This window comes from Camellia sinensis, chromosome 2, assembly GCF_055761805.1.
Source record: "Camellia sinensis isolate YWXY chromosome 2, ASM5576180v1, whole genome shotgun sequence".
Classification (NCBI taxonomy): Eukaryota; Viridiplantae; Streptophyta; class Magnoliopsida; order Ericales; family Theaceae; genus Camellia; species Camellia sinensis.
Genome location: NC_138962.1, coordinates 80,134,439 through 80,206,527, shown reverse-complemented (window position 1 = coordinate 80,206,527; position 72,089 = coordinate 80,134,439). Strand labels below are relative to the sequence as shown.

Below are 72,089 nucleotides of genomic sequence, written 5' to 3'. Positions count from 1 at the left end.
TCAGGACCTAACAGTGGGCAGATTACATGCATCACGTATAGTTGCTTTGCTATTTCCCTTGTTGGGGCTGATACAAGATCTTTAGTTTGTTTCCATAGATGACACTCATCCATGGTTAGAGCTGAATAAGCATGCTCACTATCAGATAAGTATATAGAAGATCCATTCCTTGAAGCTTTTTGTATGCGTAGTACCTTACCAACCTATACATATTAGAAGAAAGAATCTGTAAGTGACAAATGTATGTTAGTCCACTCCAACATTTTTAAATGAAGCACGGTATGGCCCAACTTCTTTGACTCATTTTCCTCAAGCCCATTTTCTCTGCCTGTTGAGGGATAACTGTAGGAAAATTTATGTTTCTAGAATTTAAGAAAAAAAATTCCTTTCTCAAACCATAGTTTATGCTTTCAAAGGGAAAAGAGTTGGTAGTGGGGAATCACCCAGATTTTAGACAAGAAATTGACATCATGAATCATGAGGAATACATAGTGGGGTAAAGCAACAAGCGTGATCAAGAATGGTAATCCAAAAAGAACCTTTCTCCCTCTAAATATATATCACAAAGTGTATAGTCATTATAAGAATCTCCTTTCTTAGACAAATTGATGGAGTGCAAAGCTAGGATAAGACCACATTTTATGCTTTCAAGGGGAAAAAAGTTGGTAATGGGGAATCACCCAGATGTTAGACAAGAAATTGATGTCCTGACCAAACATAGGGAAGTAAAGCAACAAGCGTGATCAAGAATAGTAAACCGAAAAGAACCTTACACACACACACACACAAAAGTAGATAGTCATTATAAGAATTTCCACCTATTTACCCATTTCAGAGTTCCTCTTTGCATAATCCAATTCAGTGATCAAGGATATTCAAGATAAATTGATATAAATTGATTTGAACAATGCTTTGATAATTATGGAAAAGTGCACTTGACCATAGAAATGAGTGTTTATAGTAAGAAAAAAAAATGATTACTTTAGATGGAAAACATTAATATATGTTAGCATTATGCAAGAATTCAATCTTCTATAACCTCTAATTCTATATTGGGATGTACTGTTGTATTGCATGAACTATGGCAGATGGACCGGATCCGCTTAGATATGCTTTTGGATAGAGAATGATCCTCCTAATAATAAAATTCAACAAAACACCAAAATAAATAAACAATAAGGTTTCTTTAATAGGAATACATACTAATATTTTAAGATTAACAACTATACTAAAACTTGTAATAGATAAAGTTGTTGCAAGGTCAAACAAAGAATAGATAAACACCCCATATGTCCATATAGTCCAAACATTGTCATCTCATTTCAGCAATAAACTCATATACCTAAAATTCAAAGATTTCACATGGTTGTTCAGTCTTAAACAGTGAACTCAATCCACTTCACATAATGAACTGCATTATTACAATCCCCTGTTCCTCCACATCACAAAGAACAAGCATTCCATGTCACACTCAAATTACCATACCAAATCAAAAAAAATAAAAAAATAAAATTGATAATCTATACTATAGTATCTATACTATTAGCTTTTTATTTTTCCAATAATGCCTTTCCTGTATCAGTCAATTTCAATTACTGTTCTGCTAAATGATTTCTTTATTCATCAAATGGCCCCTCCATCATCAAAAATGTAAAATTACAAACAAATCGAGTTTGCACCCACTGATAATAAGTAAAAAAGTAACACAAAAAATAAATAAATAAACAAAAATTACAAGACTTACCTTGCAACCTTCGATCCCGAATTGAAATAATTGAATCCCATTTGACTTGACAAACTCGACATTTGCCTCCGGGTACGGTTCTGGACAAAGGCATCTGCAAAACCAAAGCCCTATAATCATCAAATCTGTATATAATCAGCAAATTCAAATCATTCACTGACACATATTGGACTTGAAAATGCCATTGTCGACCATCGCGAAGTTCAGAGGAGGAATATAAAACCCGTCGTCGTCGGTGGGGTCGAAGTCATCGAGGCTCAGCGGCGAGAGCTTCGTGAGAGGGTTGAGTTGTGGTGGTTCTACGACGGCGACTTCGATGGTTTTGCACATATCGCCACCGCCGCCGCCGCCTTGGAGGAGAGGAAGGCGAAACCCTAGATGGAGAGAGAGAGAGAGAGAGAGAGAGAGAGCGAGCAGGAGGAGAGGGACGGCTCTGTTGTGTTTGGGTTGTGTTTGTGTTTGTGTTGTGTGTGTTCTCAAACAAAACCCTACACACACCCACACAAATGTTATAGTTAATGAATTTTTTTTTCATTTGGTAAAGTTAAAAATTTATTTGTTTTATATTTATTTTATATTTATTTTAATGAATAAAAAATAATTATTATTTTTTTATTTGGTAAAAATAGGAATAATATTTTCCATTAAAATAAAGTTAATTTTTGTGGTCAATGAAAAAGAGAGAAGATAGATGAGAGAAGAGATAAATGAATGAGAGACACAGAGAGAGAGAGAGAGTCAAATAGACAGAGAGAGAGAGAAGAGTGATGAATAAGAGAGAGAAAGAAAAGAGAGAGAAGAAGATGAAAAAATGGGTGAAAAGATATAGACAAAGAGAGAGACAGAGAGAGAGAGAAAAAAAAAGAGCGAAAATAGATAAATAAGAGAGAGAGAGACAGAAAGAGATGAGCGAGAGAGCGAGAGAGAAAAAAATAAGAGAGAGAGAAGAGAGACAGAGAGAGAAGATATATGAAAGAGATAGAGAGAAGAGAGATAGACGAGAGACATAGAGAAAAAGAGAGAGATAGACAGACATATAGAGAAGAGTGATGAGTCAGAGTGAGAAAAAGAAGAGAGACAGAAACAGAGAGAAAGAGAGAGATGGACAGAAAGAGAAGAGTGATGAGAGAGAGAGAGAAAAGAGACAGAGACACATAGAGAAAGGGAGAGAGAGACAAACAGAGAATAGTGATGAATAAGAGAGAGAAAGAGAAGAGAGACAGAGAGATAGGAAGATGAAAAAATGGGTGAAAAGAGAAATGTTCAAAAGAGTAAGACGACATCGTTTGTAGTGGATCGATAAATCAAGAAGGAGCTCGATAAATAGAGAAGATGAGAGTAATAAAGTGAGTAAGGCAAACATAGTGAGGGAGAGATAGACAAATAGACAAGTAGACAGAGAGAGAGAGAAAGAGAAGAGTGATGAGTGAGAGAGAGACAGTGAAAGAGAGAGATAGACAGAAAAAGAGATAGGGAGAGAGATGGAGAGAGGGAGAGATAGAAAAAAAGAGAGAAACAAGAGATGAACGAGAGATAGACAAAAAAAAAGAGAGAAATAGAGCGAAAAGAGATGAACGAGAGAGAGAGACACAGAAAAAGAGAGAGACAGAGAGAGAAGAGAAATGAGCGACAGAGAGAGAAGATTTTTTTTTTTTTTTGCAACGGAAGAATTGTTAAAAAAATTATTTTTTATTAAAATAATTTTTTTTTTATAGTTGATGAATTTTTTTTTTTTTACATTTAGTAAGGTTGAGACGGTAAGAGAAAGAGGAGAGAGAAAGGAAGATGAAAAAATGGATGAAAAGATATAGACAAAGAGAGAAAGAGCAAAAAGAGATAAATGAGAAAGAGACAGAGAGAGATGAGCGAGAGAGATAAAGAGAAGAGAGATGAGTGAGAGAGACAGAGAGAGAAGACAGATGAGAGAGATATGAGCGAGAGACAACGAGAGAAAGAGAGAGACAGAGACAGACAGACAGACAAACAGAGAAGAGTGATGAGTTAGAGAGAGAGAGAGAGACAAAGAGAGAAAAAGATAGAGAGTGAGAGACAAAAAAAGAGACAGAGAGAGAAAAGAGATGAACGAGAGAGATAGAGAGAAGAGAGATGAACGAAAGAGACAGAGAGAGTAAAGAGATGAGAGAAAAGATAGATAAATCGAGGAGAAGCTCGATAAATAGAGAATATGAGATGGGGAGAGTGAGCAAGACGAATATAATGAGGGAGAAATACACAAATAGACAAGCATACAGAGAGAGAGATGAGTGATGAGTGAGAGAGAGTGAGAGTGAGAGAGAGACAGAGAGAGAGAGATAAACAGAAAAAGAGATAGAGAGAGAGAGAGAGAGAATGAGAGATAGAAAAAGAGAGAGAAACAAGAGATGAGCGAAAGATAGACAAAAAGAGAGAAATAGAGCGAAAAGAAATGAGCGAGAGAGAGACACAGAAAAAGAGAGATGGACGAGAGAGATAAGATATAAATAAGAGAGAGAGAAAAAAAAATGAGAGAGATAGAGAGAAGAAAGATAAGCGAGAGAGATAAAGAGAGAAGACATAAGAGATAGAGAGAAGAAAGATATGCGAGAGACACAGAGAGAAAATGAGAGAGATACACAGACAGACAGAGAAAGAAGAGTGATGAGTGAAAGAGATAAAGAGAACAGAGAGAGATAAATACAGAGAGACAAGAAGATGAAAAAATGAATGAAAAGAGATGTTATATTAAAAGAGTAAGACGACATCGTTTTTTTTTATTTTTTTTGTGACAGAAAAATACCATTGAATTTATTCAAACTATTTTGTGACTGTATATATATGAAGCTGTCTCAAAACCACAATCACTATGTTAGGTTAGAGTTTTCCAAAAACTCTTTTGAGAAAATTATACTTTCTTGTTTTCCGTGTTAGATTATTTTTACTGAATTTTTTTAATATTTAATTTTTTTAATTTTTAGACACACCTAACATAAATACACCTAAAAAGTAAAAAAATCTTTTAAAAATTTACTAAATACCAAAAATACAAAAGAAATACAATAATTCAATACATTTTTTTTTTATATTTGTATGTATTTATTAATTTTTAAAAATATTTTTTCATAATATTTTTTTTTTAGATACATTTAAGTAAAGTGCATCTAAAAAAAATATTTAAAAATTTAAAAATATTCACTTAAAAAAAAAAACCACAAAAGTGACTTTTTGCGACGGTAAAAAATACCGTCTCAAAAAATCAGAGTATTTGCGACGGTAAAAAATACCGTCTCAAAAAACAGAGTATTTGCGACGGTAGAAAAATACCGTCGCAAAAAACCACAAAAGTGACTTTTTGCGACTGTCAAAAATACCGTCTCAAAAAACCACAAAAAATACCGTCGCAAATACTCTCCTTTTTTGCGACGGTATTTTTCTACCGTCGCAAATACTCTGTTTTTTGAGACGGTATTTTTCTACCGTCGCAAATACTCTGTTTTTTGAGACGGTATTTTTGCGACGGCAAGTGTACCGTCGCAAATAGTTCCGTCTTTTAAGCCCTATTTTCTTGTAGTGATTTCACATATTCTGTTCACAAAAAATAATCATCTACTAACATTTTCATTTCAACATTAATTTGTCCATGATTTTTCCATAATTAACGTAAACAAACATAATATCTAGTATATAAACATATTGTTCAACATGTAGTAAACATAAAACTTCCATCAAACAAATATTTTGTTTTTTCTTCTCTTGATTCTGAGGAGACTTATGACAGTTTACAATACATTTTGTTAATGTGCTAGTTTCAATTGCACTAACCCAATTATAAGAAACTTTAAATGGTTACATTTAAAGTCTTACTTTCTTTCTTATATGGTTTAAGTTACATATGGTCCAGATAAGTTCTAATCTGAAACTGTGAATTCAAATTCGAAACCGATCTGTGGAGAACAGATTTCTAATTTTTCAATCTAAAACCACCACGGATTCAAAAAATCAGCCAAACGTATCGAATTAGACACGATCGGTTTGGATTACGAATTTTTCAAATTTCTTACTCAGCCTTAGAACATATATATTTTATTTTTCACTGTAATTTTTATCACCATAATTTAAATTTTCTTATTAATTGATATACTGTCGCATATTTTTCTAATTGAATCATTATTCGATCCTCTCAGAGCACTCCGTGCCATTATCTACGTGGTGTTCAACCAATTACTTAGTGGAAAATCTGAAGCGTATGACATATTCACTTAACTTTGTTTGGTAATTAAGAAGTAAAAATAAAGGATGACGTGTGTTGAGTCGGCAAGTGATTTCAGTTGTATTGAACTTGCGTTGTCTAATTTATTTTCTCAATTGAGGTTAAGATACAAATAAAAAAGTATTAAGGTTGATAAAATATTGATAAAATATTCCCCCTTTGCGCACCTAATGCTAGTGGGTTGGTCAGAGTAAATGTTTATGATCGGAGGTTAGACGGTAATGACAGTTTGCAGGCATGGTTTATTTTCCCAGTAGATTGTCAATGCGAGTTAGTCTATTATGGGAATGGTTATTGTTCAATTAATGACAAACAGGTGCCATGGATGGTGAAGTATCGACTTGAAAATTTCAATATTAAAAGGGGGGTTACGTATTGTAAAATGAAGAGGTATCTGAAGTATTCTACGAGTGACATGCCAGAAGATTCGCAAATGAGGGCCCCCTCTATTGTTGTGTTATCTAAAAAATATACTAATGACAATGTTGATGTTTGGCATTGTCCTCCAACGAAGGCCATTCCGATTCTGACACGGACTAAGTCTGTTGGTTTACCGGAGAGGCGAGGGGATTTGTTGTTAGGAGGTTTTGGGGAAAGTGGTTCAGTCATTCATGAACGCAGAGGTCGTCTGAGTTTGTCAGAGATTGATGTACGCAGAGGTGGTGATGAATCTAGTGATGTTGATCCTGGTCCGTCGATTTCAGAGGTTGGTGTTAGCAAAGAGGAAGTTGATCGTAGAGGATCAGTTGTTATGGATGCAGCAGAATTTTCTAATGTTTTACGAAATGTAATCATCAGTGTAAAAAATAGTGATGTGACTCAAGATGTAATAGTGGATGATAAGAGAAATATAGTAAGTAAATAAAACTTTGAGTGGTTTAATAAATAAAATTAATAAAATTTTTCATTAATCATGACAGTGGTTACATTAACATCAAACCATTCTCTCATTTTTGGGGACATTGCATCTAACCAACTACTGTCCTCATTTGTTAATAAAATACAAGGAATTCCCCCTCTAATAGTGAGATCTGGTTGGAACTTAACAAATACATGGAAATCTCTCTGGCATCCTACTAAATTCTTCATTAATTCGGTAGGTACTGTCGAGTATTTGATGTCGTCTATCAGGTTGTAGACGGCGTCTTGGTCGTAGTCCTTGAAGCTTATTCTGCCGGAGAAGTAATTGTGTCGTCCGAGGTTTCTGGCCCAGGCGGAATTTTGACATAACTCGTACTGAACGCAATTTCGACTTACAAACAAAATATTATTTTCTGCCCATTTTTTTACTTTTTCATTTAAGAAAGGAAATGAATTAAAAAGGCTAGTATATGGGGGCCTCTCTCTTTTGTAATGATCTCTGGAAAATGTTTTTAATTGGGGGTATTTTGTGACGTAATCGGTGGGACATTTTTCTTTACAGAGAGCAAAGAATTGTTCCTCCGTTTTTGCTTCGCCAAGTATTCCCTTCCAGAGTTCGTCTCTGTTTTTCGAAGGACTTCTCCCCTTAGATGAAAATTCTCCCCATTCGACGAACTCGCCCCCTTTCTGTATATACTGTCGACTTGCTGTTGGCGAGTGGAGTTTTTCTATATTTGGATGGTAGATCCTCCCATTGGTTCCAGTGAGATCGAAAAATCTCGGTTGGAGGTTTGGATCTTCTTCGTATAGCTGTAATTTCCTTACTCCCCTCTTAGTCTTCTTAATAAATCGGGGAATATTCTGAACGTACCGTCTGCGAACATACTGGGTCTTAAAAGGTGCACGACTACGGTAACTACGCCTATATCCACTGGCTGCCGGTGTCCTTGACCTCTGGTACGCAAGGGGGGTCTGGTAATGGCTGCTTCCTAGTCCTTCCATTTTTTTATAAATAACTCCAAATCTTTTATACGAACACTTCTACAGGATCTATTACCTCTGCTAACCCTTCTGTTCAGACACCTTAGCTTTGATATTTTTGCCCTCTGATCTTCGTACACCGGAACAAACTTCACCGGAGCTCTTCGCCGGCTCTCTTCCCACAGTCCTAGTTGCCACGTCAAAAAGCGATCTACACACATTTGAGTGAACTGCCCGTAATTCTTGGGATACTCTTCTAAGGAGTACAACATTGTATACCAAATAAATCGACAAAAATGGCAGAAAGAAAAGGAGGGGCGAAACAAGGTACCAAAAAATCACCTCAGTGTAATAACTCTCCAACTGCAAAAGCATATCTCTCATATCTCTCTCCACCGACAAATATCTGAGGTTGGACCCAGATATATAGACAGTTGTAAATACGGAGATTCGGAATTTAAAATTTGAATTCCCGCCCATTACTGTTCATTCACGCGGAATTCTGTGCACCTTTGCTTTATCTCCAAGCAAAACCACCACGATCGTGACACGTGGGTGGACAGGATCCGGCCACGTCTACTCACACCACTCACACCAAATAGTGATTACTATTTGGTGTGAGTACGGATTTAATCTCCACCTTACACGTCACCATCCGTACGTCCATCGACGGATGAAATTGCCTATCGGGTACAATTTCAACAGGGGGGCACTAGTAATATTATATATAGCGCCCCCCAGCTGGTGTGACCTCCCCCTATATAAAGCCTCGACAAACAACATTCACACCGGTGTAAGTTAAGTGTTAATCACTAAATAAGCTAAATAATGCATCGCCAAGCCTCTTTCCATTTTTATGCCAAGAATGTTTTCCTCACCTATCCACAATGCCCATGCCCAAAAGAACAACTCTTAGAACTCCTCCAGTCTTTCCTCCAACTAGCCTGTCAGCCATACTACATACTTGTCGCAAGGGAGCTCCATGAAGATGGAAACCCTCACCTTCATGCCATGGTTCAATGCACGAAGAAGATCCAAACCTCCAACCCGAGATTTTTCGATCTCACTGGAACCAATGGGAGGATCTACCATCCAAATATAGAAAAACTCCACTCACCAACAGTAAGTCGACAGTATATACAGAAAAGGGGCGAGTTCGTCGAATGGGGAGAATTTTCATCTAAGGGGAGAAGTCCTTCGAAAAACAGAGACGAACTCTGGAAGGGAATACTTGGCGAAGCAGAAACGGAGGAACAATTCTTTGCTCTCTGTAAAGAAAAATGTCCCACCGATTACGTCACAAAATACCCCCAATTAAAAACATTTTCCAGGGATCATTACAAAAGAGAGAGGCCCCCATATACTAGCCCTTTTAATTCATTTCCTTTCTTAAATGAAAAAGTAAAAAAATGGGCAGAAAATAATATTTTGTTTGTAAGTCGAAATTGCGTTCAGTACGAGTTATGTCAAAATTTCGCCTGGGCCAGAAGCCTCGGACGACACAATTACTTCTCCGGCAGAATAAGCTTCAAGAACTACGACCAAGATGCCATCTACAACGTGATAGACGACATCAAATACTCGACAGTACCTACCGAATTAATGAAGAATTTAGTAAGATGCCAGAGAGATTTCCATGTATTTGTTAAGTTCCAACCAGATCTCACTATTAGAGGGCGAATTCCTTGTATTTTATTAACAAATGAGGACAGTAGTTGGTTAGATGCAATGTTCCCAAAAATGAGAGAATGGTTTGATGTTAATGTAACCACTGTCATGATTAATGAAAAATTTTATTAATTTTATTTATTAAACCACTCAAAGTTTTATTTACTTACTACATTTCTCTTATCATCCACTATTACATCTTGAGTCACATCAGTATTTTTTACACTGATGATTACATTTCGTAAAACATTAGAAAATTCTGCTGTATCCATAACAACTGATCCTCTACGATCAACTTCCTTTTTGCTAACACCAACCTCTGAAATCGACGGACCAAGATCAACATCACTAGATTCATCACCACCTCTGCGTACATCAATCTCTGACAAACTCAGACGACCTCAACGTTCATGAATGACTGAACCACTTTCCCCAAAGCCTCCTAACAACAAATCCCTTCGCCTCTCCGGTAAACCAACAGACTTAGTCCGTGTCAGAATCGGAATGGCCTTCGTTGGAGGACAATGCCAGACATCAACATTGTCATTAGTATATTTTTTAGATAATACAACAATAGAGGGGGCCCTCATTTGCGAATCTTCTGGCATGTCACTCGTAGAATACTTCAGATACCCCTTGTCATTGACTGAAAATATTATATGGACAATATCTTATGATCTTCTAAAAGGATTGAATAGTTTTCTTAATTTTAATATGATCTTTTTATCAATAAGGGGTTTTTTGGGAAGTGGGTTATAATCCACTTTTCAGATTATAACCCACTTCCCTTTCTCACAAAAAGCTGATTACAATAAACTTTTAATCAAAAAGCTGATTATAACCATCTTCTCAAAATAGTCCTAAATTTTGTTAAATTAGATATGATTAAATTAAGAAAATTATTATTAAAAAAATAATTATTGATGGTAGGATCATATTTAACTTAACGAAATGTATTGATAGAATGATCATAATAAAATTAGAAAAATTATTGAATATTTCAAAATATCATGTAGTATTACTTATGTGGAATTACTTGTAAGATAGACTTAACAATGGCAATGGATTAGAGTTCCCATGAGGGTATTTATCATGCAAGAATATATAATCTGGAAAAAAAAAAATAAAGAGAGAATTCAAGTGAAATGAACCCATGTTCTGTTCATATATTTATAGCATATATGGTGGTTTTTGATCAATGGTTACAACCATTGAAATTGAATCATCAAACTCAATGGTCACCATGTTTTCAATCATTGTGACTCTTCATTCGACATTCAAACTTCCAGCTGCTTCTTGCGGAAAGGTATGCATCACCATATAAAACTTTGATTCGGTGTGAGAGGATCCACCATATTATGGTGTGATCACCTCTCATACTTTCATCTCTCACTTGATCACATCATAATATTGGTGATAAAATCCGAGTTAGGCATGTTTCCTTTGGCACCAAAATTTTGCTTGATGCCAACTTTCATCTATGAATTTACCTTATAGATCGACGTTTGGCTGTGACTTGGCCATACGTGCGCACGTTTTGGCTATCAATCTGACCGTATTTGTGCAAATGTGTTCTCCCACTGTTAACACATTCCAAATGTCTTCAATTCACTATATTTCAAGTGAACGACATCAATTTTCAGTGTTGGGTTCATGGTCCATACCCAATCACCATTGACGACTTCAACTGCATATATTTTTCATGTGTCGACCTGCGCCGAAATTATTGTTAAGTACTTCCTTTAAGGTCCATTCCCGAAGGTTTTCCTTAACACACCTTATCAGTGACTTTTTACTGATCAAGCAGACAACATCATCCAGTCGGCATGTTGCATATTATGGGCTTTATATCTCATGCTAACTATGATGTGCGTACCTTGTCAGTTCCTTTACCTTATTACCTAACCAAACACATGTTTCCATGCAAGATAGAATCGCATAACATCGGTTATCTAAGCGTTCCCAGAGTCATCCGACGATGCTCTTATAAATAGGTAAACCACCTTGCTAGACATTTTTCAATCCTATATTAGCTACATGTTCTCTGAATTTTTCCAGAGACAACCCTTTGGTCGTAGGGTCGGCCACCATCGCTTTTGAGGGTATATAGTGGACTATAATTTCTCCCCTCTCCACTATATCTTGAATATAGTGATAATTTACATTAATATGTTTTCCCTTAGAGCTATTCACTCCACTTTTTTTTAATGAAATGGTAGACTGATTGTCACAAAACATATTGACCGGTCTGGCAGGTATATTTAATTGTAAACTGTCAAACAATCGTTTTATCCAGACCGCATTACTCATGGCTATGCTGCGAGCTATGTATTCAGCTTCCATAGTGTCCTTTGCAACACAACTCTATTTTTTACTTAACTAAGAAACTACTGTTCTACCAAATAAAAACACATGACCACTAGTAGATTTTCAATCATCTATATCTCTTGCAAAATCCGCATCAGTGTATCCTTTTATGTCTAGATCACACAAACCAAAATATAATTTCAAATTCTTAGTGCCTTTTAAATATCTGAATATTCTTTTGATTGCTTGCCAATGTTCCTTACTTGGATTAGATTGAAACCTACTTACCAATCCGACTGCATGACAGATGTCAGGTCTTGTGCTTGTCATAACATACATTAGGCTGCCTACTACCTGAGCATATGGGGCATCTCTCATTTCCTCAATGTTAGACTTGGTTTGAGGACTCATACGTTTATTAAGACTTTGTCACTTGCAAACAGGTGTGCTTAAAGAATTACAATTATCTATATTAAATCTTTTGAGCACCTTGTCTCGATATTTCTCTTGATCTAGATATAATAATTTTGAATTTCTATCTCTTGAAATTCTAATTCCTAGAACATAGGTTGCAAGACTCATGTCTTTCATTTCAAATCTAGATTCCAAGAAAGTTTTGGTTTTTATAATCATATCTGGACAATTTCCTGCTAACAATATATCATTCACATATAAAGACAATATTGTTAACTTATCATTGTTTTTCCAGATATAAACACAGTGATCTACTGGACTCACAACATAGCCCATTTCTAAAATGGCTTGGTGGAATTTCAAGTACCATTGTCTTGAAGATTGTTTGAGTCCATACAGGGATTTCTTTAACTTGTAGACTTTATCCTCGTTGCCTTGGATATGGAAATAATCAAGTTGCATCATATAAATTTCCTCTTTTAATTCTCCATTGAGAAAAATTGTTTTAACATCTAATTGATGCAATTCCAAATCCATCCTGTCTACTACCACCATGAGAATCCTTATTGAGGAAAATTTTGCAACAAGAGAATATGTATCTACGAAGTCTATTCCAGGTTGTTGAGTGAATCCCTTGGCTACTAACCTGGCCTTGTATTTCTCCAAACTTCTATCTACTTTGAATTCTTTCTAAGAACACATTTGCAACCAATGGCTTTTCTTGCATTCGGGAGATCAATTAATTCCTAAACATCATTTTTCTTGATCGAGTTCAGTTCTTCATTTATTGCCTCAAGCCATTGTGTAGCATCACTGCTACTCATTACTTCATTATAACTAGTAGGATCATCTACTAAGTTATTAAGTTCTTTAATTTGAAAAACATAATGATCTTTCTAAAACGTAGATAGATGTCTTGCTCTTTACTCCCACTTATCTAAGGATTCGAAGCAAGTAAAACAACATCATGTAGTTTTCATTTCCTCATACTATTAGGTGCTTCTGGGAGAATTTGTGGGTCGTGTGACAAAGGAGGAAGAGAAGAATCCGGAGATACTTCGGAAAGCAATTCAATTTGTTCAATACGAGTAACAAGATCAGTGGATTCAAGAAAACTAGCATCTCTACTTTCTATTAATCCATGTTCGGGATGGTAAAAATGATAACCACTCCTATTTTCAACATAGCCAATAAACTTGTATTCCCAAGTTTTACTTCCCAATTTATCCCTTAAAGGTTTGGGAATAAGTACATGTGCTTTACATCTCTAAGCTTTGAGATGTTGAACATTAGGTTTAGTACCATTCCAGTATTCAAAAGGAGTTAGAGGTTTGGCTTTTTTTTCGACTCTATTTAATATGTACGCAACGATGGACAAGGCTTCCTCCTAAAAATGAATAGGGAGATCGGCATGAACCATCATAGACCTTGTCATTTCCATTAGAGTACAATTTTGTCTTTCTGCAATCCCATTTTGTTGTGGTGTGTATGGCATTGAAAACAAATGTTTGATGCCATTATCCTTGCAGAAAGAATCCATAGCGTCATATTCGCCACCTCTATCATAATTCAAGTTTTTAATGGACCGACCAAGTTGCTTTTCTACCTCTAATTTATATTCTTTAAATTTTTCAATTGCCTCTGATTTGTGTTTAAGAAGGTAGATATCTCCATATCTTGAATAATCATCAGTGAAAGTAATAAAGTATTCCATACCTCGATGAGTTTTAGTTCTTAAAGGGTCACAAATGTCCGAATGAATTACTTCAAGTAATTCTGATGATTTCCATGTTTAGAAAATGGTTTGCTAGTCATTTTTCCTTTGATACATGGTTCACATATATCTAAATCATCAGAACATACTTTAGGCAATAGGTCACTTTTAAACATTCGAGACATTTTATTTTTATTAATGTGACCTAATCTTAGATGCCATAAATAAGAACTATTACTGGTAGAAAAATACAAGTAATCAGAATAACATACTTTATTATTATCAATAGGAAGAGAGTATATGTCATTCACTCTTACACCTTTCACTAACACACTTCCTTTCTTAATCAACACCGTGTTAAACCTAAAATTAATCTCAAAACCCTTTTAGGTTGACACTGGAACTGAAATTAAATTTCGGCGAATGCTAGGTACATAAAGCACATCATAAAGCACAATAGAAGTTCCATTGATAGAAAATTAACAATTACCGATGCCCAAAACATCACTATAAGAGTTATTACCCATATAGATTCTGTGTTCACCAATCCTCTTTTCAGTAACTCTACGAACATGTCTTTGTTTTGCACGATATGCCTACTTGCAGTGGAATCAATCCACCATGAATTTGATGAACGTTCAAGTACCATTGCTTCAGAAACTGTTATGGCAACGAGATTTTGATCCTTTTTCTGCTTCTTCTGAGGACAAATGGCTTTGATATGACCTGTTTGACTGCAATTGTAACATGGGCTAATCTGATTCTTATGATGTTATTATTTTTGCAATCCTTACTGCTTTTTCCATCCTTTCTGGAACCCCTTCTTTCATTTTTTCTTGAAAGAAGTCGTATTTTTTTTGGTTGAATGGTGTGTGGAAATTATTCTGTGGTTGTGGCAAAGATTGTGCCATCAACAAGTTAGAAGACAAACCTTCTTTGCACATTCGCTTTATTCTTCTTTCTTCCAAAACTTAGAGTACAGGCAATGTTACCATTGAAATCTCTCGTCCGCTATGAGTTAAAGATGTGACAACATGATCCCAAGACAATGAAAGACTATTAAGTATGGTAGTTACTTGCATCTTGTCTGACAAAGGATAATCAGCGCTAGATAATTCTTTAGCAATTAGTTTCATTTGATTAACATGATCACCAACACTATCATTAGCATTCATACAAGTGTTGTTATATTTGTCCAAGAGAAATTGAATTTGAGTGTCCGATCGAACTCCTTACTTACTTTCTAGTGCTGTTGTCTTTCATATTACGTAACATAGTTGCCTTTGCCATTGCATCATCCTTTATCCATTTTTTTTGAAACCAATTATAATCTTCATCTAGTTTGTAAGTGGATAAAGTGTGCTACGTTTTTTCATGTGTAAGAAGATAAGAAATATGGCGTTTTCATGCTCGGAAATTATTTCCATTAAGCATCTCAATTCTCGAAAAATCAATAGCATTTTTAATAGCCATACTAAAAAAAAATGTGTTATAATAAAAATACAAATGTGGATATTACTAACAAAATAAACAAATAAGCAAATTAAGTATAACAACAAGGCTTGTAGTTGTTGAATCGTCCCCTATGGTAAGCAAAATATCGATGTGAAGGAGTATAACGGTCTTCTTGCCTTGGGTAAGAAGAATGATGAAAACCCAATGGCCAATTAAACCCAATACTCTGCTTATGAGTCTTGTGAAAATTGTTACGAGCCCAAGGAACACAACGGTGCTTATTAGAAAATTTTTCTTTGGATGTTTTTTTGGGAATACAACATGTTGGTGATGATTAAATAAGCAAAAATAATTAACCAATGTCGAAGATTGACGGTCAATAACTCTTTGAATTTTTGGTAGAATTCTTTCGGAAAATTTTTGTTCTTCCGGGCTTTAATTCGTCATCTGCATTTATGTGTAAACTTGCTCTAATATCACTATAAGATAGACTTAACAATGGCAATGGATTGGAGTTCCACGTGAGAGTGTTTATCACGCAAGAATATACAATTTGGAAGAGAAAAATAAAGAGAGAATTCAAGTGAAATGAACCCATGTTCTGTCCATATATTTATAGCATATATGGTGGCTTTTGATCAATGGTTACAACCATTGAAATTGAATCATCAAACTCAATGGTTACCATGTTTCCAATCATTGTAACTCTTCATCTGAAATTCAAACTTCCAATTGCTTCTTGCAAGAAGGTATGCATCACCATATGAAACGTTGATTTGGTGTGAGAGGGTCCACCATATTATGGTGTGATCACCTGTCATACCTTCACTGCTGACTAATGAGAGACAACAATACATACTAAGTGGGTTATCTATTTTTTGTTACCTACTTAACAAAATTAAGTCATCATGTTTTACCTGTAAAGTTTTCTACTTAATGAATGATTTGGAACACTACGGAGACAGTGGTGCTTAGTGCTCCAAGAGTACTGGATAATTATCCAATTACTAAAATTATATGACGGTATTATTAATTAACAAGAAATTTTAAATTATGGTGATAAAAGTTATAGTGAAAAGTAAAATATACATGTATTTACTGAATTAAAAAGAAAAAAAGAAAGAAATGAAAACAGAGTAAAGACTTTGGTCTTACAAAAACGACTAGATCTCACTTAAAGGAGTAACTTTTATATGTAGATAGAGTATATGTTATGTGGTACCTTCTACTATTGTGATTGAATTTGACAGTAAGATCCATTATATTTATGTTTGGTGTTTGGGAAATGATTGGGATATATACATTTGTGATTTGTGGAAGGTAGTGTCACGTAATACCCTATTGACACAAATTTTTCTCCACTTAAAGGTTCCCAAACTAGGGGTGTTCGAAAATATCGGTGGAACTAGTAAATCAATCCAATTCGGTTTGGTCTGATTTTTTTAGTTACGGTTCTAGTTTTGATTTCGAAAATGATGGAACCGTTCAAATCAGTTCGGTTTCCAGTGCTAAGGTTTTGGTTACCATTCTGATCCGAACCGAACCGCGACATATTTATTTGTTATTTTTTAAAAAATATTTTTATATAAAAAAAATAAAAATAGAAAAATGTTTCTTATGTGATTCAAACTCTAACCAATATTATAAAATTGATAAACTCTAACCAACTTAACCAAACTAATTATTATTAATTTATTTACTAACATAAAATATATATTATATTTATTGTTGTATAAACTTTCTAGAATCATAAACCGAACTAAACCGAACCAAACTGGTTTCTTTGATTTGTTTATGGTCCGATTCTACAGGTTAACGGTTCGGTTAAAGTTTCAATTTTTTTTGGAACCGTAAAAAATAGTTCAATTCTTGGTTTAATTTAAAAGCAGACCAATTCAATCAGTGTACAACCCTATCCCAAACAATATTAAGTGAAAATTAAACTTGGATTTCAAAACTCTATATATCCTTCATTTTTCTATTTAATTTTTTTTTAAAGATAAATGGAAGGAGTGACACACAAACATTGGATCTTAAGTTTATTGAAGAAGACTCTTTCTACTTGAGTGACACATAAAATATAATAAATATATTTTTTAAAAATTACATACGCATCACGCGTTTCAATTGCTAATTTTTCATAATGGGGTCATTTTTTTTTTTTGTTCGAAACTCCATATCATCTGGACACCTTAAACTTGAACATAGGACCTATGTAACAACCCTGACCTATGATTAGCTAATAAACCATGATTAATTATGCCTAATGAATAATTAAGAGGGAATTCTGAATTAATTGCATGTGTGTTGCATTATTTGTGTTTCTATCTGTCTATCGTAGAAAGATCTGTTTGTGTTTCTTTTTAATTCTGTGAATTGAAGGCCTTATCAGCATCCGATCATGAAATTGACTTGATATATGTGTTATTTGAAATTTTTAGGAATTTATGGTAGGTTCAGTTGAAATTCGAGTCAGAACGAATTAATTAGAATAAATTAATGGTCATTACTTAGACTAATTAAAGTTTAATTAGCCATCTCTTAATCAGGCCTATATAAGACATATTTGACTCAAGACACTCAAATTGCACTCTCATTCCCTCATCATTGAGCTCCTTAACATGTGTGTGTGAGAGAGATAGGAGAGAATTGAATTTAAACAAAGGAATTGCTAGAGAATTCAAGGAAATTGGCTTGGAACTTTAGTGAATTCACCATCTAGAGCTTAATTAAGGAGTTGAGGTAAGGATTCAACCCTTATATTGGATCTTATTATGTCTAGACCATGGATTCAAGAGAATTTAGTTGAATAATGCAAGAATTGAGCTAGTGAGGTAGGAAGTAAGAACATATCATGCATGCATGCATATTTTCTTCCATTTTGAGCCTAATTGTTAAGAATTCTTACATGTATGCACCAAGTCTACTATAATTTTGAAAAGTCATCATGTATTTCATCAATTTGCCATCTTTGATCATGATTTGGAAGCTTTGAACTCACTCCATTGCATATATGATATGTCTTCAAAGTTTTGAGTTTGAATTGGGACAATTGACATGCTTTTGGACTTCGATTTTGCAAAATGATTTTAGATTCTTAATGTTTTACAAGTTTGAGCTTGTTTTCTCAAGTTTTGGGGCCCAAAAGTTGCATTTTGAGATTTTGGATTTGAGTTTTGAGCTTGAGAGCAAATCTAAAAATTCCAAAAATTCTGCTCCTCTGCTCGAGCGATAGAACTTGCGCTCGAGCTACCACATTTATTTTTGTACTTCCACTCGAGCAACAAATAGTTAGCTTGAGCGTGAAATGCATGCTCTCAGAAGTTTACCATTTTTGCAGACCACTCGAGTGACAAGAGTTGCGCTCGAGTGAAGTCCTCAGTCTCACGTTTGAGCAACCGTCGAGCGAAGAAATCAAGCAATCAGTACTTTTGCAGAGTTCACAGACAGCTCGAGCGAAGAAAGTTGCGCTCGAGCGACCACTCATATGTTTGGACGTCTACTCAAGCGAAGGAAGTTGCGCTCGAGCGTGACCTCTGTTTTCAGCATGGTTGACTAAGTGTTTTCAAGAGCATTTCGGCATCCTCATCGTATCCTAGGCATTCTTAGACCATAATTCAGACATAATAATCAGGATAGACTTAGAAACACATTAAGAACAAATAAAGTAATCTTAGTACAATCCAATCGTGTGTTTCAATCTGTATATCTGTTATGGTTGTGTAGGTCATGCACCGTGAGCTGTTGATCCATTGGTTGCTAGCCAAGTTATCTGTGCAATTATCAGTGAGTAATAACTCTGTCAAGTTATGTTTGACTTTAATTATTTTCTGATGATATGGAATGATCAGTTTTCTGAAATGCTATGTTTTGTATGAATGAATGATTGTCCAATTTTCTTTGAAATGTAATTGTGGTATCCTTAGTAGAGGCCCTCGTCTAGGGGACATAATATTGTGGTTTATGGTCATGAGGCCCTCGTCCGGGAGAAATAATACTGTGGCCTACGTATGTGATAAAACACCCGGTACCGGAGGTTTCATTGTGGAACTTGATATGCTTGACCAAAAATACATGTTAATGTTAATGGATATCCCACGCATGATTTGAATATGAATATGACTATGACTCCGTTTCTGATACGAATATGCCTATGTTTCTGTTTTGATAAGAGAATGGAAATCTAAATCTGTTACGGACATCATCCATTCATAATCTTTACTTTGTTATTGTCCATTGGGCTCCACATCACTCAATTATTTATGTATGTTGGTGACCAAGCACATGACCAGGCTCAAAGTTGATGACCTGGAGTTTTGGGTTTTGTCAACCAACCATTGTGCCTCCTGAGGAGGTTCCGAATGTTATGTAGTCATCTTTTGTGAACGTCTAAGACTTGTTTTCTTTTGGAAGATGAACAACTTTCTGTTTATATATATATATATATATATATTGGGCTAAGTTCCCTTTTTGGTTACATCTATATTAAATATAACATAGGACTACTGTATTTATGACGTCACGTATATGTATATAAATTTTTGAAATTTCTGTTCCATATATGTGTACACAGCTCAATGAACTATGTATATTTTATATTTGCTTCCGCAGCCCTTTATCATGTGATAATCTATTCATAGGCTTTGGTAATCCTAGGATTATTGGCCGGTTACGACGCTAAACCTATAGGGGCGTGTTTGGGTCGTGACAAAGTGGTATCATAGTATGTGTTATACCGTACACACAGTCCATATGAGCTATAGGATATTCTAAAAAAGAACTAGGGACATTTTATTTGCATGTGCGAGTGTGTGTGTTAATTTTTGTAAATGTGGAAATTGAATTTGAACATGAACACAAGAAATTGAAACAAATGAACTGGGATTAAATGTGCTGAGTATTGTGAAAAAGAATTATTTGCCTATGTTTATTAATGTTCTGTTTACCTATAGCAATGGAAAATACAAAAAGTGATGATGCAGCGAGATCTTTTGAGGCTCGAATGAGCTGAATGGAATAAATACGCGCAGCCCTAACTGAAACAATGGTACAACAGCAAATACAACCACTTCTGCCTTCTCCGCCTCTTTCGGTCCAAGTTGAACTGGATAACAATGATATCATAAATCTAACTCAGAAGTTCATGAAGATGAAATCGTCGACTTTCTTGGGTGGTGTAGACGTCCCCGAACGCCCCCGAGGAGGAACGAGTCCCCCGTTCCGTTCGATATTGGGCTCACTACAGCTCAGGACTCTCAAATCGTCACGGTTCTAAATCTAAACCAAAGAGTCCAAATCTGTCAAATCGTTTTGAGAAAACAGATTTTGAAAGAAGTGCCAAACATGGACTGCTTTGCCAGATACAGAGTCGCCACCTAAATATTTTATTTTGGAGGAAATTTAGGAAACCCTGACTCGTTGCCTAAGGCCACGTGTCCGTCATCACCAAAGTTGCCTCGGCTCGGGAACTTGGGTACGATTGGGAAAGGTCACTTCGTGAGCACCCCCGCTCGCCCGATCAAAGATCGGCCTCTACTAACCATGATATCTATTTTTGAAAACATTATGTGTTCTTATTCCGGTTATTAGCCTAGATTACTATGTGATGCGCACAGCATACAAGTATAGACTGGATTGCCTGAATTGGAACAAAACATTTTATGTTTGTTTATTTGAAAATGGTTTGATGGTGCTACTCACAAGTAGGCTAAGACGTGGATTTGCTACCCTCAGGTGGGCTTAGAAAACATGATTTTGCCACTATCTAGTGAGCTTAAAACTCACAATTAATGAATTGTTCCAATTCAGATAACCCAACCTTCACCCACAGGCATTCAGGCAGTTTATATCACATAAGCACATAGCCTCATGGTAAGCATGCTATCATGGCATTCACTCACACGCATGCAAGGATGCTAAAGCGTAAAACTTACCGAGTACTCCAAGCCAAAACAGAAGCTTATTAGAAATCCATGCATGATCCTAACTATACAAAAATGCCTAATGCAACACATGCAAAATGCAACTATAGCAGGCTCGACTATTCTAAACATGGCATATGAAATGCTACAGCTAACATGTATTCAATTTGGAATTGAAAATACGATGCAGTTAGTATGATGCGCCGAGCCCGGTGCATGCAAAACAGATGAATGAATGCAAACATGCTATCATACTATATGCTAATTGAAACATGCCCTAATCTAACCATTATAAGCTGGTAAATAAAAAGGAGAAAGACGTGGGGTTGGAAGACATACATCACACACACGCACACTTATAACAATTATGCCCTCGCGCAGAGGGTCCGAATAAATATACAGTCCCAAATAAATAATTACAGTCCCGAATAAATACAAAAATCCTAATTAATTTACAAATTAATTTAGGAAAGCTATAAACTGGCCTGCAAGCCAGGGACTGCCTTGACTCTGATGAATGATGTATGTTTGGGCTGCCGTGCGCGGAATCCACTGGGATGCCCCAATTAGCCTCTGTTTTGCAATTATTCTTGGAAAGCGCGCCAAGCTCCGGAAGACTGCTGATTCTTGATTTGCTGTAACAGAGAGCAAGAGAGGGGCATAGCAATGTATTTTTACAGATGTATGCATACCTCGATCCTCGTGCCACCAATCACGCATCTCGATGCATGATGGCCGAGGAGTCAAATTGTGCAACTCAATATAGAATGAATGCACATGAAAACAAAACAAAACCTAGACTCCATCATGGATAATCCGGAGTGTCGGCGACTGGGAATTAAGACACGTTCCGTCACTCAGAGTACGAAATGTCCCTCGTTTCCCGTGCTCAGGCTAACTCCTATCCCAAGCACGATGCAATATGCATGATATGCATGAAATGCGACTAAGATACAACCTAACATATACAATGCTATGAAATGGCATACACGATGCACGAGATAACATGACATACACAATGCGCTAACATACAACTTAGCATACGCAATGCTATGAAATGAAATGGCATACACAATGCATAATGGACTTACACCAACACAAGTGGACCTCAGCCACACTCACATAGGAGGCCGTAAGATGAAAATGAGACTCTCAAAGTACGTGCATGCATGCATGCGAACCGAGGACCGACCCTAGGGCACCGAATGCCACTCTAACAAGGCATGGCAAGGCATGAAATATGATATGCAAACATGAAAATTTCAGAAGTGAAAATTGATGCAAAACAGCCCCGAATCATGACAATATAGCACCTGATGCATGAAATGGTCCCGAAATGCAAGATTAAGCACATGAAATGACTTGTAGCTACATCAAGCATGCATTATTTTTACATGAGGTATGAATAAATATTCAAGGAAGCCCCCAAAAAAACATGTTTACAGTTTTAGGTGAGGCCAAACAATGAACAAAAATGGGGCTAAGCTAGCATGCAAAAATGGCCCCGAAAGAGAGGTAATGAAGAAAGTCACAGCTTCTGGCCCCAAACAGCTGAGGGCCCTTCAACAATGTTGAAGAGGAGCCCAAAATATGACCTTTTACAGTTTATGGAGGAGCCAAAAACAGTACACAAGCATGCTCAAAATACTATGCAAAACAAGGCCCAAAAGAGAGCTATAACACAAAGTACAAAAAGGATGCCTCAAAAAATAAAAGATCCTTAATGAAACATGAAGAGGGGGTCAAAATAAGGCTTTTTTAAGTTTGGACCTGAGTCCAAAAATAGAAGCACAAGAGGCTAATAAATCATGCAAAAATGGAGCCAAAAAAGGGATATGAAGGCAAGTAGAATATAGAAGCCTCAAACAGTGATGAGCCCTTCAACAACATTGAATAAGGGATCAAAATAAGCCACTTTACAGTTTATGACATGCCTCAAAACAAATTATACATAGGAAAAAAATACTACACAAGAAATAGGCATACAAAAGAGATAATGAAGCAAGTGCAACAAGGAGGCCTCAAACAGTGAGAGGCCCTTAAACAAAAGTGAAAAGGAGCTCAAAAAAATTCCACTTTCAGTTAGGGTCGGAGCCCAAAACAGTAAGAAAGTATGGCCTAGAAAGCATGCAAAATATGGACCAAAATGAGGGAAATAGAGCTTACCCTTGAAGACCAATCTTTTGGCAACTCTTCGCTTGAGTTTGGTGGCTCCTTAGCTCTGAAAATGGCCCTGAAGCTGCTGGAATGGATGATGGTGGTGTGGTGCTTGGTGGTGGTGTGGAAAGGGGTGTAGGACTTGAAAGGTTTTGAGCTTGGAATAGAGAGGGAGAGAGATATAATGCAAGAGGCTTGAGGCAAATTTTTGTAACCCTAAGAGCAGAGCTGGAGCTGCTGTTATATAGACAAAAGAGGGGGGAAAAAGGGGGGAAAAAATGGAGGGAAGTGAATCAAGTTTCCCTAAAAAAATGCACCCCCCCGGATACAGAATCTAGGGGGAAAAGAGATGCATATTTGGAATGTGCCTGCAGCAAGGAGCATGGCCGGCCGGTTATTGAGACTGCAGGTGGCCGGACGGCTTTCCCCATGGCCGGCCGGCCAAGGGTCAAAAGGGTCAGTGAGAATTAATGGCCGGCCACCACAGAAAGAGGGCCTCCCATGTGTGCACAACACAACCCTGTGGTCAAAAACTAGAGAAAGTGAGCCAGGAGAGAGAACAACCCACTTTTAAGAGGGGTTCAAAAGGGGCAGAAAGGATTACTGGCCAGCCACCAAATATTGGTGGCCTCCCAGATGTGTACATCTCAAATATGGGGTTTAGGGTGCAAGAAAATGGCCCAATGGTGGTTAATATTGGCTTTGAAGTGGGAGAAATCGGGCGACGGAGGGCGATGAAGGGATAAAGTTGGCTGACAGAACAATTACTGGCCTCCCATCCTTCTATGACCTTCCTAGCAATGAAACAGAGGTCCCTGCCAAAAATGAACCAAAACCGATGCAAAATGAAGGTTCGGGGGCCGAAACGCGCAGCCCGGGGCCCCGAAAACTGACTGTTAGGCACCGAGAGTGGTGTTCGACCACGAAGTCGGTTTCTCGGATCACAGTGTCCCTCAAAAGGGAGAAAATAATATGTATGCCAAAAACCGGGGCAAACGGAGGTGGTTAAGCGGTCCCGAACTGAGTCATACGGCCAACGGCTTCGAAAAAACCAGAAACCGGGCTCCAAACGGGCAAAATGGCCTACGACCACGAAACGTAGCCTACGGCCACTGAGAGATGATCTACGAGACCTTTCCCTCCCATCGGGAAGAGAAAACAAAGAAAGCGGAGCCTGGTTCGCAAACCGAGGCAAAGCACAAAAGAGTTCGGAAGTTCGGAGGCAGGGCTCGCAGCCGAGACTTTGAAACTTCTGACTAAGCACAATATGTAATATCACCGAGTGCTCAACTGGTGACGTCTGAGTCTCAAGATCGGTCAAAAATGGGGTGTCTACAGGTGGTATTGAACCCTTAAAGGCAGAAACATGGTTGCTCGAAATGAAGAAATTGTTTGAAGTATTTTCTTGCTCCGGGACACAAAAAGTTCTTTTGGCCACCTATAAAAAATGAAGCTTGAATATGGTGGTTATTAATCTGAACTAATAATGGGAACATGACATGGACTCAATTCAACGAGATCTTCTATAACAAGTACTTTCCTTAGTACTTCTAAGACCGGAAGGTTTCTGAATTCCAAGAACTCAAGCAAGGCAACATGTTTGTAGTTGAATATGAGGCTAAATTCACAGAATTAGCTCGATTTGCTCCTCATATGGTGGATATGGACTATAAGAAGGCTCAGAAGTTTGAGTGGGGATTAGATTTAGATGTGTTTGATCGAGTAGGCGTCCTGAAGTTGCCTACATATGTAGAAGTACTTGATAGAGCATTGATGGCAGAAGCCACTCTAGTAGCAAAGAAACAAGTCAAAGCTCCAACAACTGAATGGAGGGGTAAAAGATCTGGATTCAATTTCAAGAAGGGTCAGTCATTTTCAAAGAAACAAAACACAAGAACTTTCAGTAGCTCTAGTTAGAGTGGTTGATTTATTCCAAACTGTCCTGATTGTGGAAGAAAGCATAGAGGAATGTGTTATCGTGCATCTGGTGCCTTTTATCAATGTGGCAAACTTGGCAATGTAATGAAGGATTGTCCACTTGGGTTCGAAAATGCCAATCGGCCCCCGGCAAGTTCAGCCGATTCAGCCTCTGTAACAAGGTCAAATACAAGAACTAATGCTAGAAGTAATACTGGAAATGAAACATTGAGGCAAGAGAGAGTATTCACACTGGTGCCAAGGGATGTACAGAACACTGAGGCTGTGGTGTCAAGTATAATTTCCTTCTGTGCCCAAAATGCATGTCTTGATAGATTCTGGTTCTACACACTCATTTGTGTCACATGCCTTTTCTTGGAAATTAACTAGACCCTTAGAATCCTTGAATTATTTATTGTCTGTATCTACGCCATCTGGGGGTTCTATGGTATGTGCATATGTTTATCTAGCATGTGATGTTGTGATTGGTGATGTGACATTGTATGTTGATTTATTGCCTTTGGGAATTGATCATTTTGACTGTATATTGGGTATGGACTAGTTAATGAAGTACTGTGCAACTATTGATTGTGTGAATAAGCTTGTTGTATTTTGTCCACCTAGATTTCTTGAGTTTGTATTTACTGGGAATGGGGTAGTTCCTCCCCCATACTTGATTTTTTCCATGAAAGCTGTCAAACTACTTAGGAAGGGATGTAGAGGATATATGTGTTGTGTTTTGATTGAGACTTCTGATAGTCCTACTATAGAGAACATCTCTGTAGTAAATGAATTTCCGGATGTATTTCTAAATAAATTGCCCTAGAGATTTAATTGATAGGGATATTGAGTTTACTATTGATGTTGTACCCGGAACACAACTGATTTCTAAAACCCCTTATCGAATATCAACTTCTAAATTGAAAGAATTGAAAACTCAACTTCAAGAATTGTTACACAAGAAGTTTATTCGCCCGAGCACGTCACCTTGGGGTGCTCCAGTTTTGTTTGTTAAGAAGAAAGACGGATCTTTAAGGCTGTGTATAGATTATCGGGAATTAAACAAAGTGACGATCAAGAATAAATACCCACTACCTCAAATAGAAGACCTATTTGACCAACTACAGGGAGCACAAGTGTTCTCCAAGATAGACCTTAGATTCGGGTGTCACCAATTAAAAGTTAAGGCAAAAACATAGAGTAAACTGCATTCAGAACTAGATATGGGCATTACGAGTTTTTGGTAATGCCATTTGGGGTAACAAATGCACCTGCAACGTTTATGGACCTAATGAATATGGTTTTCAAACAATGTCTTGATGAATTTATCGTTGTATTTATTAATGATAAATTGATTTACTATAAAAGCAATGAAGAACATTAAAGTCATTTGAGAACTACCTTACAGATTCTGAGAGAGAAGAAGTTGTATGCAAAGCTTTCCAAATGTGAGTTTTGGCTTGACAGTGTAGCATTTCTAGGACATGTAATAAACAAAGACAACATCTCAGTGGATCCACAGAAAATTGAGGCCATTGTAGGCTGGCTAAGACCAACCAATGTGACAGAAATCAGAAGCTTTCTGGGGCTTGCGGGCTACCACTGCAGATTTGTGAGAGATTTCTCTAAGCTTGCTAAGCCATTGGCACAGTTGACTCAGAAAAATGTATCATTTGATTAGAATGATCAAAGAGAGTCTGCCTTCTAAGAGCTGAAGACTAGGTTAGTAACAACACTAATTTTGACTTTGCCTAATGATATTGATGGATTTCAAATTTACAGTGACGCTTCGTACAAAGGTTTGGGGTGTGTTAATGCAAAATGGGAAGGTGATCGCTTTTGTTTCTCAGCAACTTCGTCCTCATGAAAAGAATTATCCAACTTATGACCTCGAACTTGTAGCTGTGGTTTTTACACTAGAAATCTAGCGCCATTATCTATGTGGAGTGGCTTATGAAGTATATATGGATCATAAAAGCTTGAAATATTTCTTCACCCAAAAAGAACTGAACATGAGACAATAGAGATGGTTAGAGTTGATTAAAGGTTACAACTTACAGGTTTTGTACCATCCAGGGAAAGTAAACACAGCTATAGATGCTTTGAGCCGTAAATCCCTGGGCAATTTGTCATGTTTACTCATTGATCAGAAAGACTTGATATGTGACCTCGAAAGAAATGAATTTGAACTTGCGTTGCGTGAATAGAGTGAGATCTTAGCCGCTATTTCCGTTCAACTTGCAATCATTGAAGAAAATAAAGAGAAACAACTTGACAATGAGTTTTTGAAGAAAATTGTTGATGTCCTTGACTCAAAATTGAGGCCGAGATTTGTGTATGATGATAATGTATTGAAATTTCAGAATAGACTTTGTGTGTCAGATTGTTCTGACTTGAGAAAACGTGTTATGACTGAAGATCACAGTTCGAAATTTGCTATGTATCCGGGTAATATAAAAGTGTATAAGGATCTAAAACAGAACTTTTGGTGGCCTGGCATGAAGAAAAGCATTGCTGATTTTGTAGCCAGATGTTTGCATTGCCAACAAGTTAAAGCTGAACATCAACGACCTGCTGGACTACTTCAGCCACTCCCAATACCAGAATGGAAATGAGAGCATGTTACTATGGACTTAATTGTGGGATTGCCTGGCTCTTCTCGAGATATGGATTCTATTTGGGTCATTGTTGATCGTTTAACTAAATCTGCCCACTTTTTGACTATTAAATCTTTGTATAATGTGGATAAGTTGGCTAACTTGTATGTTAATGAGATTATGAGATTACATGGTGTGTCAGTATCTATTGTATCTAACAAAGATCCCAAGTTTACTTAGAGATTTTGACAGAGTTTACAACAAGCTTTAGGGACTGAACTGAGACTAAGTAGTTCTTATCACCCACAGATAGACGACTAATCAGAGAGAACAATACAGACTTTGGAAGATATGCTCAGAATGTGTGCCTTAGAATTCCAAGGCAGTTGGGAGACCTATTTACCATTGGCTGAGTTTATGTATAACAATAGCTATCATTCGAGTGTCGGTATGGCTCCGTATGAAGCTTTGTATGGTAGAAAACGCCGTTCTCTAATCTGTTGGGCCAAGGTAGGTGACAGGCCTTTGTTGGGACCAGAACTTATGCAAGAAATGACTGAAAATGTGAAATTGATTCAACAAAGATTGAAAACTGCACAAAGCCGCAAAAAGGGTTATGCGAATGTTCCGAAAAGAGATCGAGAATATGAAGTTGGGGACCATGTGTTCATCAAAGTGACTCCTATGAAAGGGCAAGTGCGGTTTGGAGTGAAAGGCAAATTAGCACCGAGATATGTTGGGCTATACGAAATCCTTAAGAAGATTAATCCGATGACGTATCGGGTAGCCTTACCGCCGGTCATGGAACATATGCATAATGTTTTTCATGTCTCAATGCTGCGGGAATATTTGAGAGATCCGTTCCACGTGATTGAACCAACTCGTGTGCTCTTGAAAGACGACTATACGTACAAAGAGTGGCCAATTCTGATTGTAAACCGCTGAACCAAAAGATTAACGAACAAAGAAATACCGTTAGTAAAAGTTGATTAGCAAAACCACGGAGGGACCTATGCAACTTGGGAGACGGAGGAAGATATGATGAGAAGATACACTGATTTGTTTCCTTTGGACCCTATGTTCTTCCAAAATGAAGGTATTTCAAGTTTGGAGGACCAAATTCTTTAAAGGGGAAGACTGTAATAACCCCGACCTATGATTAGCCGATAAACCATGATTAATTATGCCTAATGAATAATTAAGAGGGAATTCTGAATTAATTGCATGTGTGTTACATTATTTGTGTTTTTATCTGTCTATCGTAGAAAGATTTGTTTGTGTTTCTGTTTTTATTCTGCGAATTGAAGGCCTTATCGACATTCGATCACAAAATTGACTTGATATATGTGTTATTTCAAACTTTTAGGAATTTATGGTAGGTTCAATTAAAATTCGATTCGGAACAAATTAACTAGAATAAATTAATGGTCATTGCTTAGACTAATTAAAGTATAATTAACCAACTCTTAATCAAGCCTATATAAGGCATATTTGACTCAAGACACTCAAAGTACACGCTCATTCCCTCATTCTTGAGCTCCTAAACATGTGTGTGAGAGAAAGAGAGTAGAGAATTGAATTCAAACAAAGGAATTGCTAGAGAATTCAAGGGAATTGGCTTGGAACTTTAGTGAATTCACCATCTAGAGCTTAATTGAGAAGTTGAGGTAAGGATTCAACCTTTAGATTGGATACTTATGATGTCTAGACCATAAATTCAAGATAATTTAGTTGAATAATGCAAGAATTGAGCTAGTGAGGTAGGAAGGAAGAACATATCATGCATACATGCCCATTTTCTTCCATTTTGAGCCTAATTGTTAAGAATTCTCACATGCATGGACCAAGTCTATCATAGTTTTGAGAATTCATCATGTTTTTCATCAATTTTCCTTCTTTGATAATGATTTGGAAACTTTGAACTCACTCCATTGCATATATGATATGATTTCAATGTTTTGAGTTTGAATTGGCATAATTGACATGCTTTTGAACTTCGATTTTGAGAAATGATTTTAGATTCTCAATTTTTGACAAGTTTGAGCTTGTTTTCTAAAGTTTTGGGGCCCAAAAATTGCATTTTGAGACTTTGGATTTCAATTTTGAGCTTGAGAGAAGATCTAGAAATTCCAGAATTCTATTCCTTCGCTTGAGTGACAAAACCTGCGCTCGAGCGACCACCTTTATTTTTGTACTTCCACTCGAGGGACAACTAGTTGGCTTGAACGTAAAATGCATGCTTCTAGAAGTTTACCATTTTTGTAGACTGCTCGAGCGAAGACACTAGTATCACGCTCGAGCGGCCGTCGAGCGACCGTCGAGTGGAGAAATCAAGCAACCAGTACTTTTACAGAGTTTACAGACCGCTCGAGTGAAGGAAGTTGCGCTCGAGCGAGACCCCTGTTTTCAGCATAGTTGACTAAGTGTTTTCAAGAACATTTCGGCATCCTCATCGCATCCTAGACATTCCTAGACCATAATTCAAACATAATAATGAGGACAGACTTAGAAACACACTAAGAACAAATAAAGTAAGCTTAGTACAATCCAGGCATGTGTTTCAATCTGTATATCTGTTATGGTTGTGTAGGTCACGCGCTGTGAGCCGTTGATCCATTGGTTGCTAGCCAAGTTATCTGTGCAATTATCAGTGAGTAATAACTCTGTAAAGTTATGTTTGTCTTTAATTATTTTTTGATGATATGGAATGATCAGTTTTTCTTAAATGCAATGTTTTGTATGAATGCATGATTGTCCAATTTTCTTTGAAATGTAATTGTGGTATCCTTAGCAGAGGCCCTCACCCAGGGGACATAATATTGTGGCTTATGGTCATGAGGCCCTCGCCCAGGGGAATAATACCGTGGCATAGACTCTCACTCTGGGGAATAATATCGTGGCATAGGCCCTCGCCCGGGGAAAACAATACTGTGGCCTACGTATATGATAAGACACCCGGTACCGGAGGTTTCATTATGGAACTTGATATGCTTGACCAAAGAGATATGTTAATGCTAATGGATATCCAACGCATGATTTGAATATTAATATGACTATGACTCCATTTTTTATACGAATATGCCTATGTTTTTATTTTGATAAGAGAATGGAAATCTAAATCTGTTACGGACATCATTCATGCAAAATCTTTACTTTGTTATTATTCACTGGGCTCCACCTCACTCTATTATTTATGTATGTAGGTGACCAAGTGTGTAACCAAGCTCAGAGTTGATGACTTGGAGTTTTGGGTTTTGTCAGCCAGCTTTTGTGCTTCCCGAGGAGGTTCCGAATGTTATGTAGTCATGTTTTGTGAACGTCTAAGACTTGTTTTCTTTTGGAAGTTGAACAACTTTCTGTTTATATGTATATTGGGCTGAGTTCCCTTTTTGGTTACATCTGTATTAAATGTGACATAGGACTACTATATTTATGACGTCACGTATATGTATATAAAGTTTAGAAATTTCTATTCCATATATGTCTACACAGCTCAATGGATTATTTATATTTTATATTTGCTTCCGCAGTCCCTTATCATGTGGTAATCTATTCAGAGGCCTTTGGTGATCCTAGGGTTATTGGCCTTGGACCCTCTTAACATTTTGGTAAATCCCACCTAAATATGTATTTAATTTTATAAATGTTTTGTATATCATATAATGGCCTCCCAAACTTAATTCAACATCTTCAAATTTTTTAAAAATCTCACTTTATTAACATTTGTTCTTCAAAAAGTTTCATAGAGTGACCCTTTAAAAAATTTCATATATATATATATATATAATGTTTTTTTTAAATTTTGCTAGATAAAAGAAATCGATTTCTTAAGTGGATTCCTATAACTTTTTTGATTCACTTATGAAGTTTTATGGACATAAGCACATTATATATATAATGTTTTTCTTATGTGGATTTCTTATGGACGTATTGGCTACACATTTTGTGTAAGCCAATTACAGTTCGACACGTGGCCGGATGAGGGCAATACATGAAGACAATTCAAATCTTCAATCGTAATCACACACGTGGCAGTTAGTATTGGTTATTGTAGATTTGTATGGCACCAGATTAGCAAATAGATGCAAAATGACGTGGCTTCAATAGTAACTCATATTGAAATTCAAAAATCAGGAGGGAAACCTAACTGCAGATATGACATAGTGGAGCTAGCTGTAAGGCAACATGATCAGCTATCATGGAGGGACGATTCGATGGTTAGAAATGCATTTCGACGGTTATCACTGAGAAGTATAAATAGTAGAAAGGCTCCAGAAAGAGGCCCTAGACTCAGATCCAAAAAACTAGTTTTATCTACTTTATTTTCCTTCTAGTTTTTACATTTCTTGTTCTTTACATTCCTGTACTTCAAATTTCTGCACTGCACTTCATTCATAGGAGTAGTTTCAAGTAGTTTGTTGCTGTAAACTTCTACGAGCCTGATTTGGATCTTTCTAAGTCTTCCATTTTACTTAATGAAATATTACAATTGTTTTTCATATTAATTGTTGTTTGCTTACTTCTCCTAAACAAAGCCACCAGTAAAAGTCTTCTTTATTGAGGTTGAAAGAACTAAAACACAATCGTCTGATAATTGGTTGGTAATTAATATTTTGTAAGGACTGATTGATCCTTACTGGCACGCTCAAAATTACAATAATAACCTTCGAAAACCAAAAAGCCAACATATATTTTTGGCACGCCTAGTGGGACTCATTAAAATGGCTAGACGTAGGAGACAATGAGAAAATGAATGCTTGGAAGAAGGTGTGGAATGAGAGGTAGAAATGCCTAATCCAGAGGAGAATGTGATAATACATCTTGTGGTACCTGTTTTATCAGAACCTATGGTCGAACAGACCAACACTTCAGAACAAGTACCACACATTCAAAATATTGGACGGGGCCAAGGAATTGGACTATTTACTGTTCCATCTACTCAGCCAACGAATCCATGGGGTGGCCTAGTAGATGCTATGGGACAACAGTTAATGAACACAATGGAAAGGTGGGCAACATCCTTCATGGATCGAATGAATACCCATCAACCAACAAACACAAGACATATGGAGGAAATTTCAAATGTCCCCCTAGCAAAGATTGGCTAGAGATAAACAGCCTATACAAAATAATGGACATTCTAATGGTCAAACTAGTAATCACAACTATGAAAGACCATCACCTCAGTCTTGGTATGAACCTCTTTCAACACCTATGACACATCAAAACGCCTCATTACTTAACGGTGAAGCCATGCAAATTGGTGGATCTGGCCCAACACAAGAAAATGGCATAAGGATGTTTCCAAATCCCATGTTCGAAGCCATACTTGGCACAAGGGGGTTCACTAATCCTTTGTTCGAATTCATACCCGGGGGGTTGGAAGGGTTCCCTACAATTGGAAGAGACACAACACCTGTTCCAGCACCTTTTGCAGGACAGGCTCAGAGAGGTTACCCATACCCTTAACAGCAGCCAGCACCACAGGGACAACCAGTCCCAAATGTGCCACTCTATGGACCAAGAGGACCTCAGGCACAAGGTTGTCCTCCAAATCCTGTGTTTGTTCCTCCAGTAATTGTTCAACAAGCACAAAATATGGTTCCTAGGGACCAAATTGCTGATTTTGTTAGAGAGATGTGTGGACTGATAGCTTGGGGGGTTCAAACTCCTGTGTACAGGAAACCATATCCAGAATGGGTAGACAGGGTACATGAATACCCAAGAGGATTTAGGATACCAGACTTTGCTCTTTTTTATGGGAATGGAAACCAGTCAACGGTGGAGCATATTACTAGGTTCACTGCTCAACGTGGTGAATTTACCAATAATGATTACATGAAGTTGAGACTGTTCTCAAATTCTCTAACTGGGGCTGCCTTTGTATGGTACATTAATCTTGCACCTGGCTCTATCCGAACTTGGTAACAGATGGAGGAGGCATTTCATGCCCAATTCTTCCAAATGGAGCCAGAAGTTTCTATGGCAGACTTGGTAATGTTGAGTCAAAGGCCTGATGAGAAAGTTGCTCAATTTATTGCCAGATTCAAAAGAGCACAAAACAAATGTAGGATTATCCTACCAGAGCCTGAGTTCGTGAGATTGGCTCAAAATGGTCTAGAGTTTAGGCTTCGAAAGAAGTTTGACTCAGCTGAGTTTAGAGACTTAGTGGAACTGACCTATAAGGTGTCTAGGTATGAAACATTACTAGAAGAAGAACAAGATCAAAGTAATGCATCATACAAGACGTACTATAGAGATCCTAATTATGAGATTGATGCAGCAGAGATTGAAGGGAAAGAACCTGTGATCTGTGAAGCATTAATTCATAAAGACACAACAATAGGCCAGCAGTTTAAAAAGAAAGACCTTAATAGGAAATACTCTTTCAATTTAACAAAGGTAGATGACATTTTTGATCATTTGCTTGCGGCAAACTTTCTGAAGTTACCAAAAAGAGTTAAAATTCTGTCTCCAGAGGAACTTAAAGGAAAAATGTATTGTAAATGGCATAATTCTTGGTCTCATCCACTAAAAACTGTATTGTTTTTCGGGACAAGATCTAAGAGCAGATTCGAAAGGGGAGTTTAAAATTCCCAGCTAAAGCAAAAAAGGCCATGGGGATTGACACTAATCCATTCCCAGAAATTGGAGAAGTGGCAGCCAATGTTATTGTGCCAGACTTCCAGAACTTGTCCTTGAAACAATTGGAAGAGGTCAATGTGCAAATGCATGTTGCCAGCCAGACTACTGTTAAGAAAGTTCTTAGAAGTTTACCAACTGTTGGACAAGGTTTTGCAGACTAGAGGGAAGACTCTGATGAAGATGCACTGGATGATAATTCTTTAGAGGCAGCTGTCATGCAAAGAATGTGTCCCAAATGTAGGTTGAGCTACAAGTGGTTGAAAGGGCTTCCGATTGATGGCAAGCAATATTACAAGGATGTGCAGAGGTGTCCTAAACCAACCAGTGCTTATAACAAAAGGCCATATCTAACTGGTATTAGGCAGCATATTTTAATGGCTGAGCCAATAGACACTAGAATGCACTCCAAGGGCAAGAGACCTCTACATGAATCCAGACCACCTAACTATTATAGAATGGAGGGCAATCATCTTGAAAGGAGACCCGAAAGGGGTTCAAGTTATGGGATCAAAACCAGAGATTGGTCCCCTAGACTAGCCTCACACAAAAGGAAAAGTGGCCACTTTCATGAAAGGATGGAATTAGGCCCAAAACAGGTAGTCAGGGCCAGGCAGTGGCCTTCACAGCCAGTCTCGAAGCTGGCTTCGAAGGAATAAGAGACAGTTCAACAACTGGCCTAGTGGGTTCATGGGTACCTGGAGTTCCAGATTGGTTTGTCATGCAGAACAAACCTAGAGAAATGTCTACCCAAAGAAATGTTGTTGGAGACCAAGGTAGGATGGTTAAGCCTCCTTTGGTGGCTCTAAATAATTAGGGCTTACTTAAGCATCCAAAAACAAAGGAACCAAATATGGTCCCAGTGATTTCTAGGTCCCAAAGGAGGAAGATCTGGCGAAGGTACACTCAGTACCAGAAGGATCTGAAAGAAAGTGGAGAAAGCTCTTTATTGGTCCAGCCAAAGGGCCAGGCAGAAGGAGAAAAAAGTTCAAAGTTAGATCGTAATCCAAAATCGACTCCTCAAGACAAAAGGAGTTGCAGCAGAGAGCAATTGGCCAAAGTTCATTTCGAATTGAAGGCCAAAGAAAGATCCAATTTGGCAGGATTGAAAAAAGCTTTGATGGAAAGTGATAGTGAGATAGATGGAGAAGTTGGCATAGACCAAAGGAAGGAGATGGTTGAGGAAGAAATATTTGAAGCCTTCGTGGCTGAACAGACATTTTTGGTTGAAAAACCAGCAGAAATAGACCATTCGAAGAAAGTTGTTAGTACTGAAGTGCCAAAATGCAGCATGGAAGATGTTTCTGATGTAATTGAGCAAGTTGGTCAGGAAGAGAAGGAGGTACAACCAGTCGTCCAATTTGGCTTGTTTCCTCCAGTATCAGTGAATATGGTACACATACTACCACAGGAATTCCAAGCTAAAGATGAAAACTAAGAAGGTCAGGAGATTGTCCCAATCCCAGTTTCTAGTGAAGACTCACAAGTGAGTATGGTGCAAGATGAATCCGAAGTGGCCATACCAATGGAAACTGGAGATGAGAGTGAGGAAGAGGTGAGTATTAACCTCTCATACCTTTTTGAGTATCCCACGACATCCATGACACAACATGTCAAACCCTTGTATATCAAGGCCTTCTTCGGTGGGATACAGATGAACCGGGTATTGGTGGATAATGGGGCAACAGTAAACCTGTTTCCGAAATCTTCTTTGAAGAAACTAGGAAAGAGGAACCCCAAACTAATCCCAACCAGCACAACTATTGCTGGTTTTGCTGGAGACAAACAGATGGCTCAAGGCATTTTGCCCATCAACCTGAGTGTGGGAACCAGGGACTGCATGACGGCATTCTTCGTTATCGACAGCAATGCTAAGTATAATGCTCTACTTGGTAGGGATTGGATTCACACCAACAAATGTGTGCCTTCCTCTCTACATCAGAAGATCATTATGGCCTTGTGCAATAGAGAGACAGAGGAGATTAACACAGACCCTCAACCCTTCGTAGCTTGTGCAGATTTTGCAGATGCCAAATTGTATACTGAATGAGTGGTACCACTCAGTGTACTAAGAAAACCTAATGGATCAGCCAAAGTGACGACTGATGAGGAATTAGCACAGCGGAAGCACTTAGTCTAAGAAAGTGCTAATGAAGAGTTTGTCGCCGAAGATGACAATGATGCCTGGTTGTAGGCAAAAAGATGAAACCCAGGAGGCCAGATCTTTGGCTTTAGTTAAGTTCTCAGTATTGGACATAAAATTAATAGTCTAGAAGGTGCAAGAGCAAGAGAAAGAGGCCATGGTAATTACGCAGGAGTAGCAACAGGTCAGGGTTTTGGCCTTAGATAAATACTGTGCGTTGGACATTGAAACAAAAGTCCAGGAGATATAGGAAAAAGAAGCCTTATGGACAGACTTTGTCAATAAAGAGGAGGGCAAAGAGATTGAATCAAAGAAACTGGGAGCAGGACAAAGCAAGGAGATTGCTTTGAAGATAGAACAAATAAAAAAAAAAACATCAATGAGTCCTCAGATGTAAGACCCTTTGAAAGAAGTGAACTCAGGAGAAGGTTTTATACAACAACCCACTTGTATAAGTGTCTGGTTAAATGCTTTTGACAGGGACCAGTTGTTAATGGTCTTGAAGAAATATAAAAATTGTTTTGCATGGTCCTATAATGAACTACCAGGATTGGATAGGTCATTAGTAGAACATAGGCTCCCTATGAGGCCTAATTTTAGGCTATACAAGCAAAAACCAAGAAGGATGAGCCCTGAAGTGATTCAGAAGGTCAAGGAAGAAATCCTTAGGCTCCTCAAGGTAGGCTTTATTAGGACAGCGAGGTATGTTGAATGGCTATCCAATATTGTGCCTGTAGTTAAGAAGAGTGTTAAAATGAGGGTATGTATCGATTTCAGAAATCTGAATTTAGCAACTCTAAAAGATGAGTATCCTATGCCCATAGTAGATTTATTGGTAGACAGTTCAGCAGGGCATCAAATTTTATCAATGATGGATGGGCACTCTGGTTATAACTAAATCTACATTGCAGAAGAGGATATTCACAAGACAGCATTCAGATGCCCTAGGAACATTGGCACATTTGAATGGGTTAAAATGCCATTTGGCTTGAAGAATGCTGGGGCTACATATCAAAGGGCTATGAACACTATCTTTCATGATCTCACTGGAGGATATTTAGAGTGTTACATCGATGATATTGTAGTAAAGTCTTAATCCATGGAGGAACATTTGTTTTACTTGGAAACAACTTTTGAAAGAATGAGAAAGTTCAAGTTGAAACTTAATCCTCTCAAATGTGCTTTTGGCGTATCAGCTGGAAACTTCTTGGGCTATGTAGTACACAAGAAGGGAATACAGATTGATCAGAACAAAGCCAAAGCTATCATTGAAGCCAGATCTCCATCAGGTAAGAAAGAACTACAAAAATTCCTTGGACAGGTTAATTTTCTTCGAAGATTTATTTCTAACACTACAGGGAAAACTAAAGTATTTTCTTCTTTATTAAGGTTGAAAGATGAAGAGGAGTTTGTGTGGACAGCAGAGCATCAAACTACTTTCGAAGGAATCAAAGCCTACTTGGCCAAACCTCCAGTGCTGATGCCACAAACGGGTGATTAGCCCTTGAAGTTGTATATTGCTGCAGCAGAAGATTCACTAGGAGTTTTCCTAGCCCAAGACAATGAAGAAGACAAAGAGCAAGTAGTTTATTACCTTAGTAAGTTTCTAAATTCTTGTGAATGTAAATATTCTGTTGTAGAAAAGCTGTGCCTTGCGTTGTATTTTGCTGCAATGAAATTAAGATACTGTCTTTTGCCTACAACTGTCTTGGTAATTGCAACCATAGATTTGGTTAAATATATGTTATCTAGACCTATGTTGAGAGAAAGAATTGGCAAATGAATACTAGCTTTATCAGAATTTCATCAAGAATATGTTGCCTAAAAGGCAGTAAAAGGACAAGTTTTAGCTAACTTCTTGGCAGACCATCCATGTCAAATAGAAAGCCAAGAGTTAATAGAACTTGGTATGGTTAGTGTTGAACCATGGCAAATATGGTTCGATGGATCAAAAGCCAATGGTCTAACTGGAATTGGTATGGTGATTAAGTCACCACTAGGGGTAGAAACCACACATGGTTTCAGAGTGGATGAAATTACTTGTTCCAATAATCAAGCTGAATATGAAGCTTTAATAATGGGACTCGAAATACTTATTGGATTACTAGCTCATGCAGTTGATATATTTAGAGATTTCCAATTGGTGGTTAACCAGGTGAAAGGGATTTTCAAATGTCAAAGTGTAAGTATGTTGCCATACTATGTTGTTGCATTACATTTGCTTTCTCAGTTTCAGATAGCAAATGTAACTTATGTCCCAAGATTCTTGAATAATAAAGCTAATGATGTGGCTCAAGAAGCTTCGAATTTCAAGAGAAGGGATAACACTCAAAGGAACATAAGCTAAACAACATTTTAAAAAGCAATACCACCTTTAAATAAAAGGAATATGGTCTCAGAGGTCAATCATAATGACTTACAAGAACAAGATTGGAGGCATCCAATAATGCAGCATTTGACTGGCCCATCTTCGAAAGCCAGCAGAAAAGTCAAATTGCAATCCATGCAATACATAATGTAAGGTAATGCTCTCTACAAAAGAGGGACAAATGGGTTGTTATTGGAATGTTTAAGTCCAAAGAAAGCATTGACAGCTATGGCTGAGGTTCATGAAGACATTTGTGGTGCTCATCAGTCTGGTGTAAAGATGAGGTGGCTGCTTCGAAGATATTCCTATTATTGGCCAACTATCCTTAAGGACTGCATAGAATATGCTAGAGGTTGCCAGGCATGCCAGAAGCATGGCGCAATAAGGCATGTACCCATAACTAATCTGCATGCGGTTGTGAAGCCTTGGCCATTTAGAGGATGGACTATGGATATGATAGGGAAAATACACTCACCCTCTTCGAAGCATCATTGTTTCATCTTAGTGGCCACAGATTACTTCACTAAGTGGGTCAAAGCTAAGCTATATAAGGCTGTAGACTAGATCGAAGTTATTGGATTCATTAAAGATCTGATCCATAGGTTGGCATCCCACAGACTATAATTGTTGATAATGGAATTGTATTTGATGGGAAAATGGTAAAGTCTTCTGTGGCAGAGTTTGGAATTAGCCTTGTTAATTCTACTCCCTATTATGCACAAGCCAAAGGTCAGGCAGAGTCATCCAATAAATCCTTGAAGAAAGGAATACAGAAAGTTGTGGAATACAATCCCAAGGATTGGCATAATTTACTGTTGGATGTATTATGGACTTATAAGACCTCTCCAAGATCAAGTACAGGGATCACTCCTTATGCTTTAGTATATGGGCATGATGCAGTGCTACTTGTGGAAATCAATGTTAACTTCTTGAGGGTGAGGTGCCAAGATCAGTTAAATCTTGAGCAGTACCATCAGAGTATGTGCTTAGAATTAGAAAGTATAAATAAAGCTAGAATTCTGGCATTAAATAGCATTCTTTTCCAAAAGAAGAAAGCAGCCAAGAACTATAATAAGAAGGTCAAGTACATTAGCTTTGATGAAGGTGATTTGGTATGGAAGACAATACTCCCAAGTAGAATTAAAAGTCACAAGTTTGGCAAATGGTCACCTAACTGGGAAGGACCATATCAAGTTCATAGAGTCTTGCCTTTGGGAGCATATCATTTGAAAAATTTGAATGGATATGTACATCCCAAGAAGATTAATGGCAGATATTTGAAACCTTATTATCTAACTATATGGGAAACACAAGGAATAGAATAAGTGCTAAATAAAAGGAGCATGAAAACACTCAAAGAATATAAATAAGGATTTTATTTCATAATGAGTTGAATACATGTAGTCATAGATTGGCCCAAAAGTCAGTACAATGTTTCAATTGTTTCTTTACAATTGACTCTCTACTCTTAAGAGATGGGAACAGCTGAATGGCCGTAGCCATCTCCTGCTTTCGATCAGCCAGTCCTTGATTAATGATCTGTAACTTGGTGGCAGTTCAATCTAAAGTTTGGTTGACTGCTGATAACTCCTCTTCAAGTTGAGCTTTCTTCTCCAATAGTTGAGCTTGAAATTGGGAGACAGAGGAATGTTGTTTCTTCAGTTCTGACACTTCAGCATGTATTTTAGAAAAAAAACTCTGGTCTTTCAGCAATTTCTCCTCTGCAGCCTTGGCAACATGGCAGATGTTGATGTAAAAATCAATGGTAGCTTCTGCCTGAGATAAATGACTTGAAACAACCATGTTGGATTGCTCCAAAATCTTGCAGCACTGGAGGAAGCCATTCTTGATTATAGGCCTTTGTAAGGCTTCGAAAGGAATCCTTGAGAAGGATGTTAGCAACTCCAAACAGCTGTCCAAGTCTATTGAAGGCAAGGAAGTCCTACCACTGGAGGAAGAGCTCTCAAAAATTTATAGTAGAGAGTTAACTAGAACTAACGACTCAGTTTTATTGCTAGCTGTTAGACTGGTGGAAGGTATGTCAAAGATACTAGCTAGCCTAGCTTCGAAGATGTCCACTTCATCTGTTGACATGGAGGGTACAGAAAGAACTCTGGTAGAAGGAAGAAGTGGTTGCATATGAATAGGAGAAGAAAGTGAAGTATCCCTAGCAGTCTCCATGGTTTTGGTTACTAGTAGGTCAAGAGAAGAGGGACTTGAGCTAGGTAGAGATAATGAACAAAGAAGTGGTGAGCCACTAGTGTTTTCTCTACGGGAATCAGTTATCACTGGAGATGAAGTAATAGGTGAAGTAATAGCTGGAATTTCCTTAGAAGGGGAAGGAGCAGCAAGGCTTGAAGGACGAATAAATTTTGTAGAGTTGACGGATAAAAAAGGAAAATATGAAGTTAAGCCAAAAGATAAGGATGCAGGAATGCTTGGCTTCAAGAAAGGTATGGAAAATGTAGGACTAGGAAGTGGGAGTATTATTTTAATTGGCTCTACATTTTAAGGTTGTTCAACTTTAGATGAAACCGAAGGAGTCCTTATTGAAGGAGAGGGCAGAATAATTATTGCTGCAAAAGAAGAAATACAAGGTGATGTTAAGTCTCAGTATCAAAATTTGAGAAATAAGAATAGAGGCATGAAGAGAATTACTGCTGTCAGAAGTAGTGGCTATGGTCGGAGAGCTGAGGAGAGTATAATGTCCAGTAGTTTGTTATTTTCTTGCAACTTCTCTTTGGAGTGCATTAGCAGCTGCAGCTTCATCTCCATCTCTAAGCATTTGCTGTTGCCTCCTCTTCTCAGCCCTTTGAAACACAATAAGCTCTTTGGAATACTCTGCTTCCACTGCTTTAGCAGATGCTTCATGAATGGGATCTCCGGTGAAATCAGACAGAGAGACAGTCATTTTCTTCATTCTCTTCAAGGGTATCTCTTGCTCTTTTTCTGTCTCTTCTTGTTCTACTTCTGATTCTCCTATACGAATCTCAGGTACTTCTTCTTCAAAGTCAAGTAAGAGCTTTCTTTTCTTCTGTTGCTATTTTCTCTTCAGAAGGTTTAAAGCTTGGACTTTTTGGGGAGAATCTCCCTGTGAGGCACCTGCACCACCTATACCAAAGGAAGAGCTATTAGTAAGGACAAGAGCATTATAAAGGAGGAGAAAAGAAAAGAAACAGGGGTACATACTTTTCTTCGAAGCAACTCAGGTAACTCTAGAAGGAGTTGAGACTGTAGGAACAGACTTTGTGGTGACAGGCGCAGGAATTGAAGTGGCAAGAGCAGTGGAAGAGGTAATAACTCCAACCCCTTTGGACTTGGCTTGAGGTACATCCAGTACCTTTAACAGATCTTGAGGAGGAATGTGATGACCCTCATTCTTGTCTTGATCATATTCATGTGCATCTGCATGATTTTGTTTTGTTATGCTTGCATTTGTAGATTTTGACTTGTTTTGCCTAAAGTAAAGGTCCCTGTCTTGATTTGTGCTTATGTGATTTGCTTGAGTATTGCTTGTATGCTTTGTTCCTTGTTTGGTGTGTGTAGCCTAGGTCACACTCTTGAACCTCTTGCACCTAGGACTATCTTGGAACCACTTTGGTTGACCACCACCTTCACCTTGACATATTGGCTGAGATGTCATCATCTAGGCCGAGTTGTGCATCACCTAGGCCAAGATGTGTATCATCTAGGCTGAGATGTTATCATCTAGGCATTCCTTGCACCTAGTGATCTTGTTCTTGGACTGGTATGACCTAGACCAAGGTGTGGCACAGCTAGGCCAAGTGTTATCCTAGCCGAGATCATTGAGACCTTACTTGTCGAAGCCTATGTCTTGATCTGAGGTCATTGCCTTATCAGAGTGCCCTTGTCACCTTGCTTGTTATACACACTTTGTCATACTCTTGTCTTGTCATTCTGTCACCTTTTCGAGGAGATCCAATTCGGCGTTGCCACGTGTCCCAGCAGAGGGTTAAGTCAAGTATTACCTGAGGACCCATATCATTTTGTGTCATACTTTTTGCATTGTAGAGTGAGAAGCTCTAGGAAGAAGAAGAGAAGTTTAAAAGTGAGAGAGCTAGATCCCAAGCTTGATCTTTAGAGTTTGAATCGTTAGATCCGTGTTTTGAGGTTAGATTCTTGATCTACTCTTGTCGTTCTTTATGTTTATTTGATCACATTGCATGATCCAGCATGATTCATGAGCCATGCATTGATTTAAAGTTTGGTTTTAGAAAGAGAAAATGATGTTCATGTGTTCTTGAAGAAAAGCCTTGTTTTGATCCGAAAGTTTATACCAAGATCCATATTTTTGTGTTTGTTTTCATGGAATCTTCAAGTATGGGTACCCAGGTCCATGTTTTTGAACTCATGCCATGAAATCTCAGATTTTGTAATAACAAGTTATGATTTTAGCATTCATGTTCTTCGTGTTCTTCATGTTCTTCAAAGGAAACCCAGATTTTCTAGACTTCATTTCCCTAAATGTGGTCACCGGGACCACACCTCGATCAAGAGGTGTGGGACCTCGGCTAAGACCTGGTTGGTACCCAGCATGTTTTCCCGAGATAAGAATCAGTGTTTTAACTCCCCAGCACATGTTTTGCTTTATCTTGACTTAGTTTTGAAAGAAATGCTGAGATCATCTACACTCATGTAAAGCTTGTTTTGAAAGTGCATTTCATAACCATCTTTGAGCATTCCTTATTTTCTTCTTGAAATGCATTCAGTGGACCTTGCCATGTATTTGTAGGTCTTGGATTCTTGCCTTAAGCCCTACACCCGAAGAGCTATGTGAGTGGTATTTTTAATAAAGCTATGTTCAAATGTTTTGATAAAAGCTTTGCTTGTTTCGTTTTGGAAAAATGTTTATTCAAGTATGAATGATTATTCCTAGTTTTGTATCAAGTACTATCTTGTTTTGATGACGTTCTTGGAAAATCCTTAGTGCTAGGGGACTATAATGCAACTAGTGCCCTTGTTTGAGATATCTCCCTTGTCACCGACGGTCTTGTACGGGTGGGTTTGTCTAATCGATTCCGGGTCGATTATTCCCTTGTTTTGTCAGGAATGTCATCCCTTGTATTATATTGATGCTAGTAAGCATCCCTTGAAGTTTTGAAAGACTTGATAGATGAACTTGGTTCATTCCTTGATTTTGTAGAAGATATGCTATGTATTGTTTTGATAAAGATCTCGAATATCATTCATTTAAACCTTTATTATTAATATCATTCATTGAGTATACAAGCTCACTCTTTCCTTATATATATGTAGGTGACGAGCAAGAAGGCGGTGACGCCTAGATGTTATTTGTGAGTTGTTTTAGATTCATGTTTTGCTAGCATCTTGACGATTATGCTTCTTAGCTTTGTAACTCATTTCTTTTGTATATGTCGGCTTGAGAAGCCTTTTGATCAAGATGTAACATGTACTTATTTTATCAAAGTTGTAAACCATGTCATGATGTATGTCATTTCATTTGATTTATGCACAGCTCTTATGGACTATTTAGATTTAAATTTATTGCTTCCGCACATGTAAGCCCCATATGTATACTCTGATTGTGTGTGACTTTGCAAGTTGGCCTTTGGTAATCTCGGATTACTGGCCATCATGGCACCATTCTACTAGGGACGGAATGGGGTCGTGACAAGGAATGGCCAAATGTACCTTCATATTGGTCATCCACCAGTTCTGGCATCTTTTCAATATGTTGCCTTGAGGTATGAAGGGTAAGTACTCAAAGCCAACGAAATCCTGGATGAATTTGGAAGTTGCTTCTTCTAATCTAGATCTTCGAACCTTCAGATCCCTGCTAGTAAGGCTTAAATTGGTCTGGCTGCAGAGAGGTATAGGGACCCCTTGTGAGAAGCCAAATTGCCTAGCGAATTGGGCAGGACAATAGGGCTCAGCAATGCATTTGTAAGCTCTGGGGTTCATAGTCCCAATGAATAATTCTCTGAGAATCAGAATAGAGGCCCACATGTTTTTGTGTTCGGGTGTAGAGCAAGAACTATCACTCAAAAAGGTCCTCAACCGGGATGGGCCAATGTTAGCAGGTTCGAAGGGACGAAAGCTGTGAGAAGAGGGGGAAACTAGGAGTTGGTGGAAGAAAGAAAAATAAAAAGCAAAGTTGGAAGGATAGAGTGAAACATTGGCTAACTTCATGCCATGGGTAGTAGGGTTTGGCTCCAAAAACTTTAGGCATTTAGATTGTAACTCGGTAAAATATGCAAAATGCCAAAGTTGAAGTATCCAAAATGGACCCCCCTGATTGGCATCCAAGGTTTTTCACAAAAAAGGGGAACAAGCTCTATAGACATGACCTAGAACGTATGGAGCTAAGGCTACCTTTCTCTGTAAGACAAGGGCTTTGGCAAGAGAAGCAAATTCAGGCATGATTCTCTGAGAAGAGGTACAGAAGAGGAACTTGCAAAACCAATATAGTATAAAAGAAAAGAATTCCCTATCAGTCATAGGGCCCTGTCTTTTATTCTCAGCCTTGACAAAGTCACTATAGGATGAGTTAAAAGAGGGGAGGGAAAAAGGAGTTTTGAGGTTAGGATAATCTGGACCAATGGGGGTACCAGTAGGGGATAATCCTAATAGATGACAGATGTCAAGAACAGTAGGAGCCATCATCCCACATCTAAATTAAAAGAAATTAAAAGTAGAATTCCAAAAGCAAAGGCAGCAGGTATTAAAAAAGGGTTTTCCAAAATGGTGAAATTGGATAATTAGAGGGCGTCAAAGAGGCAGAGCTCCGGAAGATCCAGAGTCTTATTAGGAACGACCCGATCATACCATTCCTCCCACTCTCGTCTCACCGTGGATCAGCAGCGATGGGGGCGGTTCATCCTCTAGTTTCCCCAGTCAAGACCACCTTCGTAAAGGAGACAATGATCTTCTAGACGTGGATACAGAGCTGGAAGCTCAGTAGGAATCTCCTTGAAGATGGGCCCAAGCACATATTCTTACTGCTCAAGACGACGAGGGATAAGGATGCGTCCGTCAATGGCATTTTTCCCACCAGCCTTGTACTTCAAACACTCTTCATCAATGATCCTTTTCAAGGCTACAGATGGACTCGCACGCTCCACAACTGGTGCTTTCAAGGAATAAGAAGCCATTGATAGAGAGTTTGTTCAGAAGACAAAGTTGGGAAAGAGAGTAAAAGGAAAAAGAAAGCCAACAGAAGATGAAAGGTTTGTGTTAGGCAAACGAGTGAATTCAAAGCACGAAATAAAAAGGGTTTTAAACCTTTGTGTCTGAAAATATACCCAATCGTGGGATTCATAAAAAAGTACTAAAGGTACGGATGCGAAAGTTTCCTTCAATATTGATAGTTATAGAGGGAAACATATCTCAAATACTGATGTCAGCTGCGAAATAAAATATTTGGCTTCGAAGCCAAGTTTGGTGCCAAAATCAAATGACAAATGGCTTCGAAAGCGGAAAGTCGACTTCGAAGCACATTCCACGCTTAAAGGTGCAAGAATGCTCAGGTATTTGTTTACTTCAAAAGGATTAAAGACCTGTTTTTAGGTTTCTAAATAAGAGTAAAATCATTCGAAACAAAACTTGAAATACCTTACGGTTAGAAATTGTTTGTTCTAAGTTTCAAAGCAATAGTTGGTTTGATAGTATACAAAAGAAATCACTTTTTTCGAATGAAACAATGCAGTCCTTAAAGAGGTTTCTATATTTTGAAAAATATAGATTGTTTGTTCGAAACAAAATTAATTGATTTGAAAATCCTTGTTTGTATTAACCATATTTTGGGGAATTGGATATGATCAAATCAAGTTTCGAAGGGCAAAATTGTTGAGTACGAAGCTCTAATTCTGAAAGGAAACCAGCAAAAGTTGTCAATTACACTCTATAAGTTGGAAAAGTTCAAATTGGGTTTTCAGTATTTCATTGGGTATGATCAAATCGAGATTTGAATGATGAAATCGTTGAATTAGAAGCCCTAAGTTTGTTTGTTTTTAACAAATGGGGTAAAATCAGACCATGCCAAATAAATGGAAAACATCTTAGCTTTATTAAGACAAAAGCAATTACATCAGAAGCCTTCTTTGGCTACATATCCAAGTTCATAAAAATAAGGAATAGAATAAATGTCAATGAACTTCTATTCTTTCTTTATTCTATCTTCTATTTTCTCTAGGCTAGGTTGTTGAAGTTGATATGCTCTTACTTGATAAAAAGTTTTTCGGCCTTTATTTCAAACTTTGTTTATTTCAACCCTTGTTTTATCTCATCCATGTCCAAGCCATCCAAGTATGCAGAGTCTTTATTCTTGAAGTCATTATATTCATCGATGAGGTTCCCTACTTCATACCGGGTATGAACTCGACGGGCTGAGATTTGATCTAAAGATCGAGTGGTGGCCATAGAAATGTGATGCCAATGAAGAAGCAGTGGGCGTTGGTCTAAAAACATCTGGAGCTCTGCTTGGGCGATAGGGTTGAGGACATGACCCCGGGTCATAACATCACAAGCCCATCGAAAGTTCTTGAGAGGAACATCGTCCTCGAGAACATTGAACGACAAATGAGAAAAGGCCGCAAGCAGAAGTTGGGCTTGCTATCGTTGATATTTAGTAGGAGGAGATGGAGGGTGATAGGAAGGGAGCAACTGGTCCTCAAAGAGAGTAAGTCTCAGTTCCTCCATCCAGTAAGGGTTTTGCAGAAGAGGAGGTGCAGGAGTTTCCATCTCGAAAGAATGAGGAAATTGGGGGTTGTTGATGATATCAAGCCAATCAGAAGAGTAAAGTTTTTCCTTTTGGGCTAAGAAGGACGGGCTATACCCTTGAGCTTCTTCTGGATGACGAGTGGCTTGTACTATCTTCGTAGGCATAGAAGACGTGTACCATGCTACGAGTAAGTTGTCTTCCAAACGGCGTCGATAGTCGATGGGTACGTATGGATAAACCATCGAACTTCGAGCAAAGGGAGGGAAAGTTAGAGGATCAACAAATTCGACAAAATAATGATTGATTCACTCTCTTAACTTGGACTCCTCAGGTTCTGGCCAGCTTCTCAAACCAGAAGCCCCAGAAAAAGAAGAGGCTGGAGCCTCATCCCACGTAAAAGGTTTTGGGTTAGAGGAAGAGCTTCCAATATCCATGTTTGCAAAATTTCGGGTTAAAGAATCATGGACAATAGGTTCGTAATCCAAAGGTTGATAGTTTGCAAAAGCTTCTATGACTTGAATATAGGAAGGTGGGTAAGGGTGGCTAATCAATGCATGAAGATTCTTTCGAGGACGAACAACATTATCAAACAACTTTTCATATGCTTGGTCGAGGTAAGAAAAGGTCTGCTTGGCCATGAAAGCTGAACTTGTCTTTTTGAATACTAAGATAGTGGGAATGTTCAAGGGTTAGAAGAGAATTTAATGCAAATCATTCATTGATGAATGATGGTTGCATTTCTAAAAAATGCAAAGCCCATGCACGTTCTAAGACATGGGTAAAACACCTTGATCCACTAATATCACCAAGTATTGGGTATATTAGTGCGGGGGGTACTGTTGGCTACATATTTTGTGTAAGCCAATTACAATTTGACACGTGGCCGGATGAGGGCAATACAAGAAGACAATTCAAATCTTCAATTGTAATCACACGTGGCAGTTAGTATTGGTTATTGTAGATCTGTATGGCACCGGATCAACAAATAGATGCAAAATGACGTAACTTCAACAGTTACTCATATTTAAATTCAAAAATTAGGAGAGAAGCCTAACTGCAGATATGGCATAGTGGAGCTAACTGTAAAGCAACATGATCAGCGATCATGGAAGGACGATTCGACGGTTAGAAATGCATTTCTACGGTTATCACTGAGAAGTATAAATAGCAGAAAAGGCTCCAGAAAGAGGCCCCAGACTCAGATCCAAAAAATCAATTTTATCTATTTTATTTTCCTTCTAGTTTTTACATTTCTTGTTCTTTACATTTCTGTACTTCAAATTTCTGCACTGCACTTCGTTCATAAGAGTAGTTTCAAGTAGTTTGTTACTGTAAACCTCTACGAGGCTGATTTGGATCTTTGTAAGTCTCCCATTTTACGTAATGAAATGTTACAGTTGTTCTTCATATTAATTGTTGTTTGTTTACTTCTCCTAAACAAAGTCACAAGTAAAAGTCCTCTTCATTGAGACTGAAAGAATTAAAACACAATCGTCTAATAATTGGTTGGCAATTAATATTTTGTAAGGACTGATTGATCCTTACTGGGACGCTCAAAATTACAATAATAACCTTCGAAGGCCAAAAAGCCAACAGGACCTAAATTTACATAGAGCCTATTTGATTCAATTTTTTTAAAGTTGAAAGTCAATAATAAAAATATTGAAACTGTTTAAAACATTCTACAAAACATTTCAATAGATTTTTTTAAAAACATTATTTAAACTATTTTATCTCATAAACTGAAAGCAAGTGTTGCACCAAACACTCTAGTTAATATTCTCAAGATAAAAAACAAAATATAAACAATCTCAATATATTGCATTAAACAGGTCCATAGTCTTATATAAAATGGATACCATGTGCAGATTTAGATAAGTCTTCTATAATTTTTTATTAGACTAATTATCATATATTGATTTATTTCTTAATAATGATTTATTTATTTTTTAAACTTGGGCCTTAACATACCCAAAGTCTACATATACCTTACTAAGGAAGGGGTTGGTGGTGGTAACAGAGAGGGAGTAGAGATTTAGATGGTTCTGGTGGCCAGGTATTTGAATTGACTAGGGTGTTGGGTTGGGTGAGGATGGTTTGGGGTGATGAAACTAGGTGGAGTAGTGGCAGGGTTCACGTGAATAGGTGGAAGAGTGGTGGAGGTAGGTAGAGAAGAGACGGGCGTGTTTGAACTAGAAGGGTCGCAGTGAGTGGGGAAATGATAGAGATGGTGAGGGAGAGAGAAGTGGGACATAGGAAATGGCTAGCGAAGCTATCAACCCAATCCCACTAGCATAATATTGTGTGTTTTGGCTGGAGTTTCACAGTTTTGTTCTTCTTTAGAAAATACCTCATGCTAGTTAAGAGGAGTTAGTCAACTTATAAAGTGGTTTGTGGATGCCTCTCAAACCGATGTGAGACAAACCCATTCGGGCTTCCACATAAGTCTCCAATTGATTGGCTCCGAACGTCAAGGGACTCACATCGGAGGAAGTTCCCATAGACGGCGCCAAATGAAATTGCTAACCCAACCTTACTAACACAATATTGGTTGCTTTAGCCGGAACCTCACGGTTTTGTTCTTCTTTAGAAAAGGTCTCATGCTAATTAGAAGGAGTTAATCAACTTATTAAGTGGGTTGTGGATGTCTCTTAGACTAATGTGGGACACACCCATTTCGGGCTTCTACATAAGTCCACGGTTGACTAGCTCCGAACACTAAGGAACTCACTGTTGGACAATCTTCACTGTATTTAAATTAATTAATTCTGTTTGGGTACTAAATGACAAACATAATATAAAAGAAAAATAGGAAAGGAGAATGAATGTTTGATTACAAAAATCAAACTAGAAATAATTTTGTTGCAAAAAACAAAATTAAAATCTGATTTAAATAAATAATAATAAAACAAAAAATAAATAAATAACTTACTTAATTAATATCTTGAATATTATTCTGATCAAGTCCAGTGTTTGCCACTGTGTCCTTAAGACAGATTCGTCCTCTCTCCACGGTGCTTTCAGAATATGGACGTCTATCTCCCAAGATGAAATGATCAACAGCAAACAATAGCAGCACTACAAATTGTTTGCCCAACGAACACATTAAGTGTTTACACTTTTTCTCATAGAAATTATATGCAGCAAAATACAGAGAATTTTAGTAGAGGAGAAAATACAAAAATTGTTGTAAAAAACTAAATGAGGGACTGCCTATTTATATAGGTGAAGTGGTGGCTTGGTGGCTGTTAGTTTTGAACTAAATAGGTACAATACCTGTTCAATTTAAATTAAACAGATACAAAATCTGTTGGCACTGTTTGGACAGATTACCGAATCTGTTTGAATTTGAAAATTAAACAGATCTGAAATTTGTTCGGGTGGATTTGAATTTGAACAGAATAGATTCGGTTTTGGACAGATCCGAAAAATGTACAAAATTTCTGAAGAGGTGCAAATAAAATTTTGAATTCAAAAATTTGAAATTAATCTGGACAGAAATTCGGAATGAATTTTTGGACAAATTATTTCAAAAAATAAAATCTAAATTAAAATGTTTTTGGCCCAAAAAGATTAGTATTGGGCTGGACAAGCCCAACCCAACCTCACACTATGCACCCGCGCCCAAGCCCAGGCCTAGGCCCAGTCCAGCCCGCTCGATCGGCCGGACGGCGGCGGCGGCGACGTGTGCATGTGGTGATTTTTGGGTCCAATGGGTCTAGCCCATTTTGCCCATAACCTCCCTTTCTACAAAACTTGAGTACCCCTTGGGGCACACCCCAAGTTCCAATCCCATGCCTTATAAACCCACTCAAAACTTCCCACCAAATCAATGTGGGACAAACCATTTTTCCACCCTTAAGGAATTTCTACCAAAATTCCATTTCCATACCAAAATTCCATTTCCATGAAGCTCACTTTAGCTTCAATTTCTCATTCACCTGATAATAGTTTTGAGCAACCAAATATACCACGTGAATCACAACGCGGCATAGAACGCGTTACCACTTAGACCCGCCAACTTTGGCATTCGGGTCCCACCTAAATAATTGACCAAAGTTAGGAAAAAAATTCTATTTTTACCTAGAATTTCCAAACCATTTCTAACAATCCCCCACATGAATGGAATTTGATGACAACGAAAATGCAATAATATGCAGACTTTGTTGAAAGAGTATAAATCGAAAATATCTTGCATCAGGATAGGTAGCTTTCGGTCGGTTATCCACCCAAAAAAAAAGGTAGCTTTCGGTCTTGAACCTTCCCTAGTGTTAACCTATCGAACTTACTACCTAACCAATGGACGCGATGCCTTGAATTGTTCAGCCGTTTGTGTAAGTCAAGACAATAGATTTCACACAAAATATCTTCTAACACATCGTGGTTCTCACTGTTGTGTTCATTTTGGCCTTGAACGCTCCTGGTTTTTATGAGTGCTTCTAGAGAATTTAGCCTCTTCATTCTCATAGAACCAGCCCCAGTTCGACACTCATATAGGTGATTCTTATTGTGAGTATCTCCTTATACTTGTCTTGATTTTATGCCTAAATCAAGATATAAGTAATCATTAAAAGCAAAGCTTATCCTTATACCCCTCATACAACATATGTTGCAGATATCACTCTCACCATAGGAATGGGTAGGGAATTTTAATCCCTTGGTGATTTCTGGCGAGTCACACATAACTTAGTTGTCCTTTTGAACTTAGCTCTTGGGATCTCCAGTCATATAAGTAGGGTTACCTTTATGATGACTCTTATGTAATAGGCTTTAATCTCATCCCCTTCGATAAACTATACACTTGCTCTTTTGTCAAACCTTTTGTTAACGGATCCACAATATTCTCTTTAGATTTTATATAATCTATTGAGATTATTCCATTTGAGAGCAATTGCCTTACAGTATTATGTCAATGACGAATATGTCGTGACTTACCGTTATACATATGATTATGTGCCCTGCCTATTGTAGATTGACTATCACAATGAATGTAAATAGCTGGCACAAGTTTAGGCCACACTGGAATATCTTCTAAGAAGTGACGAAGTCATTCTGCTTCTTTTCCTGCTTTGTCTAAAGCAATGAACTCAGATTCCATTGTGGATCGTGCGATGCATGTTTGTTTCGTGGACTTCCAAGAAACAACAGCGCCTCATAGAATAAAGACATATCCACTGGTGGATTTTGAATCTTTAGTATCCTATATCCAATTGGCATCACAATAACCTTTAGGTACCGCTGGATATTGAGTAAAGTTCAAACCATGATCATGAGTAAATCTTAGATATCTAAGAACCCGAATGATCGCTTTCCAATGGTCTTCTCCGGGGTTACTAGTGTACCTACTCAATTTACTAACTGCATAAGCTATGTTAGGACGAGTACAATTCATTAGGTACATTACGCTTCCAATGATTTGGGAGTATTTTAACTGAGACACCGCGTCACCTTTATTTTTCGATAAATAAAGACTAACGTCTACAGGTGTTTTTGCTACATTCATATCATCCTTGATAAATTTATTAAGAATTTTCTCAATATAATGTGATTGAGATAATGCATAACCGTCAGATGTTTTAGTAATTTTCATTCCTAATATAACATCTGTGACCCCCATATCTTTTATATCAAATCTTTTGTTAAGCATTTGCTTAGTTGATTTGATCATATTTTGACTGCTTCCAATGATAAGCATGTCATCCACATAAAGACAAACTATGACATATCCTTGGTCAGTGTTTTTAACATAGACGCACTTGTCACATTCGTTTATCTTAAACCTATTAGTAAGCATTGCATGATCAATTTTTTCATGCCATTGCTTAGGTGCTTATTTTAATCCATAAAGCGAATTTACAAGCCGACAAACTTTCTTTTCTTACCCCGGCATTACAAACCCTTCGGGTTGCTCCATATAGATCTCTTCATTTAGATCACCGTTTAAGAAAGCTGTCTTAATATCCATTTGATGTATTTCTAAATTAAACAACGCTGCTATGGCAATAAGCATGCGAATGAATGTTATTCTTGTCACACGGGAATATGTGTCAAAATAGTCTAGACCTTCCTTTTGTCTGTAACATTTTACTACAAGTCTTGCTTTATACTTGTCTATTGAACCATCTACTTTCATTTTTCTCTTGAATATCTATTTATATCCAAGAGGTTTAGAACTTGGTGGAAGATCCACCAATTCCCATGTATGATTTTGCATAATGGATTCAATTTTATTATTAACAGCCTATTTCCACAAAGGTGCTTCAGGACCTGTCATTGCTTCCTTAAAGCTTTGAGGTTCATTTTGTAATAGGTATGTCAGAAAATTTGGACCAAAGGATTTTGATGTTCTCGCTCTCTTACTTCGTCTTGGTTCATCATTAGTTAAATCCTGTTGGTCAAGACCATTACTAGTCTCTTGTGTTTGATTGTCATTAGTCTCTTGACTTTGTGTACAATCATAAGTTATTTTCTGTGAACTTAATTCCTATCCTTTCTTGTAAGGAAAGACATGTTCAAAAAACACAGCATTCCTTGACTCTATAATAGTGTTCACATTTATATCAAGTACTTCTGATTTATAAGTCAGAAACAGATATGCACTACTATTCTGAGCATAATCAATAAACACACAATATACTGTTTTTGGTCCAATCTTTGTTTTTTTAGGAACATGAACTTCAACTTTTGCCAAACACCCCTACACTTTTAAGTATTTGTCGGAAGGTGGTTGACCTTTCCACAATTCATAAGGAGTACTGTTGGTTTTCTTGTAAGATATTTTGTTAAGAACATAATTAGCAGACAATATTGCTTCCCCCCCCCCCCCCCAAGTTCTGTGGTAAGCCTGAACTTAGTAACATGGCATTCATCATTTCTTTAAGGGTTCTATTCTTTCTTTCAGCAATTCCATTTTGCTGAGGAGAATAAGGTACTGTAGTTTGGTGAATAATGCCATGTTGTGCAAAAAATTCATTTAATGGTGCATCATATTCACCACCCCTATCACTTCTAACCATTTTAATGGTTTTACCAAGTTGATTTTCAACTTCTGTTTTGTAGAGTTTAAACATTTGTAAGGCTTCATCTTTACTTCTAAGTAAATAAACACAACAATATCTTGTGCAATCATCGATAAATGTTATGAAATACTTTTTGCCTCCTCTAGTTTGAACAAATTTAAGATCACATATATCTGTATGAATTAATTCTAGAGGTTCAGTTTTTCTTTCAACCGATTTAAATGGAGTCTTAGTTAGTTTTGCTTCTACACAAATTTCACATTTATGATTAGGATCAATTTCAAGCTTTGGTATATAATCCAAACCAATTAATCTATGCAAAACATCAAAATTTACATGTCCTAATCTACCATGCCATAAATTCAACTCAAGAATATAAGCAAAAGATTTGTTATTCTTATTAATAGCAACTTTTGGTACAATTGTCATTACATTCAATTTAAAGTGACTATCACTCATGTATCCCTTACCAACATACATACCACTCTTTGTTAATACAAATTTATCAGACTCAAAGACAAGCCTAAAGCCATTTTTACTTAATAAAGAACCTGTAACAAAATTCTTCCGGATGTCTGGTACATATAGTACGTTGTTGAGGGTCAGTTTTTTCCCTGATGTTATCTTCAAGATCACATTTCCTTGTCCAGCCACAGTAGAAGTAGAAGAATTTTCCATGAAAAGTTGTTCACCATTTGCAACCTCATTGTAGATAGTGAACATCTTCTTGTCCACACAAATATGACGAGTTGCCCCAGTGTCAACCCACCATTCCTTGGGATTTCCAACCAAATTAGCTTCAGACACCACAGTAGAGAGGTGGATGTCATTCACTCTGTCAGAGATGTAATCTAATTCTGTCACATTAGCTTGATTGGTAGTCTTCTTGCTTGTACTTCTGCAATCCTTCTTAGGGTGGCGACAGTCAGAAGCTCGATGTCCAATCTTGCCACAATTATAACATTTTCCTTTGAACTTCTTGTTGCCATTGTTGTCGCCTTGTTTAAGACCATCTCTAATAAACTTCCTCTTCTTGTTATGTGGTTTGTGAACTTGTTCAACCACATTAGCCTTGGACTCAATGAGATTTTTCTCATTCCTTTTTTCAGCCTTACGGTTATCTTCTTCAATTTTCAGTCTTACAATAAGTTCATCCATGGTCATCTCTTTGCGTTTATGTTTTAAATAATTTTTAAAATCTTTTCAAGCCGGCGGTAACTTTTCCACTAAAGTAGCGACTTGGAAAGACTCGCTCAGAGACATACCGTCAGAATGAATATCATGTAAAATTAATTGAAAACTTTGAACTTGAAAAATTACCGTTTGGGAGTCTACCATAACGAAGTCTAGAAATTTATCGACAACAAATTTCTTCGTGCAGGCATCCTCTGTCTTGTATTTCTTCCCCAAAGAATCCCATAATTCTTTTGCTGACTTCAGAGGGCTATAAACATTATACAGCATGTTGTCAAAGCCATTGAGGATGTAGTTTCTGCATAGGAAATCTGAATGTTTCCAAGCATCTACAGCAACAACAACTTGCCGATCACTTTCACCTTCTTTAAGTGCTGGAGCCTCTTCACGGAGAAATCAGGCCAAATTTAGAGTTGTAAGATAGAACAACATCTTCTGCTGCCATCTTTTAAACTCAGTACCGTTAAATTTTTTCGATTTTTCTCCATGATTGATTGGTACTTGAACATGGTTCTTGATAGGGACAGGAGTTGGTGTAACAATTGAAGTACCACTTCCAGTTGTAGTTTCAGTTGCAGTAGCCGTAATATCTGATAACAAAAATCAGAAAAATAAACCACAATTTAATTTTCTAGTTACTAAAACCAAAAACTAAATTATAACACAAAATAATTTTATTTTCCTTGTTACTAAAATCAGAAAATAAAATACCACAATAATTTTATGTAACACCGAATAATATTCTGCAATTGTTAATGACACCAGTATATTATTACTAATTTTCAAAGAAAATAGACGGTATATTACTACTATCTGTCAAATAGTTTATGAATACTATTTGTATTTTCCAACCAGAATATCACTTCGTGAAAACATAGAAAATTAAATACAATAAAGATATTTCAAAATATCTGTCTTAAGATTGTTGGACAATCTTCACTGTATTTAAATTAATTAATTCTGTTTGGGTACTAAACGACAAACAGAATATAAAAGAAAAATAGGAAAGGAGAATGAATGTTTGATTACAAAAATCAAACTAGAAATAGAATTAAATAAATAAAACCAGATTTTATTTTGTTACAAAAAATAAAATTAAATATGATTTAAATAAATAATAATAAAACAAAAAATAAATAAATAACTTACTTGATTAATATGTTGAATATTATTCTGATCAAGTCTAGTGTTCGATAGTGTCCTTAAGACAGATTCGTCATCTCTACGGTACTTTCAGAATATGGACGTCTATCTCCCAAGATGAAATGATCAACAGCAAACAATAGCAGCACTGCAAATTGTTTGCCTAACAAACACACTAAGTGTTACACTATTTCTCATAGAAATTATATGTAGCAAAATGCAGAGAATTTTAGTAGAGGAGAAAATACGAAAATTGTTGTAAAAAAATTAAGGGTTGGTTTGGCAAGTTTCAAAAAAGTCAAAAAGTCACTATCCTATTTAAATCATATCATCTTATTTAAGTCACATCACCTCTCTAACACATCACTTCAAACCCAATCCAAATCCAACCCATATTTCATAAAAAGTCAAAAAGTGCACTTATTTAGATCATCCCAAACAACCCCTAAATGAGGGACTGCCTATTTATATAGGTGAAGTGGTGGCTTGGTGGCTGCTAGTTTTGAATTAAACATGTACAATACATGTTCAATTTAAATTAAACAGATACAAAATCTGTTGGCACTGTTTGGACAGATAATCGAATCTGTATGAATTTGAAAATTAAACAGATCTGAAATCTATTTGGGTGGATTTGAATTTGAACAAAACAGCTTCAGTTTTGGACAGATCTGAAAACTGTATAAAATTTCTGAAGAGGTGCAAATAAAATTTTGAATTCAAAAATTTGAAATTAATCTGTACAGAAATTCAGAATGAATTTTTGGACAAATTATTTCAAAAAATAAAATCTAAATTCAAATGTTTTTTGTCCAAAACGATTAGTATTGGGCTAGACAAGCCCAACCCAACCTCACACTACGCACCCAAGCCCAGTCCGTCCGGATAGACGGTGGCCGCGTGGGCGTGGTGATTTTTGGGTCCAATGGGTCTAGCCCATTTTGCCCATAACCTCACTCTCTACAAAACTTGGGTACCCCTTGGGGCATACCCCAAGTTCCAATCCCATACATTATAAACCCACTCAAAACTTCCCACCAAATTAACGTGGGACAAGCCATTTTTCCTACCTTAAGGAATTTCTACCAAAACTCCATTTCTATGGAGCTCACTTTGGTTTCAATTTCCCATTCACCCGACAATGATTTTGAGCAACGAAAAATATCACGTGAATCACAACGCGACATAGAACGCGTTACCACTTAGACCCGCCAACTTTGGCGTTCGGGTCCCACCCAAATAATTGACCAAAGTTAGAAAAAAATTATGTTTTTTCCAGAATTTCCAAACCATTTCTAACACTCACATCGAAGGGAGTTCCCACAGACGACGCCAAATGAAGCTGTCAACACAACCCCACTAGCACAATATTGTCCGCTTTGGCCGGAGTCTCACGATTTTGTTCTTCTTTAGAAAATGCTTCATGTTAGTTAGAAGGAGTTAATCAATTTATTAAGTGGGTTGTGGATGCCTCTCAGACCAATGTAGGACAAATCCATTTCGGACTCCCACAGTTAGGTTATTTTCAAAATACATTAAAAGAGACAAATAATTTCATAACTTTACCTAAAAATTTCATAATTTTGTAATTATTTGTTTGATTCTTACACTACAATAATTTTCTAAAACTCTTTAGTGACCGGTAATAAATTATCTCATTTATACTAAGATGTAGTTTGTTTATCAAAACAGCTTGGTTTGAGATTTGTTTATTTAGGCTTTGTTTGGTTGGAGTTTTAGTAACGTTGTATTTGATTGAAGGATTTGAGAAGGAATTTGAAAAGTTAAAGAGAAAATATAGGTAAAATGTGAATAAAATATACCTACATTTCACCTACTTTTACACATATTTTTCCTTTCCCTTTCCAAATCTCTTTCCAAATCCCCCAACCAAACATAGCGTTAGTGACTTTTTAACTTTTAAAAAAAAGATGTGTAAAAAAAGATAAATAATATAACAACTTGCATCAAATAAATAAATAAACTGCTTATTTAATTTGTCTCCAAACCAACCTTGAGTATAACAATAACATCCTACACTGTGCCTGTTTGGTGCAGCTTAAAAGCTGCTTATTTCAGTTTTCAGCTTAATTTAAGCTATTTTGATGTGTTTGGTTTAGCTTAACAATGCAGCTTATAGCTTTTTGTAAGTTAGAAATCAGCTTATTCTTTGAGTGGGGCAGGAGATGCTTAATTTATAAGTCAGAAATCAGCTTATGTTCATAGTTATAAGCTATAAGCTGTTAAGGCATAAGCTGTAAGCACTTTCCCACAACTCTACCAAACAGGACCACTATATTATCAGTAAATAAAATATTATAAGTAAAATTAGTTAGACATTTTGTTTTTTGCCATGCTGATTTAATTACATAATCTTCACAATCGTATTAAAAAATTTGAACCTCAAGGGATGAGCCCTGAGACCAGGGCCGACTTTAAGACAAGCCGGGTAACGCCACCGCTTAGGACTCTTAAATTCTCTCTAAAATGTAGGTCTTGAAATAATTTCGAGTTTAAATTATGTTTAGTTAATTATTTCAATATTAAATTATGTTTGATTTATTAAAATAACTATTTTATCATAATATTTATTTTTACATTTGATTTACTAAAATAATATTACAAACGAAATTACTAATCATTTACCATTGTGAGTGAATAGTAATTTTATAAAGAGATTAAGGAATGACCACTCTATTCAATTCAATTTTATTTCAGTGAATCAAATACTACATTATAGTATTAATAGTTTAAAAACGAAAGTTTAAACAAACAATTGAATTGTAAAATTATTTAAAAATAATTGATGGTTACTTGCCAAATCGATGAATTATTCATAGACTATTGTTTGACTATACGAGTTACAATTGCTTTTGAAGAAATAATTTTTTTTTTAAATTGAAATTAATCAAATTTTATAATTTAATTTATTACGTGAGGAAAAAATGTAAATAAATTAATAATGTTAACAATTGAAACTATTCAAAATTTATCTTAATAATTATGATTTAGGGCAATATCAATGACTATGATTTATGTCAACTATAAAAATCATTTGAAATTGTTCAAGAAAGATTATGTTATAATTGTTGTGAAAAGAAAATTATTATTGATTTAATTACTAATACAATAATTTAAAATTAGATTTCTCTCTTAATATTATAAGTGATTTTCATGTGTTAAAAATAGTAATTTTGGTGTTTATATACAACAAATTTTGTGTAGGTACAAGCAAAAAATAAAAATAAATTGAAGATTATTACTATTTTACAAACATATATATTTTAAAATAGAGAATTTATTAGGAAATCAATTTTCAAGTATTTGCATTCCAATCGGTCTATAACATATTCTTATATTATAATAGAAAAATGTTTCGTTCACACAATTTTCTTCTCCAAAATCCCCACAAATGACGTGGCAAGCAAAATTTCAAAAGTTGACCCACATTCCAATTGGTATAGAACTTCCATTATGTCTTACCACCCTCATTTGTGGGGTGGTGAGGTAGAAAATTGTGTTGATGTAGCATTGTTGATTCTAATAAATTCAATTATTTGGACATTTGATCTATTAAATCTTAATTCTCATATTTAAGGTATTTTATGAACAATTTTATTCTTACAATTTTTTTAAATGCTTAGCAATTTGGTGATGTGAATATTCATATTTTATAATTTACACTGTTAATGTGAATATTATTATTAATGATATTTTGATAATTATGCCACTCATAGAACTTATTGGAATATAAAAAAATAATTTAGATTAAGTAAAATATAAGTAGGTAAAGAGAGATTTATAATAAATACCCCTTTAAAATATGTATGAGAGTCAAGCCCATCATCATTTGAGTTTGCCTTAGGCTCTCAAAAAGTTGGGGTCGGCCCTGCTTGAGACTTAAGGGTTTGCTTTTTCCAAAGTCTCCGGTTCGACTCCCCACTCTGGTAAAACTCTTGGGACCAAGGACTGTACGAAATAAACTTGTTCCGAAAGGCTAACTTACGCTCCGTTTGTTTGGACAAAAAACATTTTCCATGAAAAACTTTTTCAAAAAATGTTTTCTGGTGTTGAATTTCAATTTTTGCCTCCACATATATTTTTATCAGGAAGGGTGTTGCATTTTCTTTATATTACAGAACATTGGCTGGTGTGCTTAATTTGTTATTTGACATTTTTTTTGTATTGCAGGGCACTGACTGGTGTGCTTAATTTGTTATTTGACATTTTTTTTGTATTGTAGAGAATTGACTGGTATGCTTAATTTGTTGTTTATTTTTTTCTGTTGTAGAGCATTGGCTGGCGTATTTCATCTGATTTTTATTATATGTTTCTGTGTTGTGGGACTTACATTTTGTTGTTTGTTTAAAATCTTTATACTTTTGTTGTGCTTGAATTTTACGTAGCATTTATGTGTTTACTTTTCACTATTTCGTTTACCTATAAATTTGAAAAATTTATGTTTAAATTGATTTACTCACCAAGTAGCATACAATTTATTTATTTTTCATTTATTTAATTTTATGCACAATAAACTGACCACCAAATCATAAAAATTGGTAGATTTTAACCATTAGATTAAAATTGATACAAAACTATAGTCATGAGATCTCTCTTCTTAATTTCAACCAAAACTCACTATCTAAAAAAAGTGGATATAAAAATTTATTTGGGTACTGTTATTGGCCAGCATATTCAATTTATATTCAATTACATTTTCATTCCAACAATATTTTCACTGTGCCTTCAGGCACGGGTATACCCTGTTTTTCTATGCTTGATGGTGGTGGTGGCTGTAGAGATGAAGGTAGAGGTAGTGGGGTGGCGGCGGTAGCAATGGAGGTGGAGATAACGATGGTAAGGGTGATAGTTGCCGTAGTGATGATGATGTAATAGTGAAGGTGAGAGTGGTGTTGATAGTATGGTGATATTGATAAAATTTTAATTCAAAAAATATTTTTAAAAATATTTTTCATCCAAACAAATGGAACATTAGTCTGATACACACAAATTGAGATGAAAAATGGAGAACGTTTGCGTTGCGTGACATCTGATGGATATGAGAGATTCATATTGGCAATTTGTTTCTCGATCAACCTCAAGAGTTGACCTGCAATTTGAGGATGTGCTTCTTGTAAGATCTAAGACTTCAAAATTTTTTAAGTATAATAACTTCTTAAGACCAACTTTATATAGAGTCAAATTCTGATTTTATTGAGAGCATTTCTAACGTTTAATTTTTTATTCATTTATTAAATTTGAATAAAGATTTGAATTAAAACTTTCATGTGATACCAAATGTTTCAATATTAAATTTTTAATTTTTATCAAATAATCAATCGATCGAAAAGACGATCAGGAAAATGTCCATGACAGTCGTCCAGCTTAATGTAAATTTTCTTCAAATTTTTCTTAACCTAATCGTCCACCTAATTATCCAACCGATGATCCATCCGCTTAACCAGCCAATCATTAATCTAATCATCCACCAATAATCACCTGCAAAATTTAATCCTTAACTAATGGACGGTGGAATATCAATACAATGAAGTGAATAGCAAGTTATAAAAAAATTTGTTTGTCAGTCAATCCTTTCGATGTTTGTGCATTTGCATTTGCGTGTCCGCCCAAAGAGAGATTATCAGAACTTTATTCCTTTCAACTCCTTGTCTTTTTCTCTCTCTCTGCTTACTGTCATTGTGTCTATCAACTTTAACTCACTCCCAATTGCTTGCAATTTAAGGTTTCCTCTGGCATCCTCTCTCTCTCTCTGTCTCTCTCTCCCTCTCTGTCTCTCTCTCTCTACATATCATATATAGATATAGACAGACACATACCTATCGTTTTCAATTTCCAACAACCAAAAAACACAAAACAGGCACTACTGCAAAATCCCCCACTTTATAAGGAAAACCAACAAGTACCGTTTACTTACTTGCCAAGCTTTCTTTTCTTTTGACTGCCAAATCAACTTCCAATCCATCCTATGCTTACGCCATCTTCTCTCTCTCTCTCTCTCTCTCTCCAAACGGGACAGCATCAAAGGTGCTTGTATCATCCATCACTGTATAATTTGCGGGATCAGTCGAGTAATTGGGGTCGACTTTATCTGTCGTTGGTCCATTTAGAGGTGATGAACGAGTTGAAATATTAATTGTTTAAATTTAGGTCGTAAATGTTAACAAGTTTTAAAATTTATTTAAGTTTAATTTGTTAAATTTTTAAGTTGATGTCAAATGAGTTCTTGTTGAATTGAGTTAGAGTATTTTTGGTATTTTTTTTAAAAAAATAAGTCTTAAATTTTTTACTAAATAAATGATGAAATTTCTTACTTGGAATTCACAAAATTACGGACCTCATATCCATATGAGATATTTGGTCATTTATTTGGTAGAAAATTTGGTATCCATAGCATTATTCTTTTTTTAATATAATTTTAGATTTATTGAATCGAGTCAAATGAACTATTGACTATTTAACTTTGATTTAAAAAATTTAAAGAATTTTAAAATATGTTTAAATTTGACTTATTTGATTAACAAATTAAGTTCATTTTTAATGCTAGACAAAAAAATGTCATATTAATTATCACATGACATAAAAATATATTATTATATTAGAGTTTGAGTTTATGTAAGAAGGGTGAGTTATATATAATAAAATATTTTTATGTTACGTGATTATCATTTTTTTTTGTATAATATTGGATAGAAGTGAACTTTTAGAGTAAATTAAAAAAAACTTGAAACATGACGGGTCAAAATGAAAATAAAAATAAAAATTAAGGGTTAAAGTTAAAAAAATAACCAAATATAAAAGGGGCAAAGTATAATTTACCTAATAAATTGATGCAAAAAGTTATATTGTTCTGGTATCAATATCCATATAATTAGATTACATTTATTTTTAAAATAAATAGACACTATATATGATTTTAAGAATAGAACTTCTGTTTTTTTAAAATAAATATGATCAACTTATGTAGCTGCGGATAACCACTCTATATAATTTTTTATATGAAGAATTTATACATTAATTCCAAGTCAACTAGTCAATTTGCTTTTGTTTAAATGTATTTTGAAGCAATCTACTACAATCGCAACATTTGTTAAATAATTGTAAGTTATTATTGTATTAGAATGTTTTTGTTTTAAATATTTTATTTTGTGCTATTTCAATTCTTTGTCTTCTTCTTACTTCTTCTTCTTTATGTCGTTCCCCCTTTGGTATCAGAGCCAAGTTATGTTGCTAACTATTGCTTACTGCATTGCTACTTCTGGGTCAACTCTATTTTCTTTCTGATTAATCTGTTGTCAGTCCTCTTAATATGTCAAAATTATATCTGTGTCTTTCCACGTTGTTACTAGTCACCCACTTTCGTCCAAATCCTTGGTAAGTCCTTTGGTTAGGTAGTGTTGGATTTTAGGGGTCTTCCGAATATGGTATGTATGAACACAGCGTATGTGAAAAACATGATAAATTTAGACAATGTATTAAGATTCTTGTAAAACAGATTAATTAACAATGAGTCGATTATTTAGAAGTAACTCTTCAGTCAGTTCTACGTTGTCCACAACTTTACCCTCAATACCTAATCAAGGATTAATAATTAATGAAGAAGATGTAGAAATACAGAATGATAAAATTGATTTAAGCTGGAATATCCCAAAATTACCAGTTAAAGAAATTTATAAAACTACATTTTTACAAAATACATTCAAAGTTAATCTTCATGTTAAAACATTAGAACAAGTTTATGCTTTAGAAAAATTCCGTGAAACTTGTCAGTTATTTGATGCTAATACTATTAAACGTTATTTACAAACTGGTCATAATTATTCATTTAGGATTAATTCAAGTTGGAATAAAACCATTAACTCCACAAGGTAAAAATACTTCTGTCTTACTATGTTTAAGAGATGCTCATTTTCTTGATTATAATGATAGTCTTATGGGTATGATGGAAACTAATCTCCACAAAGGACCCGTTCATTTTAATTGTTTTCCTGATTTTACACTCAGTCTTCGTGATCCACATATATTAGATGCTTTAATATTAAATATTCAATTATATGGTTCATTTACAAATATGAAAGAAAAAGTACATAATATTGCTTTAATCTATCGTGCTCATTATAAATGTATTAAAACCAATTTAAATGTTCAAGCCTTACATAAAAGTCCTAAGGATAAAACTTTACTGATTCAAAGTAGTAGTCATGATACACATATTAATATTCCTTAAATGATTAAGTGGAAAAATATTACTCTCCCTGAACAATGGATTACTGTTAATGAAAATTCATTCAAGATTATTCAAACTGATGCTTCTGATGTTGGTTATGGTGGCATTCTTCTTCAGAAAATCACTCCCCAATCTTCTAAACAAATTGTTCGTTATTATTCTGGTGTCTGGAATAAAGCACAACTAAATTATAGTACTATTAAAAAAGAAATTTTATCTACTGTTTTATGTATTAGTAAATTTCAAGATGATATTTTAAATCAAAAGTGTTTACTTCGTGTTGATTGTAAATCTGCTAAATACGTTTTAGAAAAAGATGTTCAAAATCTTGCTTGTAAGCAAATATTTGTCTGTTGGCAATCTATATTAAGTATTTTTGATTTTGATATGAATATATCCCTGGTTGTCAAAATTCTATTCCCGACTTTCTTACCCGAGAATTTTTATAGGGGGAATAGGGATGGCCACTCCATTTATTGCTTATCACAAATCACAAATTACCCATTATCAAACCTTGATACGCCAAACTGCTTACCATATTGCTCGACTAAAATTAGCCAAGCCTACTACTAAACGTGCTCAGTATATTAACTACCACCAAATCCAAGCTCGTTGCCATTTACTTGCTAATTATTACAACTGTTTGGATTATCATCAAACCTACTTAGATTTCCTAAGTGGTTGTTAATCTTTGTTCTTAACCTTTGTTTTTATTAAACAGATGTCTCGTCCCAGGCCTCCTTCCAAAGCCCTGGTCCCATCTGGTCAACACATTGTTCCTCTTTCTTTGGAGCTAGTAACCCAATACCATCCTATCGAAATGATTAATCGTTACCAAGTCCTTGGTAACATTCCTAAACCTAGCTACACATCTGCTTTGGCTTCTGATCCCTTTGCTACATCCAGCCAAGCAGTTACTCCATACCCTCCTAATCCGGTTAAAACTGCCCGATCTGATTATGTTAAATCAACCACTACTAACCTATTCTTCAAAGAACCTAGTCACCCAAAGAGTCAATCTGTTAATGACCTAGTTAAATCTTATTTTTCTCTTGGATGACATTTTGTTCCCATGCATCCAGAGAAAACAATCACCTTCTATAAAGAAATCATATTTAACCATCAATCTATTGTGATTAAACCTATTTATGATCGAATTTACACTAGTAAAGTTGTTTGCCATTCCCTTTATATTCATAAGATTGTTTCCCTGGCTGAATGTGGTTCTCCTTATCAGTTTCGAGAATTGCCTAATAACTCTCTTCAGCATAGTTATTATGACTATATTGATGCCTGGTTCAAAATATTTCTGTATCAGACTGAAACCTTTAGTCACTCTTGGTTCATTCATCTTGATCAAAAGTTTAAATCTGAATTGCCTACTTGGTTTCTGCAATGGTGGACTCATTATAGCGCCATTTCAGATATCTTTCCAGCCATTGTGTTGGAACAGGCTAACTATTTTTCAACTGTTTTCTCATTCACTCCACAACAGAATAAATTCCCCAAATTGCTCATTTTTATATCCAAATATAAGATCCCTTGGATATTTAAATGGCACTATGGCATTTCTGATGATGTGATTCAAAGGATTCATTCGGTTAAATGGTGGGATACTTACAAAATTCCCCGCATTGTTGAACTTGTTCAAACTGAGTTCCCAATTAACATTCATGCTCCTACACCTGCCATGGTTAAAGCTCAGTAGATCCCAACTGCTTCAATTACCCAAGGAAGCCAACTTCCTACTGTTAATCTTGGAAGCCCAACTTCAAGTTCTTCCAAGCCCAAGTCATCCAAATCAAAGATTCAATTCACATCTGCTAAGCCCAGCTCTGCTCAGCCCAAATTAAAGGATAAAGCAAAGCCCACATCTGCTAAAGTAAAGTCCAAGACTAAATCTACAACTTATGTATCTCCAGTTAAGCCCAAGGTTAAAACCAAGTCATTCAGAGATGAGCTTCTCAAGATGGCCCGTCTGCTTGTTGATCAGGCTGAAGCCCAGTCAGATTCAGATAATTCGGATAATCCGGATAACAACAATTCAGAAGAAAGTACAGACAATTCAAATTCTTCTGAAGGTTCAACTACTCAAAAACCTTATGGACCCGAGTTCCAAGATGCTCAGGACCCATATGCCTAGTCAGCCCTGCATTGGCCTGCATTAGATTCCATATAGATACAAATTAGCTTTAATCAATACTCTTTTGAGAAAAGCTGCCAATTTGTATTTATATTGATTCCCTTATTAACATGTCGCTATCGAAAGTAATGAATAGCAAAAAGTCACTATTCACTTTTACTGTTCATCACTCAATCAATCTGCTAAAAGCTGCTTCAACTTTTGTCAATCAGCCGAAAGCATCAGACAGCCTGCTTTTGCCCATGTGCTGCCAGCTGCTCTCATGATCAACCCCAAGTTACATGCTGCATAGTTAATTTTCGTTCTATAAATTGTAATGGTTAATTCATTTGTAGGCAGAGGTTCAAAACTGAAAAGTTCTGTGTAAGAACTGAGTGAGAACCAACACCTAGTCAACTAGTCAATCTGCTTTCGTTTAAATGTATTTTGAAGCAATCTACTACAACTGCAACATTTATTAAATAACTGTAAGTTATTATTGTATTAGAATATTTTTATTTTAAATATTTTATTTTGTGCTATTTCAATTCCCTGTCTTCTTTTTACTTCTTCTTATTTATCTCTACTTGTATAAATTATTCATACAATTGAGGTGAGCTCAGAGTGGACCCATGGCCCACTGGACCCTTCTAATCCAATTGATCGATTAGAGGTAGAAGTTGGCGTTGTGTCAACTCGTATTTGTATTTCAAATTCCTAGACAAACTCACCACTAACATTCCGTTTATTTTTTGCATTATCTTGTCTAATGGTTTCAATCTGTATCTGATTCATGCCGTGTTAATATTTAATGTCACAAAATTTCCAAGCAAAAAAATAATAATAATAATTGTCACAAAATTTTACCTTATTAACATTTATTCCTAATTAACCCCCCCCTCAAAAAAAAAAAAAACATTTATTCCCACAAGTTAAATTTTATGAAACTAATCTCAACTTGATAAAATTATTTATTAAAATATTTGGTCTTAATTCAATTATAATTTTTCACTTTAAAAATAAATTATACTAAAAAATTATGCTCTATTATTATATATTTTTATTAGATTGACTCCCAAATAGGTAATAAAAATACATTATTTTAAATGGAAAACAAAAATATATATTAAAATCATATTTTACATATTTTTTATTTAGTTAAATGAAAATGAAATTAAAAAATGTCATGATAACCTTAATATAAATAATATTAAAATATTTAACTAATTTTTTGTTAAATATGTTATCTAGGTTAACTTGTTGTTATGCATATTCGGAACTAATTCATTCAATATTTGTATTATCTAGTCTGCCATATTTGTGTTTATGTCAAAAAATTATTGTGAGATTGTCGGTTTATCACTTTAAAATGAAAATAAAAAAACCTCATCAAGATATCATTTTATTTACAAAAAAGAAGAAAAAAAAAAATCCTTCTGATGTCATTTTAGTGAATGGTTTTGTAAAACGATAAAATTTTCCTTTTGAAAAATAATGTACGTATAGAAAATTTACATGATATGACATTGATAATTCTACAATTATAAACTATGATTGCCTTTTAATTTTAAATTAATAAACATAAATAGACATATTATTCTATATTAAAATTGTGTATAAATTATTGTTATGACAAAAACGTTGTAGATACTGAAATTTTAATGTGTCTTGACAATTGTTTGATTAATCAAGACAAATAAAAAAAATTAATTAATCAAATTAAGATGGTCAAAGTCTCTAAAGAGATGTGGGTCCTTCCAAAATTATAGATTTCAATTCACTTTAAATTATGGGTCACATTAAAAAGAAATGTTCTAATTTATTTTAACAATTGGTTCAACCCAAAGGTGGGGGCCCTACAAGAATATTTTGTCAAATTTTAATAGAGAAATTCAAATTCAAAATCCAAATTCCAATGATTTTCATAAAATGAGAGACAAATTTCTTTTTTTCTTGAAAATTAAAATACAAATTTAAAATTTTCATAATTAACACCTCTCTTATGAGTCCATAAATAGGGACTGCCACTATTGAGAAAATGATACCGTTTTGGTTAAGATCTTGGAATAACTCTCAAGCATATTCAAGATTTTACCAATTTTCTACTTAAAATTCCCTCTAAGGTTCTTCATAACTCAAGTGAAGGATTATCAAACATTCTAAAATTGTATCAATCCTTTCAAGTTGAAAATTTGCTCTATATCTCCCGACTTGTAAAGTTACAAATTTGATCCCTTCTTTTAAAGAGATCATTTTGAAGTTTGTTCAAAACCAAGTTGTTCAAGCTTGATCAAGCCTCTTTTTCTTCTGGTATCTTTAGTCAAAGAGTTGAAAAAATCCATCAACTTGTTTTATTCAACAAGTTTCTATAGCCATTGGATTACAACCCATTCCGAAAATGGAATAAGAGGAGATATGTTCTTTTGTAATAAAGCAAACTACAAAGAATTGTACCCCATTGATTATAATTAATAAAACTGATATTTGTGCTACTTTTTCGCGTCTTTATTGTAGGATACGAAATTTGTGTGTTAAACACTATTGAGAAAAATTAAAACTAAATAAACATCAAACACACAAAATGATTTTTATAATTTGGCTATGGACCTATATTCATGTGTGAAAAAGAGTTTTACCATGAATATAGAAATAGGAATGAGGCAACTCTCTCAACACAATCCTCTATTAGAAAAATCTTAATAGGATCATAATTCTAAAATGTTAAAATAATACAATTTTTGCTCTTTTTTTCGGACACAAGATAACGATTAACATATTAATAATTATATTATAATGAAAATCAATACTCTTTATAAACTCAAACTTGTAATATCAGTCACTTTGGTACTTCAATTATCTCTCCATACCACCAAGATGGACGCCTTAGTGATAAGAGAGTTTGCTTCGCTCCTTGCTGCCAGGGTTCAAATCTCCTTACATTCAAGTGGAAGTCGGGGTTTAAGGTGAATATGTTAGTTTTTCCTTGTTTTCTCTAGCCCACATCAGTAATAATGGTGGGTGTGAAGCAAGTCTGGGCATAAAAAATAATAATAATAATAATAAAAGGAGAAAAAAAAATCTCTCCATGATAACTTAGACAATTACCAAGGGTCAATTAGGCGTGAAAAGTAGCAAATTTGGTCAAAATATGCCTAAATACAAATATTGGGCACCTTGCTATTTGCTCAATAATTAAAGAAATGACAAACTTCACTTTACCCCTTATGGTTTGGGATGGGTGTGGATTACTCCCCTAACGTTCGAACATTACCACATAACCCCCATGTGGCTAATGGGTTGATATGCACAGTTAGTATTTCCATCTATTCTAACAAGTCGTGCAGTACATGTGAGTAATGTGGAATTGGGCATGAACTGATGATGATTCCTTACAATGAAAAGACCAAAATGTCCCTAGAGTTAGAAATAAAAGGTTACCCAAGAAGATTGCTTTGTATACTCTGTCTTTCCTTTGTATGTTTGAGTTGTAGGCCAACACAAATGTCCTCTTCAAGCATGGGCAGTGGAGAAGGACAAATGTTGAGGTTCATCAGCAAGAAATGTTGTTGTGGGAAAAAAACAGCCATTAGAATCATAGAGTCTGAAAAGCCTTCGAAAGGTAGGTTGTACTATGTGTGTGAAAAGACGGGTTTGGAGGGTTGTGATTTCTGGGCTTGGTGTAACCTAGTTGGATTTACTCTCCCTTATGGAAAAGATGACATTAATGATGAGAAGCCAAGAGTTGAGGAAGGTGTGCACTTTAATGGAAGACTTATGAAGCTGGAAATGAAGATGGAGGCACTGAACATGATGATGAAGGCATCTATGGTGGTTTTGGTTGTGTGTTTCATTAGCACCATGTTAATGTTCAGTATGAAATGAATTTGTGAGATGCATTATATACTCGATGTATGTTTGAAATCAATGAAATTATGTTTATGAAATTAGTGATTTTTGTGATTTTTTTTTTAATGCATGCCAACGCAAACAATGCAAGAAAATAGAACCTTGCTAAGTTTAATTTTAAAAAAAAAATTCTAAATTGTTTTTACTATATTCCAATGCAAAAAATAGAACCAACATTAAAATTCATTCAAACTTATTCCAACACAAGTAATGCTGTTGAGTTTAATTGTAAAATAAACAATTCATTCCAAATCAATGCACTTCAACCAATGGAACAAAAATGACAAGGACAAATTTGCAATGACAATGCTATTCAACAATGAACAAAAAATCAAAGAAGTGATATTTTTCCAAAGCCAAAAACAATACTTCCTAAAAATCAGCATTACAATGCCAAAATGGTTTATACATCTGCATTACAATGGCCTAAAAGGAATCCATTTACAGAACTATGTTGCATTTCAATACCACAATGGCCAATTAATCTAATCTGCTAAAAAGCCACAAAAAACACATCAATAATTTGCACAATAGTTGAAAGTTTGAATTGCCTCCCAGTTGATCTCTCCTGCAACAAATAACTTAAGTTACCAACACAAAAAAATCTAGTAACAACATGTGTAC

General features: G+C 36.0%; 1 protein-coding gene across 1 annotated transcript; it reads left to right on the top strand.

Moving 5' to 3' along the window:
• The first annotated feature begins 25,064 nt into the window (after positions 1 to 25,064).
• LOC145814661 (uncharacterized) lies at positions 25,065 to 28,000 on the top strand. The gene is made up of 3 exons (XM_082911633.1): positions 25,065 to 25,332; positions 27,168 to 27,292; positions 27,593 to 28,000. Exons 1-3 carry the CDS (start codon positions 25,065 to 25,067, stop codon positions 27,998 to 28,000), a joined length of 801 nt encoding a protein of 266 aa, XP_082767759.1.
• Positions 28,001 to 72,089: the final 44,089 nt, after the last annotated feature.

Excerpts from the sequence above, each read along its gene's own strand:
- LOC145814661 (XM_082911633.1), top strand. The coding sequence starts at position 25,065 with ATGTTTGTAGTTGAATATGAGGCTAAATTCACAGAATTAGCTCGATTT. Across the intron at positions 25,333-27,167 it reads TGGATTCAATTTCAAGAAGG|TGACGCTTCGTACAAAGGTT; the intron begins GTCAGTCATTTT and ends TCAAATTTACAG. Across the intron at positions 27,293-27,592 it reads ACCTCGAACTTGTAGCTGTG|AGTGAGATCTTAGCCGCTAT; the intron begins GTTTTTACACTA and ends TTGCGTGAATAG.